A 60,948-nucleotide genomic window follows, 5' to 3' on the forward strand; every position below is an offset into this window, starting at 1 on the left:
GTATCTTTCAAAGCTGTATTTAAAAGGGGTTGAATACACTTCAAATATATTTGCATAGACATTTTATATGATTCTATTTTAATACCAAGTGATTATTGCTTGAATCTTTCTTATACCAAACAACAAAGGAGAACGTAAGCCAGCATTCAAGAGCAGACCTTGAACACCTCAGCATATCTCATCCAGCATTTGTTATTAGTAATACAGTAATTCTGAATTAGTAGTCTGTCATTTAAACATCTGGAGTAGTATGGCTGGCTAGAGCCACAGAATGAGAGCAGAATATAGCTTTTCATGCTGAGATCATGGGCTCATCATGGCCTCATTTAATAGGTATTTACAAATTCCTTGAAATTTATCCCATATAAGTCAGCAGGAGATTTCTCATTAACTTCACCAAAACAGGATTTGCAAGTCTGTACTCTTTAGTACAAAATTTTTAGCCTACTTGAGAGAAACCATTCACTATCATGGACAATACAAGTAAAGGAAGAAGGCAGAGAGTTGTGGTCAATGGCGCAGAATCTAGCTGGAGGTCTGTGACTAGTGGAGTTCCTCAGGGGTCGGTGCTGGGACCGGTGCTGTTTAATATTTTCATCAATGACCTGGATGAGGGAACTGAGTGCACCCTCAGCAAGTTTGCTGATGACACAAAACTGGGAGGAGTGGCTGACACACCAGAGGACTGTGCTGCCATTCAGCGAGACCTGGACAGGCTGGAGAGTTGGGCGGGGAGAAACTTGATGAAATTTAACAAGGGCAAGTGTAGAGTCTTGCATCTGGGGAAGAACAACCCCATGTACCAGTACAGGTTGGGGGTTGACCTGCTGGAAAGTAGTGAAGGGGAAAGGGACCTGGGGGTCCTGGTGGATAGGAGGATGACCATGAGCCAGCAATGTGCTCTTGTGGCCAAGAAGGCAAATGGCATCTTAGGGTGCATTAGAAAGGGAGTGGTTAGTAGGTCAAGAGAGGTTCTCCTCCCCCTCTACTCAGCCTTGGTGAGGCCGCATCTGGAATATTGTGTCCAGTTCTGGGCCCCTCAATTCAAGAAGGACAGGGAATTGCTTGAAGGAGTCCAGCGCAGAGCCACAAAGATGATTAAGGGAGTGGAACATCTCCCTTATGAGGAGAGGCTGAGGGAGCTGGGTCTCTTTAGCTTGGAGAAGAGGAGACTGAGGGGTGACCTCATCAATGTTTACAAATATGTAAAGGGTAGGTGTCAGGATGATGGAGCTAGGCTTTTTTCAGTGATATCCAGTGATAGGACAAGGGGCAATGGGTGTAAACTGGAGCATAGGAAGTTCCACGTTAACATCAGGAAGAACTTCTTTACTGTAAGAGTGACAGAGCACTGGAACAGGTTGCCCAGGGGGGTTGTGGAGTCTCCTACACTGGAGATATTCAAGGCCCGCCTGGACAAGTTCCTGTGTGATGTACTGTAGGTTACCCTGCTCTTGCAGGGGGGTTGGACTAGATGATCTTTTTAGGTCCCTTCCAACCCTTGGGATTCTGTGATTCTGTGATTCTGTGAGTATTTTACACTGCTGGTCACGCAGGAAGCATTTAATAGCACTGAGGTCTCCCTGGTTTTGTATCTATTCATGTATTTATTTGGTTTTCATAGCACCTTAAAAGTATCCTTTAGAAACAAAAGGTAAAATCAACAATAGCCTTGGCACAGCATTTCTTTTTAATCTCTTCCTTAACCCCTGCCTTCACAGTGCTACAGGGAGTCGCCAGACAGAACATGTTATAAGTAAGCTGTTGACCTCTCAACTATTTAATTGCCCACTGTTTGTAGTCTCTCAGTGTCAAGTCCCACGAGCACGGGTTTAGCACTGGGTGATGTGGAGCTGGAGGGTATGCAGCAGGAGGCTGCAGCTGGAGTGAAGCAAGTGCTCCCTGGAACCTGCTGAGCACCACACTTTCCCTTGTACCTCAGGGCTTTGCACATCAGACACAGTTGCCTGGCAGACTGATTAGTAACATCTGCTTCATGGTGTGAGAGAGACAAAGAAAAGCTGTGGCATCATGCTGTAAATGTGAGAGTTACTGATACTAGAGGAGATCATAATAGCGGAGAGAAGAAAAGGTGAGTGAGTCATACGTGTAAACCACAAAATTTGATGGGCCTGCTACAAGCAAAAGCAAAAAAATTTGTATATTTGTAATATACAGTTACTGCCTGTGCCTGAGAGATCTTTAGTCCCTGAGGAATAGAAGAGGTGAGACACCAATGCCAGTCCATTCATAGTGCCCTGGCTGCAGAATGAAGATAAACCCCCTAGGATCCCAGCTAACTTCATCTAATTCTTTTGCATACTCCAGCCTAGCAATGTATAAAACCAAGAGGTTACCAGTGACACAAATCAGCCAGATACCCCAAAAAATCTTCCGTATCTCTTCAGGCTCTGCTATCTCAGTAACTTTTCTCCAACTGTGAGCCAACTCTCACACTTCAAAGGTTAGTCAAGGAGGGATACAATTCAGAAACCTAGAAGCCAAGTTATGTGTCAGAGGAAAAGAAAAAAAGGCTTCTTGACTCCTACAGGCAACTGCAGCTTTAATTAGAAATACTGTCTTAGAACAGAATAGCACTAGGAGCATCCTGAAGGCAATGCAAATGGCTCTGCCTACCCCTGAAATGATGTGATGACATGGTGAAACAGAGCAAAAATCTCAAACACCTGGAATATCTTGCCTAAGGTAACTTCTCCTCACACCCCCAGGATAATCCACAAAATTTATCCTAAAATGTATTTAAAGCACATCTTCTAGAACTACTTATTCTTTCTGATGAGTCAAGGTTTAATCACCTTCTAAGGATTAAAGTGATAAGAAACTGCATCTGACATCCCCAGTGCATTTTTTCTGGCTGTGGTTTCTAGGCACCAGCTATTGCTACCATCTTGTCAGAAAGTTAAAAATATCCTAGCATTGAATAGTTTCACTATGTGCAAGTATCTATCCAAAAAGACAGTTCTTAGGTGTACATCACTTTGAGTACCTCATCTCTGTAATCCTAGAATTATTAATAGCTGATGGTGGTCTACCCTTGAATCATTGAATACAAACCCTATAGTTTATCACTTATTCTGCCTTCAGAAGCACAGGGGCAAATAAGATTCAGATAGGCAGGCCCTGTATTTATTCATCTGAAGACAAAATTCAGACCCTCACGAGCAACAATACCTGTGCATATATTGCATAGTTACAAAACACCATAATAGATCTCTGTGAGTGTTTTTATAATCTGTGTTAGATTAGAAATACCAGCTTAAATTAACTCACCAGAGAACTGTAGCATTGGTTTTAGTGAAAACTGATTTTTAGTGCCTGTTTCTACAGCACTATTTGTTTGTTCTGAGTTCTGTTTTATTAGATAATAAACAAACATATTATAGGGTGTATATAAAACAGATAATCAGCACTGACTTCCTGATCTGAAACTACTCTGAGAGGTTTTCTCAGTCTTCTGGAATACTGAAAGACACACAGACAGGGAAAAAGAAACCAAAAGAGCAAAAACCACAGAGTTTTTCCTCTAAATCCCTCAGCCTGCTATGCCCTACAGAACATTTTCCAATCCTTTTTTAATGGTCCATGTGACAGGGCTTTCCTCATTTCATTGGTTTCTTTTTTGTACAGAGTCTGAGAGGCCTGAAAAATGGTAATGAGAGGACAGCCTGAGCATCACAGAATGCCTTTGCCTATTCTGCTCATATTGTAAAAGTGCAACTGTATTCAGAACAAGGCACTTGTTCTGAATGCATCTCCAACTCCTTTACTATATTCATTTTTACTGTCACATGGCCTAATTTATTTTTTACTTAATTACAAATCATTATTTCCACTTGACTACTCAGAGGCAAGAAAACAGAGAGAAGATACAGAATGAAAACTTTAGAAAGCTCAGAAAAGCCAAAGAGTTACACGCATGTCCCAACTGCTCCCAGTCAGTCAAACTACTACTGTGGAAGTTAGAACAAATAGTGCTAGTAAGTCTGACAATAATGTAGACATATTGTCAGCTCATCTTTAATTTGTTTGGTACCAAAGACAATCAATGTAGCATTTTTCAAGCCATTATTTTGTAAAGAAACATGCATTGTGATACAATTGTCTTATTTTGCAGAATAAAATATTTGACAGTATCCTTTAAAATAGATTTTTTCCTACTTGCTACAATTATTTATTTTCTCAGTGTCATTTAATTATGATTGTTATGATCAACTTACAAGTTTCACAATTGTACATTATTGTTTATTTTCTCCAGAGCCAGGAACTTTTACAGTACACAAGAATCCAAGATTCCATTAAAATAAGAGTGATCCTGCAAGTCTCCAGCATTGCAGAATTAGGAAATGTGAAAAATGGACATTAAAAAAAAAATAAATCTGAAAAGACATGTAAATAAAAAGAACAGCAGACACATTTATGGATTCAATTCTCATTAAAAAAAAAAAAAAAAAAAGAAAGAGAAATTCCCTGGTTTCAGTGGCCATGCCTGTATTTTTGAAAAACATGAAGTTGTCAATTTTGTTTATGTACAATACAGAATTTTTAATATTAAAATTGCATGAGATACTATATGCTTTAATAGATGACCTTATTTAGGCAACAGGATAAATGTAGGAAATACTTCGATGTTGTTTTCAAGTTCTATCCATTCTTAATATGACTGATTGCAAATTATTTTTTTGTTTGGGGCTTTGATAGTTTTTACCCTGTCTTTACAAATATTCAGGAAACCATGTTAAAGAAAAATGAAATAGAAATGTTTTGGTTTCCTCTTTTTTCCAGTTTTATTAGAGGCTGGAATCCCAAATGTGATGATAGACAGAAAAGATTACAGTATGTGTTTATTTAATGTCAGTAACTTACAGGTCTAGCCTGTATAGTATAAAGATGTTTTCAACTTTCAGTATTACAGAAGACCAATGACATGGTATATTTTTTTTCTCTTTTAAATGATTTTTACAATCTTTCTACTGTCCAGATTTAGAAGACAGTAATGTAAATTACAGACATAGGTGTATAGCATACCTATGTAGAAGCTATATACATGTATATAGTATACATGCATAGCAACTACATTGACTTTCCAGAACCGATCTTTTTTTCTCATTTACTATACAAGAACACAAAGGAAGATTTCACAAATATTATTCTTTGGAACTGAAACAATCTAATGATAAACAAAAAGCCTCCAAAAAAGCATGCAAATATGTGGGTCATGTATTGCGTGATCCTGATGGTACAGCATGATTCTGACCCAGTATATATCCTGATAAAGTAGAAGTTCTGATTATATTGCCATTGTCATGGGTTATCAAGAGCTTAGGTCTGATCTTGGAGTTAACGGTTGCTGCCACGTATCAGAGTGAAATTACATTGCAAAGAACTGATTGTTCTCATCAGAAGTTACTAATCTAGTGAAAGGAAATCTACAGGCTCCAGAGGCTGCTCTGAACCTCTTCTCTGCCCAGCCTGTAGCTGTGCCTGGGATTGCTCTGACCCAGGTGTAGGACCTTGCACTTGTCATGGTTAAAATTCATAAGGTTGGCATCAGCCCACCCCACAAGCATGTCAAGGTCCCTCTGGATGGCATCCCTTCCCTCCAGCGTATCAACCGAACCACACAGCTTGATGTCATCGGCAAACTTGCTGAGGGCGCACTCAATCCCACTGTCCACGTCAGCGATGAAGATGTTGAACAAGACCGGTCCCAACACTGATCCCTGGGGGACACCGCTCGTTCCTGGTCTCCAACTGGATATTTAGCTGTTGACCACAACTTTTTGTGTGCGTCCATCCAGCCAGTTCTTTATTCGCCAAGTGGTCCACCTATCATATTGATGTCTCTCCAATTCAGAGACAAGGATTTCAATTACAACTGTTCAGGCCTGAAAGGAAATCTACAGGCAGGGGGGTTGGAACTACATGATCTCAAGGTCCCTTCCAACCCCAACTATTCTATGATTAGCATGCTAAGGCACATGAATAACAACAAGGTGCTTGGTGACAGCCAGCATGGCTTCACTAAGGGGAAATCCTGCCTGACCAATTTGGTGGCCTTCTAGGATGGGGCTACAGAATTGATGGACAAGGGTAAAGCAGTTGATGTCATCTACCTGGACTTGTGCAAAGCGTTTGACACTGTCCCACACGACAACCTTCTCTCTAAATTGCAGAGATATCAATTTGATGGATGGACCACTCGGTGGATAAAGAACTGGCTGGATGGCCGCACACAAAGAATTGTCGTCAATGGCTCGATGTCCGGCTGGAGACCGGTAACGAGTGGTGTCCCTCAAGGATCGGTGTTGGGACCGGTCTTGTTTAACATCTTCATCGCTGACGTGGACAGTGGGATTGAGTGCGCCCTCAGCAAGTTTGCCGATGACACCAAGCTGTGTGGTCCGGTTGATCTGCTGGAGGGAAAGGATGCCATCCAGAGGGACTTTGACACGCTTGTAAGGTGGGCCGATGCCAACTTTATGAAGTTCAACCACGACAAGTGCAAGGTCCTACACCTGGGTCAGAGCAATCCCAGGCACAGCTACAGACTGGGCAGAGAAGAGATTCAGAGCGGCCCTGCAGAGAAGGACTTGGGGGTGTTGGTTGATGAGAAAATGTACATGAGCCGGCTGCAGTGTGCGCTCGCAGCCCAGAAAGCCAGCCGTATCCTAGGCTGCATCAAAAGGAGCATGACCAGCAGGTCGAAAGAGGTGATCCTGCCCCTCTACTCTGCTCTTGTGAGACCTCACCTGGAGCATTGTGTGCAGTTCTGGTGTCCTCAACGTAAAAATGACATGGAACTGTTGGAACAAGTCCAGAGGAGGGCCACGAGAATGATCAGGGGACTGGAGCACCTCCCATATGAAGATAGGTTGAGGAAGTTGGGGCTGTTCAGCCTGGAGAAGAGAAGGCTGCGTGGGGACCTCATAGCAGCCTTCCAGTATCTGAAGGGGGCCTATAGGGATGCTGGGGAGGGACTCTTCGTCAGGGACTGTAGTGACAGGACAAGGGGTAACGGGTTAAAACTTAAACAGGGGAAGTTTAAATTGGATATAAGGAGGAAATTCTTTCCTGTTAGGGTGGTGAGACACTGGAATCGGTTGCCCAGGGGGGTTGTGATTGCTCCATCCCTGGCGGTGTTCAAGGCCAGGTTGGATGAAGCCTTGTGTGGGATGGTTTAGTGTGAGGTGCCCCTGCCCATGGCAGGGGGGTTGGAACTAGATGATCTTGAGGTCCTTTCCAACCCTAACTATTCTATGATTCTATGATTCTATTCTATGAAATTGCATCATACTACCAGCAGCCTGGTATATGGTTACCACATACCAGTAGATGAAGCTAAATATGTGATGTATCATAAACATCTAGCTAAATTAATAAAGTCTTCTTCCTTTTAACCCTTTTCTAACACATACACACTTGAAAGTTATTATTATTCATCTATCTAACTTGTACACTACCAAAATCAATAATAAGAAATCTTTTAACTGTTGATTTCATACTCTTTCTCTAAAGGACTTCATTTTCAGAGTGACAGGACATATATTTCTTTTCAGCATAAAAGTTAGCCTCTGCTCTAGACTAAGCAGGATGCAGCTTTTTCAAGTGGCTGTTAACCTGTCACGGTTTAACCTCAGCCGGCATCCAAGTACAACGCAGCTGCTCACTCACGCCCCCTTCCTGACCTAGTGTGATGAACAGGGGGAAAAAAGGTAGAACTCGTGGGTTGAGATAAGAATAGTTTAATAATTGAAAAAAAGCTAATAATAATAATGATGATAAAAATGAGGGAGAGGAATAAAACCCAAGAAAAACAAGTGATGCACAGTACAAGTGCTCACCACCTGCTGACTGATGCCCAGCCTTTCCTGCTAACACCTCCAAGCCCAGTATATACACTAAGCATGACATTATGTGGTGTGGAATATTCCTTTGGCTAGTTTGGGTCAGGTGTCCTGGCTGTGCTCCCTCCCCACTTCTTGTGTCCCTCCTCACTGGCAGAACATGAGAGACTGGAAAGTCCTTGTTTAGGGTAAGCACTACTTAGTAACTAAAACATCGCTGTGCTATCAGCATTATTCCCGTACTGAATCCAAAACACAGCACTGTACCAGCTAGTACAAAGAAAATTACCTCTATCCCAGCTGAAACCAGGACAGTATTCGCCAGGTTTGGGGAGGAACCAGTATGGAACACAGGACAAGGGACAAAAGGGGGTGGTAACATGCAAACCGGTTGCTCATCAGTACTTTTCCCTGGTGTCTCTGGGCTCCATCATACACTCCAACTATTTTCCTGAGTGAGGGGACAGTCTATTCTGCACCCGTATGTGAATCTGTGTTTACGGGGGATTAAGTGCCACCGGTTGGAATTAGACCACATTAGTCCTACGTGTTCAGCGTGCCAGTGACTAAAGACAGACCGGGAGCCTGCACAGCCCGCTCCCCGTTCTCTGTTGGCTTCGCAGACGGCCGGCCCCAGCAGCGGAGGCGGAACCCGGGGGGCGGCTCCATTCCCGAGCCGGCGCCTATTCGCTGCTGCGCTCGGGCCTGCGCCGCTGCTGTCCACCGCCCCGCTGTTACCCTGGCAACGGCGCCGTCGGCAGAGCGAGGAGTGCGGGTCTGGCGGCAAGATGGTGAGGGGTGGCGGGCTGTGGGGTGCGGCGCCTCCTTCGTCTTGGACGGGGGAGCTTCTGCTTAGGCTCCGCTCTGATCTTTGTCCAGATGCTCTCCCGGGCCAAGCCGGCAGTGGCGGATACCCCGCCGCCGTTAGACAGGCGGAGGAAGAAAGGGAAGAAGGTGCCGCAGCTGGAAGAGCTCCTGGCCCTGAGGGACTTCACCGGCGCGATCGCCTTGCTGGAGGTAACGGTGGCGACGGCCCGAGGGAGCCGCCGCCCCCCGGCTCTCCCGCTCCCTTCGGGAGAGCGGTATCGTTATTGCCAGGCCTGTGCCCGACACCCCTGAGGGCCAGGCGAGCCCTTCCCCGGCCTTGTGTCCGCCTCTCTTCCTACCGCACCCGTTAGGCCCTGTTGCAGCAGCTTTCCCCTCGGTTCGCAGGACTAGGTTTGGCATGTGAGTTGCCGGCTGTTTCCCTCAGAAATGTTAGCGCAGCTCCACCGCTGTAGCATCCATAGCTGTCAAGCCGTCCGTGAGATAAGATGGCCTAGTATTAGTTTGATGATCTGTGGGGCTTTATAAACTGTGTGGCAGTGGACAAAACTCTTACATTATTTCTTCTCTACAAAGTTTAAACGGCAGGTGGGTGAGCAGGAGGAGGATACTGACCTTTGGATGGGATATTGTGCCTTTCATTTGGGTGACTACAAGAGAGCACTGGAGGTAAGGTGGGGAAATACAGCTCCCTGAGGTTGGAAATCAGGATGTGATAAAGTGATGACAAAAGGAGGAAGATGTTCTGTAATAGAGAACAGATCTACCAGCCAGTTAAGATACAGATGTATGGTAACAAGGTAGATGCTGTCCCATAAAAATTAACCTTTTTTAATGTTACCTAGTATCTGATTTAATACTAGCTTAGTAGCCTAATTTAAGTGTCAGAGATCATGTCCTAAATTTTATATTCCCTTTTTGCATCTACTTTCCACAATTTTGTTTTTCAGGTTTAATTATGTTTTTGTCTCATTGTGTATTCTTTCTCTAGAGGTTGATGCCCCTGCCCATTTAATGTACTTTCTTCTTGTTCTTTATGTTTTCTTGTATTGGGTAATTCAATGCAATGAGATGTACTTATTCTCCAGAAGCTTTAAGTCACTAAAAGACATACTGATTATTCAAATACCATACATTTTTAATATTTGCACCATAAAATGTTGTTGTGTCACTTTCAGTGCATGAGTAAGAGAAAGAATACACAATTCTTTCTCTTGTGTCCGTTTATGTCTCCAATGAAACCGAGTTTGTTGCAAATCAGTTTGTTGCCAGTGTTCCTTAGATCCCTCTATTGTGCTAGCATATTTCTCTGTAGAAGTCTTAGCAAATTTGTGTAGCTGCTTGGCTCTGTACCTGCAAGAGCTGGAATCTGTACACAGCAGAAGAGGGAGTGTTGTGGAGTGGTGTGGTGATACCCACAAGGCTGCATGTAAGCTAGTCAAGATTTGAAAAACAACTCCGTCTCTCCCTAAGTATTGTTTGTCTCATTGCTGTATTCCTACAGGTGTGATTGCTGGGTCCTTGCAATGCTGTAATGCACCATTAGGGCTTACTGGTTTCAGTATCAGCTAAGGAGTTCTGCACTGTGATTCACTATGAAACAGAACTGTGAAGTATAACTCGTTTTGCAGATTCTTGCTTTCCCTCTTAAGAAAATATTAAAAACAGATGATAACTTGAAGTATTAACAAGCAGAAATAACCACAGAGAAATACATTCTAGAACAATGGCGATAGTTTCTATCTTGGGTAAAATTAGGTGTTTGACTATAGTAATGCATGGTCACATGTACAAATGCAGTTGTATAGCAGAAATAGAATTTCTAAAGTTTCCAAGTAAATTCACAAGGCACTTTCCCCCCCTAAAAACCTGAAGAGGAGACATCCATTAGAGATGTTACAAATGCTCAGTGAATCAAATTGACAGTACAGAATGCAGCATAGTAGTACAGGACATAGTGGTAACTTGAGTTGCAGAATTTAAACATTATGAATGTAACAATCAATTGCTGTAGTTAATTTATATCTAGACGTTAGGTGTTAATGGGCAGTGAATGTTTAAAAAACAGAAAAATGTTTGTTTACAAATGAAGAATAGCTTGCAATTTCTTTGAAGTCACTTCTGCTATTTGGAATATCCAGTGGGTGCTTTTATAGCCAGAGCAGATTTTTAAATGTTTCCTTCAACGAAAGAGTAAGAGCTTTTTTTTGTTTGTTTGTTTGGTTCATTTGGGTTCACCACTAGGTGATGCTGTTGATTCAGGCTTGTAAAAACTTTTAACAGTCCTCTTTTTCACGGTTTTCTGCCCAAGTAAGGACAATAAAAGGTTTGTATGCATGGTTTTCGGCTGGCTTGTTTGTGTGCATGTTTTAAGTGAGAAATCCCAGGGCCTATCTTTTCAGATTTAAGACTGATCTTTGACACAGTGGTAAGCCCTGATAACTTCGTCATTTTGTGGTGGCATGTGGGAAATGAGCCTGTGTATCTCAACCTAGTTTCTTTTGAGACAGAACACCGTAGTTGTAATTCCCAAGCCTGTAGTAATCGAGGAAAAGAGTGCTGACTGTGGAGGCTGAATTGCCTTTCAGTTCTGCTTCAAGGTTGAAGTGTAATGCTCTATCTTCTCTGCTGTTACAGAGGCATTGCTGCTGTATTCTCAAGGACAAATTCCTTTATTATCTGTATCCTCTAGATCTTGGAGCACTCTTTGGGGAGTTCCAAGAGCACTGTAAATAAAATACAATGGGTAGAATATTCTGCAGAATTCTCCAGAGTAATATTCCATACAGTCTAAATTATTCACATTCTGAGTTGCCTGCAAGTGACAATGCATGGTCTATGTCACTGTATTCCCAGTCTGTGGTTTGTAGTCCATATACCTAGTGAGGATCTTCAGAAATTATGCTGCTCAGTAATACTTTCATTTATAATGCTCCTTTTGTAGCGAGCCAGGTGTGCTGGTTGCATGGCAACTTTTGGAGAAGGTTGGGAATTAGGGTCAGGTGGGCATTATCTACTGCTTGGTGAAGCAGGGACAAAAAGAAAAACACACAGATCTTCAGCTCCAAGAATGTTCAGAGAAAAAGACAGCAAAATATGTGGCACACTCACATGAGAGATTCCACATTCTCTTATCATAGACAAACCAACAATAACATAATCTCTAGGTAGAGCACTAACTGCAGCTTCACTCGGGTCACACTATCCCCTTCTTAGTAAGTAGATGCCTTTCTCAAAGGATATGACACTGACACTGGCCTGGTGGGATCATCCCTACTGCTGTACACCAGTTGACAAATGATACTGCACTGGGCTCAAGTCTTCCAGCAGTCATGGTGGTGGTCCCTCCCAGGGGACTCTCTAACTTCCTTCTCTGACAAATTCAGTTTTACTAAAACTGAGTGACTAGTGTTTTCCTGGCATTGTATGGCAACCAGAACTCCCCTAGTAATGACAGCATCTAATTACTTTTCTGGAATCTTCCACATCTACTATTCCTAATGGGGAAAACCCCACCCATCTTTCTGCCTTGACTTGTTCACAGCACTAATCTTACATCTTTCCTGAAAAATTTCTCAATGTCACCCAAGGACCAGAATCAGTCCGATGATTCTTTTTCTGAGATGCTTGATCTTATGAAGTGTAGCAGCTGGGGCCTAGGAAAGGGAGGGTTATAATATGTTTGAGGTATTAACAATTTAAGAGAGGAATTGGCAAGGGCAGTTCCACTGCTAGGTTGAATTCAAGAACGGGTTTCACATTTGCACTCTGCACCCTCTGCCTGGGTTTAGGAATGCAGGATGGTGGTGTGGTACAGCTGCCAGACATGGTAATGCCATTTTGGCCCATCGGCTGCACATGTGAGAGCAAAGCGTGGTCCCTGGGCCAGAGCCTTCAATGCATTATTTTGGTTAAAATCTCACAAACCACAGTCAGTGATTTCTGCAATCTCTGACAGTGTGTGCTTGCAGCCCAGAAAGCCAAGTATAACGGGGGCTGCAACAAAAGGAGTATGGTCAGCAGGTTGAGGGAGGGGATTCTCCTCCTTTACTCAGCTCTTTTAAGATCCCCACCTGCAGTACTGCATTCAGTTCTGGGGCTCCCAGCACAAGAGGGACATGGAGCTGCTCAAGCAAGTCCAGAGGAGGCCACAGAGATGCTCAGAGGGCTGGAGCACCTCTCCTATGAAGACAGACTGAGAGACTTGGGCTTGTTCAGCCTGGAGAAGAAAAGGCTCCGTGGAGACCTTAGAGCAGCTTCCAGTACCTAAAGGGGTCCTCCAAGAAATGTGGAGAGGGACTTTTTACAAGGGCATGTAGTAACAAGACAAGGGGGAATGTCTTTAAATTGACAGGTGAGATTTAAGTTAGACATTAGGAGAAAAATTCTTCACTATGAGGATGGTGAGATACTGGAACAGGTTGCCCAAAGAAGCTGTGGCTGCCCCATCCCTGGCATCATTCAAGTCCAGGTTGGACGTGGCTTGGTGCAACCTGGTCTAGTGGAAGGTATCCCTGCTCATGGCAGGGGGATTGGAACCAGCTGATCTTTAAGGTCTTTTGCAGCCCAGACCATTCTGTGATTCTGTCTGCTGCCTCCTTCCTAAAGGAGACTTGGGAGTCATTCCACTCTTCACTGGACTGGACTTCTGCCTACCCTCGGGATAATTTCAGTCAAATAGTAAATCAGGAAAGGAACAGGGCTGTACTAGAGTAATGGTTCATCCATGAACAAAATCAGGTCTTGCTTGAGTACTTCCGCAAGAAGTGTGAGAATACAGGTACACTCAAGTTCCTGAGAGATGAAGCTAGGAAATAAAAGATTAATTTTTGGCTTGGTGAAGTTTTCTAGGCTTCGCTGGCATAGCCAGGTTACGATGAGTATCTCCATACCTCCTTTGAGCACTTGTGGGGCAGCTCTATAGGTTGGCCTGTTGTTGGCTCTTTGAGATATGTGTTTATGGGCAGACAAAGAATAAGGGCATGGAGCAGAATCCTGATGGCCACAGCATTATCAGTAGGTGTCCACAGTTGTAGGCAATCAGTCTGGCAGCCTGCTTTTGAGAAAAAGTGCAGGTGTCTTGTGAAAGGCATGAGAGCTGCAGGAGGTTGAAATAGCAAGAAGTTGTTATGGTCCTGGTTGGCAAAAATACGGCATAGGTTGACTGCTGGGAAAGCTTTTGGAGTATTTAGTTTATTTGAGTTTGCTGGGTTTTTAGAGAGGAGAGTGAAGGTACTTGTGAAGTAGTCCTGGAGAGACTGATGTTGAATGTCTTTCAGTGAGGAAAGGGGCAACAGCACATAGTCTGGGCTAATGGCCCAGAACTACAGGGTAAGTAGCAGTAATAGTCCTAATTTTTATTTGCTGTGTTTCCATAGGTTCACTTTGGTACTTCTAGAGCACTCTTTATTTATTGCTTGCTTTGAATGGCCAAGCCAGAACATGACATGTGTTTATGCACTTTGTCTTTTCTAATTAATCTGCCTGAAGCTATAGTCAAAAGAGACCTTTGAGTACATTTCATCTGGACGGGTTTTGAAAGATTCCAGATGGTCCCAATAAACAGCAGTGGCCTGTCTCTTAGAGCTCTGTGACAGACCTATATCAAGATTGAACTGGCCTCAGTAGAAAGATTGGCCTCTATGTAAATATTTTGGTTTGGTTGGTTGTTTTTTGTCATTTATTTTAAATCTTCTTGAAGGACAGTTAGTCCCTGAAGTACTAGCAAAACTCAGCTGGCTTTTAAGAGCATACCTTACTTTCTCTGTTTTGGAGTACAGTTTACTTTTTCTTGGCAACAGAAAAAAAAAAGTCTTTATGCTTGCAAACTATAAAGTTTATTGTTGTCAGCATGTTTATTTTCTTGGGATTCACTGACCTTTGGGCATGGCTTATTTATCTGGTGCTATTGTTACATCTGTGCCTTTCCCCAACAGGTAAGAAGTTTTTGACCCATACAAGTACAACCTGGTAAATTCTTCCTAGGCAAAGGGAAATTCCAATTCATATGTTTGAATAAAAGAGTACAGAGTCAGCAAGGTGGTTGTGTTGCTGGGAGGGATGAGAGGCTGATGGTGATTGTGAGTATGTAGGTGGCATTCTTTCAGGTCTGGTGAGAACTTTGCATGACCCTGCTTGCTTTGCCTTACATTGCTGGTTGAACATGGCGGAATGGAGAGCAGGAGCACCAGCAGCAGGCACTTTCACTGGGATGGTCTTTCCTAGTAATAACAGAAACCTGACAGAGGAGAAAAAAAAAAAATCTTCAGGAATGTCACTGTTCTGTAGCTGCAAGGTTGAGTTTTTTCGATTTAAAAAAAAAAAAAATAGATTGAAAGATTCATCTGTTAAGTGTTTATGTTCTACAAAGAGCAAGAAATGAAGCAGGCTGTGTGGCAGTATTGGCAGTATTAAGGGATGTGTAATGAATGTGGATGTGCAAGATACCAGAATATGGTATCTTCTGATTTTCTGTTGCTATTGGTTGTAAATCTTAAAATGGGAAACGGTGAAGTTATGCACATTTTAGTAATATTTAATTATATCTATTAGGAAATTTTGAATTTGCACAATACTGACTTGTAGGCTTGTATTTTAATGCAGTGGTTTGCAAACAATTTTAGTCATGCATCCCACCAGCAAAAAAGTTTTGAACGCACCCACCCAATATACATACCTGTATGTATAAACATATAGTACTATACTAACATGTAATTATAAAAATACACAAAACAGAAATTTAAAAATATGATGTAAAGATTAAATAAACACTATTTTTAAAGTATTTATTTTAGTTATTAATGGTACCAAAAAATTCTTCCTGCACACAATGATATTGTCTTGCACCACTGCTGGGCTGCATGGTTGCATACACTCCACTTTGGAGACCACTGTTTTAATCTATGCTAAGACACTACCTACAGGTTTATAAAAGCATGTTTTAACACTTGCTGCAGTAAATATTCACAAAGAGATTTCCCTGGCATTTATACCTCCCAGGCTTTGACTGGAGGAGAACTTAGGAAAGCATCAGAAAAGACTGTGGAAAAGTTGGTTATTTTGATGCCTTTATAAATTTAATACATTAATCTTTTATAAATATAAAGAATGTACTTATATACAATTATTTCTGTTGTATTTTTATATATTTATAATTTCAGTATTGACAGAATTCATGCTCATACAATGAAGATTTATAGTGCTGCTTGTTCCTTTTTTTTTTCCTATTGCTGTAAACAAAAAGGAGCTAGGGACATAGGTTAATATGTAATAGTTTCATTGTTAAAACTGCAGTGAACTTGAGAATAAGTCATTCAATCTCAAGAATTTAATGATACATTGTAAACTGGAAAAAGAAATATGGTATAAAGATGATATTTAACACAAGTCTGTGCTATTAAGCATTTTTAAAAAAACAACCCTCTCTTCTGTTATAAGGAATATGAGGCCTTAACCAAACAACCAGCTTGCAATCCAGATGTTTGGGTGAACCTTGCATGCACATATTTCTTTCTGGGAATGTATACACAAGCTGAACAAGCAGCCTTGAAAGGTAAGATATATGTCTCTGATGGAAAGGACTACTTGAACACTTAAAGTGATTTCCAGACAAAGTATTTAATGCTTTTATGTGTATATATATATATAGGAATAAAGGAAGGACACTTTTAAGCAAAGTTGGGTTGATTCTTTTTTGTGTGTTTGTTTGTTTCCATTTAACAGGAGACATTTATTGCAGTTTGGTTCCTAAAAATACCGTGGGCAGGTGGAGCAGCTGGAACTGAAAAGAAGCGTCTCAAAAAAAAATTCTTATTAATTTCTAAATACAAAACCTAGCATGTACTGACCAGCAGCAATAAGTTACTTTTCTTTTGACTGATCTAATGTCTCTGTGCCAGTGCAGATGAAGCTAATTAGGCAGGTGAAATTAGCACAAAATGCAGAGCTGAGAGGGTTCAGCATTATCCCTGATGTGGACAAGAGCTCTGTTTACATAGTTTGAGTGACTTAGTAGGTGGTCTTGTCACCTCATAAGTCAGATATTGGGTATGTGATTCTTCAAGGTGTGGAGTTCACTGCAGTCACATAATGTTACATTTCTACTTTAATCTGAACGGGATAATTTAAAGAAGAGGAATGAAATTAGATTCCAAGGCAGTTTTTACTGCCTAAAAATGTTTCTGCAGTTTAATTGTTACCTATCACTTTTTTTTTTATCTTTGTGATGTATACTGTCTTCCATAGCCATAAGTATCCTGGTGCTTTCTAAATAGAATTAATAGTAATGATACCTCATTCAGCTTCTGACTCTTGCCTTTGCAGGATAAAACTCTTACAGATTTTCTCCTTTCTTTCTTTCTGTCTTTAGTCTTCTAGTCTTGGGCTGAAAATAGGGTAGGGAGGAAAATAACTGTACTTTCTGCTACTGTGGAGGAGTAACTTCAAAAAGGACAGTTCTGTAGTATCCTTTTAAATCCTCTGGAAGACCATGCCATTTGGAAACAAAACACTGGAATGTTTTATTTGTAACTATAAAAATTCACAGAGCTTTGTGATCTGTATTCTTCAAGAGGTGTGTAAAATTCTAATATTCACAAATAATTTCATTTTTAATGTACCACAAATTTGATCTTTAGAGATTACAATATAGGACTTGAACTGGAATCTGAAAATACTTGAGCAATGCAGCTTAAGGTGTCAGCATAACTTAAACCATGGGGGAAGCAAGCAGCTGCACCCTGTACCTGTTGGAGTCATTGTCATCAGCTTCACATCATGTGAATTACAGTTATCTATTTTAGAGGTGACAGATACACAGCTGGGCATGCACCTTTATTAACTGTGAGTTAGCTCATGGTGAGTGGTAGGGTAAGAGGTGCTGTTAGTGGTACTTGGGTGCTGGAGTCAAAGGCAAGAATATTAAGAAAGGAGTGCAAGATGTAGAGAGCATAGCTGAGGGAGGGAACAGAGAGTAACTGATTGCTCATGCTAGTCCTGATTTTATTTAATTGTCTAAAGACAGCATGCCAGGTTTTTTAGTGAGGTGCTAAAACTTTTTTGTGAGTACTATAGCACTGATGATTTGTGGCTACTTAAGCTTGGTGAGGAGCCAGACACAGCTGAAGATTTGTAGCACTTGTCATTTCTCCGTTGAAGGCTTCAAAGTATTGTATATTCCTCTTCCCACTCCCATCATTTCAGTCTTTCTACATTGAGGTTGAATGGTTTTTTCCACTCAAGACAGACAGATCCTCTTCTAGGTTTTCTTTAACATCTCAGGATTGCATCAGTGATGGCTGTTCGTAATACATTATTGACAGCTGAGGCCATAACATCTTGAGACCTCTTACATGATTTTGCAAAGATCCTAAAGAAGCAAAATATTTCATTGGATATAGACACAACAGGTGAAGTCTCTAGAAGAATACCATTTATTCAGTACTGCCTTGAATGATAGATAGTGTTAGTCTTGGGCTGATTATCTTTGTTATTTGGGATTATTTTGCTTAATTTCTTGCATACTGCTTGCTGTTTATTTCTGCAGTTACGTTAAGCTCCTGAAAGTAGCATAATGCTAAAGTAAATGAGGGAGAAATAATTTATTTTTCAGCTATAATTCTAAATTACTACAGTGATGGAATCTCTCTGTGAAGGGAACATAACCGTCAGCTAGCTTTCTGTAATAAATCTTCTACACAAACATGTAAATACCTAGAAATCAAATAGAAGCTCCTTCTTGCCATATACTATAGCTGTTGCTTGAGAAAATTATTATGAACTGTCTGAGGAAAAACATGCAGGATACTTAAAAATTAGGAAATTAGCATTAAAAGCCATAAGGTAGTTATTGCATTTCATATGAGATACATAGTCCACAATCTCTTGTAGAGCAAGGTTTTACGTTTGGTTTGTAATATATGTGTTCTTTTAGCTTGTCGTTACTTAATTAAAATTTCATGGTACATTCTCTCAGGAAAGTATAAATCTGTATATCAGAAGTCATATAAACCAGAATTAATGCAAATATAACCTCAGAAGTAGAGCAAAAAGCCAATAAAGAAATATCTTTCTTTGAAAGTTTTTCATTATGGTTGTACTTTACCTCCTCTAGGCTTTCTTCCAAATTCCTTTCATATATTATAGGCTGCTGTCCTCTTACATTGCAGTTATTAATGTTCCTGTATCTAAGGTGGAGTTACTTCAAGGGAGCTACTGTTGTTTTGTAGTCACCCCATAGTGAAGCTGCCAAGTGATGCTTTGTTTACTCCTTCTGCCTCTCTACTATCATGCACTGGCTGAATGTGTTTTCCATGTGTGTGATAGCCCTTCTAGCCTTGGGAGAATGAGGCTGGAAGTCTTCTTCTTGGTTTAAGAAGTAATGACAAATACATTTATTTTTTTTTTATTATAAAACCAAATAACTTTATGGTGCATTTACAGTTCATGTGTCTTGCAAAGGATAAGGGGTAGAAACTTAGCCTGACACATTTGCATGGTGATTCTGGCAATTGGTCCTAGTGTTTAGAAGCCTGCGTAGTGCTCTCAGAAGCCATTGGCTAGCACTGCATTAAGAAAAACACAAGAACTAACTGTTCTTTTAAGCCACAAAATGTACATAAGTGGAGCTGCAGTTAACTCTGTTATGAAAAGCAGTCTTTTTTGGATAAATGGAATTTTACAATGAAATTAAGGATTCATGTGCAGACAGAGTTACATTGCTCAACCAGTCATTAAAGTTGTTTGTAGTTTGGGGATTTTTATTTTTTTTCCTCCCTTCTAATTTTGATGGGCAAACCTTGTAATTACATTACTTCTTCACAACTCTGCATGTGTCAGATCTGAATGTGGTTTAACTGAACAGAGATACTTCTCATTTCACAGGCTATACTGGAAGGAGCAATGTTGTACAAAAGCAGAACAGAAATGGGTTAGTAAGAGCAATGACATTTTCCAAACCAGTTTTGCTTATGCGTGTACTAATGTTTGCCAGGTGTCAGAGAGCTGTCACCAGTGAAAATGTGCAGTAACAAGCGGGCATGGAAAAGTTGATTGAGAGCAGTAATTCATTTTCATTACATTTAGCTGTGGTTTTGAACCAGCAGATTTAGATATATGGAACTTTCCAAGTGTGTAAGTGAAACTATCAACTTATACATATTTAAACTTTAAAAACTACTAACCTTATTTTCTTGCTTTCCTTTTTAAGTATTGTGAAGCCTACAGAACAGTAATAATTGGTAGTATTTGCTTCAGTGATCTTTAACTTCCTGCGCTTAAGCATGACTGAAATGAAATGTGTATATATTGCAAGTAACTGAACATAGCTGCACTAGCTTTTATGTATTTTGGGAATGGGAAAATTTCAGCGAATGTCCTCTGTAAATTTCATTCAAGAAAATTCTAAACAGTCAAGCTATTCAAGTGTGTGTGTGAACCTCGCTGCCTCACCATGGCTTTTACAAACATTTTTCCCATACCCTTGCATATTCCTTCCACCAGTGAAACTGTGGTTCTGAGGCACAGAGGGCTTCATTCAACTACTGTATTCAGGTGAGCAGGGTGTTGTTTCTCAGGGACAGGAGAATAATATTCCTTCTGGTGCTATTTTGTGTGCTGTCAGGCTGGAGCCTTCTTAACCCTGTTTCATTCCTACCAGCTCCTGCTATGTATAAGATGTGTTCTATGTCCGTTAATGTGTGAAGTGCTGCTACAGCATATACATTACATCTGCTAGATGGGATTTGTTAATACTGGATGCATGACCAGCATTGCCTTGCACTTTTACAAGAGGGCACAAATGCCACATTGTCCATTACTGTGTTTCATCATCTTCTTACTGCCTGTGGCAGCAAAATGGAACCCACGAGGAGTCTGAGCTGCCATTTCTAGTGAGCTTAACTTTTTGTTTAGTAATTATTGAAGATAACTGCCTTCTGTTCGTTATACTTTTACAAATACTTCACTGGGTACCTGTTCAGTGTCAGCACATAAAACTACACAGAAAATTTTGAAGATCAATGTCAACTATGACTTTAGTGCCTGGAACATCACTGATCATGACAAAAATTCTAGTGTAGGGATATTGGTGTGTTTCCTAGCTTGAAAGAGATATATTCTATCTAGCTATCTCAGTCATGTCTTTAGCACAAGGACAATATTAGATTTGGAGCAGGGTCCAGTTTATTGCCATTCAGCATTGTCATCATGTTTGTTATGACCCCTAGATTGCTTAGTACTGATAAAGTAATAATTTACAATCATCTTGAAAAAGTAGGATAGGAAAAGATTGTGCTTCCTTGTGGCATCAATACATCAGCAACGATGAAATTCAGTAGCAGCAAAGAGTAGTAAAAGAACAAGCCTAATGTCCCTTTAATGTCATTATCTCTGATGAGGCAGTTGTATCACTTCCTGCTTCAGTGATTGACAACAGCTTTATCCAATATTCATAACCAAATTCTTTCTGAAAAGTAATCTGATCTTATTCATATGTTTCCTTGTCTTCCTAAAAAATGCATTTGGCACTGGTAGAAAAGAAACTGCTGATATTTAATGTTTCCATGGCTCTGCTTACTGTATCAACAGGACTGTTTTTTTCTTTTGTTTTTTGCCCTCTCCTTCTTTGGCTGACGTTAAGTGTCTTATTTTAAAGACTGTCAAATGGATAGTATCATATCATATGACAGAGAACATTTTTTTCTCCCTCCGTATATCCATGCCCACCATCAGTACTCAGGTTTCATCTTTTGCCTGGTTTTAGGTGTAAAATAACATGGACTAACCCTTCAGTTTTTGCCAAGAAGTAAATAATAATTTTAATGTCAGATCAGATGCCAGGTCTAAGAAGGCAGCACTGCAGTCATTGGTTGACCAGAGAAACAAGAATTCCTTGGTTTAGATTCTTGAGGGAGTATTGCTTGCAAGTCACAATTTTCACAGCAAAATTAATGCTAAAACCAACTCAAAAAAAAAGAAAAAAAGCCTGTCTTTACCCATGGCACTGTGATTATATAATACCTTCTTTTCAGTGTAAATCCCACAATCTGTCCTGCTTATATTTTTGGAGTCTTTGATGACCAAATGTTTTAAATTGTGAGGGGTGGTTGTGGTTTCACACAAAAGCATATGTGGTTTCACACAAAAGCACATGTGGGGTCCATGTGCAGCCCTTCTAAACTTTGATAATAAAACCTATCAATTAATGCTGGGGCACATGTAGAGTTGCCACACTATCATTACCAACAACATTTTGAAGAGCATGCGTTTAAATTAAGGTACCTTAACTTTCTAACTCAGTGAATGAAAGAATTTCTGACACGATAGTACATTCTAGTTATACTGTGGCTACTGTTGCTTATACAATATTGATTGTAGATCAGAAAAAAACCTTCCTGTTCTTTAATAATTAGGCTAATGAAAATTCCCATTTTTTATCCTAGATCGAAGGCCTACACTTCCTAAAAACTTCATGCTCTGTTGTTAAGATGTGGCTTTGTGAGAGCGCTCTCATACCGCCTTGGCTTTTTTGGGACATTTGTGTTGTAGCAGTTGTTAAAAAATACAAATCTCTGTCCTTTTTTTCTGGTAACGTGGTTAAATAGCACAGCTTGGGAAGGAGGAAGTGAGAGAAATAATTGCTGTACCTATCAGAAGTATGTGGGCAGGCTTACACCACCAGCCTGATGAGAATGGCCTGGGTTTTGGCAATGTCCACTGTTACAAAGGGTGTTTTTACTATGTAGAGAAAGAGTAAGAAGCCTGAAAATCTGTCCCTACATGCTTTAAAAAAAAAATACCAAAACCCTAACTTATTACTGGAAAATTCCATCTTGGGAGGGCCGAGGGAAGAGGTTTTGGTGGTTTGAGCCCTCTTTCATGGTTTAGGATGTCAGAAGAATTACAGCCTTGTGTTACAGGCCATTGCTTTGCTAACTCTGCAACTTTTGTGGCTTCATAAACACAGTAAGTCATTCTGCTTTTTGAAAGATTCCATGTTCATCCTTTCTGTTGAAACATAGGTTGCCATCTGGTTGGTCTGAGCAAGAATGAGAGTGCTCATTAGCTGAGTAGGCTAAAGAAAATACAGGAAACAAGGGAAAGCTTTTTGGAAGATTGCTTGCAAAAGAAATTAATAGCTCTGTTGGACGAGGACCTTTGTCACTCTCAGTGAAGCATAAGGCTCTCTCTAGTGACTTGAAGCTCTACAGTTAACAATTTGTGTCATATGGAGTGAGTTAAATGGAATTTCTAATCCTGGTTCAGTAAGAAATTTCCTGAACTTCGGGGGCTTTAGAAAGGCTGTGTCTCCCTTAAATCTCTTTCCATATCTTAGTTTGAATCTTAGCTGAGCATACTATGATGTGCATATATAACAAAATGATAGCAGCAATGGGTTTCACAATACACTGGAAGTTGACAAGATTCCTAAAATTATGAATCACAACTTATTTTAAATGTAACACATTGTAGAAGGAGCCTTGATTATGAGTTTATCTGTTGCTGCTTTTTATTCTCTGAAAGATGCTGTGCTATGTGTCACAAAAAAACCCCACAATTATCCAGACGACCCTGCAGGGAAATGATAGTGCAATTCCTAAATATTTAAAGACTCATGGAAGACAGAGGCCAATGAAAAGTTATTTTCAGAAGAGATTTAAAAATAAATGGTCAGGGAATTAAGATAGGAAGATAGGAAGGCGTTTAAACCACTCTAAAATTGGTAGAATATGCCATGGGTCATGACCTGCAAAGGCTACATCAGTGAAGAACTGTTCTTGGGCTAGTTAATGAAAGAATATGGGTGCATGCATGTCTGTTGAGAAAGAAAGTTAAAAATAAGTGACAGCTTGATTTCTGTGCAGTGATAATTACCGAATTTTCCTTTCAGCACCTAAGAGTCGTCTTCAGAATCGTTTACTCTTTCACCTGGCACATAAGGTATGATGTCTTCACTCCTGCTTTGTTTGTTTTCTTTTCAATTTGATAATGTGTAATTTATGCTAGCAACCTGGCAGAATAATTAAAATGTCTGTGACAGCAAGAGAACAAACATTTTCCATAACCACCCTTCTGTATAAAAATGTGGATGAGAAAGTGAGTGTGAAAACAAAATCTTAGAGTCAATGCCCTCAGCATGTGTCTAAGGAAAATCTTATAAACACACTTCACTTAAGTCATACAACAGGAACCTTATGGTATTTTTGATCATAAGGAACCTGGAACTCAAATAGAATCAGAAATGTATATGCCACTATTTTTCTTCTTCTGTGTACCAAGTTTTTGTAAGTTGCAGCTGCTTTGTATTTAGCAATTTGACCGAAGTGGTCTGTATGCTGTTACTGATCCTCCTAAGTCATTCAGTATCCAATAGGTTGCATTGTTTATGGCATGAAATTTACATTAATTTCAACAAGAATTAAATGCTTATTTAATTTACCAAACATAGCTATGTTCCCTTAAATCTGGGGTTGTGTTATACTGTTGTTATACTTAACAAGTATTGTGCTACTGAAAAGACTGAGTTGAAAGAAAGTATAAATCCTGAATGTTAGCTTCGATATCAGATTCTCTTTACTTAAATCTTTGTTAAGAGAGAAATCTTAAAACATTTTTCTAGTGGTGCTGACAGTGATGTTTGTGATAAAGAGAAGCTGAGTAATTATTAGTTCATCTGGTTAGTCTTTGGAATATAAAGGGTTTTACAAAACTGTGAAGCTCATTGCCTTTAGTTCTCTTCAGGAACTTCTCTTGCCTTTATGCTGGGGTATCATTTTGTGACTGACTCAAAGAGGGAGGAAAAGGATTTGAAAAAAAACTGAAAGATAGACGAAAACCAAATACATAATATTTTGTGGGTGAAAGAATTTGTGATTACTGTTGAATCAGCAAAGGGAAGCGCTGGAATAACTGATTTGAGTGGAGTGATTAGGTGAATAGCCTCACCTTTACTATTGTAATACAAATATAATGGGTACATTTAACTCTATTCCTTGACTTTATCCTTGTGTGCCTGTTATGTACTATTCAGCAATCCTTTAAAAATAAACTGTTTAGTTAAAGAAACTGGAATTTTAAGAAGCTAATGAAAGAGACTTAATGCTGTAAATAAGTCTTGTGAAAATTAGTGCTTGTGCGTTGGGAAGTCTTGAATTTTTGTGCTATCCGTGAGAAATAAGATTTGGATCTGCAAGCAGTAAAATTTCTGCTGGCTCATGTAATAACAGTCAAATCTTGTGTTGTGAAATTCTGTTTGTGAAATATTTTAGCTCTTTCCGTCTTATCCACCAAAGCATGTGACATTTAATTATGTATAAATCACACTTTAAAGGAAAATGTCTACTTAGTTTTCAGCCTTACATTTATCTAGTTTTAACTGGTCTGCCTTCTCTAATGTTTGCTTTCTCCACTGGTCAAATTAGCTTTAAAATAACAGAGGTTTTCCAGATGTTTAGTATTAATCACCTGCTGTTTGCCAGCTAGGACAAAACTAATCCAGCTAATTAAAATGTTTTTCTCACTGAACTCATCTGAGAATATGTCACATTCTTTTTAGTTCAGTGATGAGAAGAAACTGATGAGCTCTCACCAGAATCTGCAGGACATTACAGAAGATCAGCTTAGCTTGGCATCTATCCACTACATGCGGTCCCACTACCAAGAAGCTATTGATATCTACAAACGCATTCTTCTTGATAATCGGTGGGCACCTTTACTCTGAACCTTATTGCAATTTCTTTGATGCTGTTAGTATTTGAATTCTATTTAGCTGCTTGGTTTCTGAAAGTAGGAGATTTTCCCAATCACTATGTCCCTTTCCCACCACAAAATGCACACAAGTTGCAAACCCCTCAATTTTGTTCATTGCAAAGCATCATTGAAAAATTAATGTTTTAAAAAAGTCTGCTCTCTTTTGCTTTCTTTAAGTGATATTTTTTTTAATTAATTCTGAGATTATTTTTTTCATTTTGTTACTTACTTCTGAGATGATATATGGTTATATACCTGCTTCGTCTTTTTCTACCCCCCCACCCCCCACCCCGTGATGGCCAGTGTGGTGACCCTTGTTTGTGGTTACTGACTTCTTCACCTCTTAGCTTTTCTAAGAAGGGTTCAGTTCTTAGTTTTTATGTAGAGAGTTCCTTGTATTTCTTTAAGTCTGAAATTCTTTCTATTTCTGTTTAGCATAGAATCATAGAATAGTTTGGGATGGAAAGGACCTTAAAATCATCTAGTTCCAACCCTCTTGCCATGGGCAGGGACACCTCACACTAGACCATGTGGCCCAAGTCTCTGTCCAACCAGGCCTTGAACACTGCCAGGGATGGAGCATTTACCACTTCTTTGGGCAAGCTGTTCCAATACCTCACCATCCTCACAGTAAAGAACTTCTTCCTTATATCTAACCTGAACTTCCTCTGTTTAAGTTTAAATCCATTACCCCATTTCCTGCTGTGACACTTGCTGATGTTTTTCCTATCATATTCTGCAAGTTTTTAATTTGGAATTTAACAAGTAACAAATTGAATTCTCAAGTGGCTGAAATAATTGTTTAGTAAAATAGAAATTGCTGTCCCAGGATACATAGCTATCTTTTTTCCTTTTGAATGCTTTAGAGAAGTCCATGATAATGTGTGTATATATGTCATGTAATGCTCAGGGAAGAAAATTTTTAATTTCCAAGACCCGTAGAAAGAAACATTCAAAGCTAAACGGGTAACCTTCACAACAGTTACACTTCTATTGTTTCCACAAATGCCTGTCTATCTTTTGTGTCTAGTTCTTCTGGCTTGATAGCTTGTAATGGCAAGGATAGTTTGAGATAATTGTACTTGATATAAGATAATAAGATCCGTTAAAATATTTTCAAACTTCTATGTGCATATTAAATGTATTTCTGTAGAAAATCCTGTTCTGTTCAGGCCAAATAGTGCTTGTCTTCTGTGCATTTTCTTAGTGTAAAGTTGCCACCATTTCCCCAATTTGCAAACCAAAAGTTTTACAGGTAATTCTTTAAAGCTGCAGCAGCTGCCGTTGAAAACACTAATGGAAATCTGGATCTATGCAATCTTAGCTGACAGTTAGAGCTCTAATAACTCTAAGCATTTCTCAGAAACCCCAGTTTAGGCTCTTCAAAAGGGTTAGGCAAGGAAAAAGAGGTGGTGGGGTTGCACTGTATATCAGGGAGTGCATTGATAGCCTTGAACTCAATGTGATGAGTGAGAAGGCTGAACATTTATGAGTGAAGATCAGGGAGAAGGCCAACCAAGCTGATATCCTGGTAGGAGTTTCTTATAGACCACCCAGCCAGGATGAAGCTACAGATGAAATGTTCTTCAGACAGTTAGGAGAAGTTTCACAATCACTTGCACTTGTTCTCATGGGGACTTCAACCTGCCAGATGTCTGCTGGAAGTACAACACAGCAGAGAAGAAACAGTCCAGGAGGTTCTTGGGGAGTGTGGAAGATAACTTCCTAATCCAGCTGGTTACTGAGCCAACTAGGGGAGATGCCTGGCTGGATTTGCTGTTTGCAAACGGAGAAGAACTGGTGGGTAATGTGATGGTTAGAGGCAAAGTGATCAAGAAATGACAGAATTTTCAGTCCTTGGAGAAGTCAGAAAGAAGGTCAGCAGAACCTTCGCCTTCAACTTCCAGAGGGCTGACTGGCCTGTTTAGGACGCTGGTTGGCAGAATTCCTTGGGAAACATTACTGAAGGACAGAGGGGTCCAGGAAGGCTGGATGCTTTTCAAGAATGAAATCCTTAAGGTGCCGGGAGCACATGGTCCCTATGTGCTGAAAATCAAACCAGTGGGGAAGAGACCAGCCTGGCTGAACAGGAAGATATTGCTGAAACTCAGGAAAGAAAAGAAAATTCATCACCTGTAGAAGAAGGGACAGTTGCCCCATGAAAAGTATAAGGATGTTTTTAGGTTATGTAGAGAATATGTTAGGTTATGTAGCACAGGTGGAGCTAAATCTGGCCACTGCCATAAAAGATAATAAAGCATGGCCTGGATAGGTGGGTTCTTTGCTGGGTTGGAAACTGGCTGGATGGTTGAGCCCAAAGAGTGGTGGTAAATGGCGTCACATCTAGTTGGCGGCCGGTCACTAGTGGTGTCCCTCAGGGCTCGATGTTAGAGCCAGTGTTGTTTAATATCTTTGTTGATAATCTGGGTGAGGGGATCAAGGGTACCCTCAGTAAATTGTGGATGACACTAGGTTGGGTGGGAATGTTGATCTGCTGAAGGATAGAAAGGCTCTGCAAGAGGGATCTTGGGGAAGAGTGGCTGGAAAGCTGCTCATGGAAAAGGACCTGGGGTGCTGGTTGATGGCTGCTGAACATGAGCCAGCTTGTGCCCAGGCAGCCAAGAAGGCTGACAGCATCAGAAATAGTATGGCCAGCAGGGCCAGGGCAGTGATCATCCCTCTGTACTCTACACTCGTGAGGCCACACCTGGAATCCTATTCAGTTCCTATCCTCACTACAAAAAAGACATTGAAGTGATGGAGCGGGTCTAGAGACGGGCAGCAAAGCTGATGAAGGGTCTGGAGAATAAGTCTTCAGAGGAATGGCTGAGGGAACTGGAGTTGTTTAGTCTGTAGAAGAGAAGGCTCAGGGGCGACCTTGTCACTCTCTACAACTACCTGAAAGGAAGTTGTAGTGAGGTGGGGGGAGTTGGTCTCTTCACCCAAGTAACAAGCTAATGGACAAGAGGAAATGGCCTTAAGCTGAGGGTAGGCTTAGACTGGATATTAGGAAAAATTTCTTCACAGAGAGGGTGGTCAGGCATTGGAACAGGCTGCCCAGGGAAGTGGTGGAATCACCATCCCTGGAAGTGTTCACAAACCATGTAGATGAGGCCCTCAGTGATATGGTTTAGTGGTGGTCTTGGCAGTCCTGGGATAATGGTTGGATTTGACTTGATCTTAAGGGTCTTTTCCAACCTAGTTGATTTGGTGATTCTGTGATTTGACATGCTTGTAAAAGATGTATAGACATGTGAGAGCTTTATCACTGATTTATGGTTCTGTAGTATATCTTTGTGGTGGAATTTAAATGTTCTCTTTAATCCTGTTTCCCACAGGGAATACCTGGCCTTGAATGTGTATGTGGCCCTATGCTATTACAAACTGGATTACTATGATGTATCACAAGAAGTGCTAGCTGTTTATCTTCAGCAAGTTCCTGACAGTACCATTGCTCTTAACCTTAAGGCTTGTAACCATTTCCGCCTTTACAATGGGAAGGCTGCTGAGGTATCTATTGAACAGCCCCTCAGTTCACTTTTATTTTAGTTTAAGATTCTGTACAGGGTTGTTTTGGGGTTGTTTTTTTTTTTCTTATCTATCTGAATGAGTAATGTTGATATAGGTCTTTATTTTGTCATTGTGTTCTTCTCTTAGGAATGTCACCTTTGTCAGTTTTCCTGGTGTTAAGCCGTCTGTCCGCATGTGTGCCCAGTAGTCTTAAACTTTTTCTACTTATGACCTTGTGTCTGTATATATTACCCAATTGCTAAAACATTACATAAAACTGTTAGGGCAAAAACCTAGTGATCCAGCACTGCTGGAGATGTCTCTCTGTCAGGCTTGTATGAAACTCCATTAATGCTTGTGTTAAAATTTTGGAATATATGTAATTCCAGGCAGAGCTCAAGAACTTGACAGAGAGTGCTTCATCATCATTTGAGTTTGGCAAAGAGCTCATTAGGCACAATCTGGTGAGTAATGTATTTCTTGGACTTAATATGAACTACATTCATTTGTAGAGCTTTTCTTGATGATTCATAAAATGAAATATTTTGGGATTTGCAGACCCAATTGAATCTCTGCTGCCACGTAAATCCCACTCCAGACATCCTACCTATATAATCAATGCACCATCAAGTGTATTTTTTATCTATGGCGTGTTTTCTTGTCAGTTTGAGACTGTGTCAAGAAAATGATAATGCTGTTGGTTTTAACCCTGAAGGCATATTAAAATAATTTATGTCCTGTAATAACACCTTTGAAGATATTTTGTGGAACCCAGTCAATAAGGACACTGTAGAAACAAATCGGAATGCATAACCTTGAACTCTTAGTACAAAAACAATGTGAGTGGAATTAAGATCAGTGGAATTAAGATAACTCAGAGAAAATGGTCTTCATCCTAAAAGTTCTTAAGAAGCAGTTGTCAGGAGAAAGCTGCAGTGTTCAGCAAGCTGCTGTATGTTCTGCAGTTGAAAGGTTGCTAATCACGTTAATTTTCCCAGCAGTGATATTATTTGCTGATCAACCCCTAAAAGTAGATTGCTTTTATTTAACAATGAGGAGTTGCTTGCTTTGTCCTTTTTCAAGAGTAGTCACAACAAGCCAACACTTTTCCCCCCAAGAGTTAAAACTGCTTTCCAACTGAGCTTTTGTAAGTCAACATTATTTATTTTGAATTTCTGTCTTTTTGCCAGTGGTTTACTGAATAAGTATGTTAGATTCCGTTGGAGGAACTGTCATGTGAAACTGGAATGTAATTGACTGCTCCTAACCGATTTAGGATCTTGTGGCATTCTGAGTAAATGCAGAGTTGTTAGCCTAATTTTTCCATATGAACACTTCATAAGCAAATTGTAATTCCGTATGTATTCCCCTCACTCTTGTCTCAGACCATATTATTCTTTAAAATCTTTGATATATAATGTATCACTGCTTTGAGTTGCTAAAAGCTGGAATAAGTTATTCTTTACTGATGGATTAAATAATTTATATTCTTCAGAATAAAGATTGTCACACAGCATAACTCTATAGTTATATTAAAGTAAAGAATATGGTAATGTCAGTATCACTGCCCTTTTCCTATAGGAACTTCAGTATTAATTTCCTTGAATTAAGAGATCATAGACAAGGTTTTGATAACACAGTTATCAATATGCTGCTTTTCTCTGCAGGTGGTGTTCCGAGGAGGAGAAGGGGCTTTGCAGGTCCTGCCTCCTCTGGTTGATGTTATTCCTGAGGCAAGACTGAATCTTGTGATTTACTATCTCCGGCAAGGTAAATAACACTTTCCTCTGGCTCTTCCATAGCTTCAGGCATGACATTAATTCACCTGATCTCAACTGACTATTCAATTAAATGCCTTTTTTTTTTTTTCTTTGTAGTGAAATGCAGTTTATTTCATTTTCTGTTCCTCTGGAAAATAATGATCTAAGAGCTCCTATGGCTTGTAGAGAAGGGCTTTCATTGTGTGCAGTCAAATAAATTCGCTTCAGCAGAGTATTGGGAGTTCTTGGGCTGCAGAAGATGGCTTTGGGGATAATGGTGTTTATATGTTTATAGTGAGAGTTACACTAGTTACACTATTCTGTAAATATGACACAGAGTATGAGCCAAAATCACTGTGAAAAAAGGCTATAGTTTATGAGCAAGACATTTCATTCCAAGTCTACTATACAACTCTCAAAGAATGCAGGTAGATAGCCAGAACCAGTTGGAAAGCATTGTTTCTCTTCTTAGTTGTCTGGCTTCTTTCAATTTTATATGAATTTACTTTCAGAGCCATTCCTATTCCTTCATTGTGTTCCTTTGTTCAACTGCAACTTGACTGGCTGAGTACTGAGTAGGTGTTAACTGCAGTCATCTAATAGAAGGTGATGTGATAACTGCTTTTCCATCCACTACTTTTTTATAATGTATTTTGTCACCTTTTAAAGGTGACAAAAAAAACAAAACATTTTAAAGGTGACAAAATAAGTTCAGATGACCAGAGCATCTGAAAGCAGAAAAAGGTATTTTATTAATTTTTAAATAAATAAAGTCCATGCCTACTTTTTTTTTTTCCCCAAAATGTTGAAAAATTACCAGGAAAAAAGGAGATCTATACTTCTGGCAAAAGTAAGTCACACCACCTTGTTATTCTTTGCATCACAGTAAGCTCATTAGAGAATCCGAGCATACACAAGCATAGTACATTGAAAAAGCTTTCTGAGTGTGATTGACTTGGAGTTTCAGATACTGATTCTGAGTAACATCTGTAGGATTTGTAATTAACAAGACTGGTGAGATTTAATCTTTTTAGTTGGAATAAGTTCTCTTTGGTGCTCAGTATCCAGGACTGCTTCTTTTGTCTTCATATACAATTGAAACACTGCCTCATTGTTTCAGTTCAACAACATTGTTGTTCAGACTGCAACAAATTTTAGAATATCCCACTACTGATAACTATTAGCTGTTACAGAAATTTGTACTGTGGGAAATACAAATTTTCCACAATACAATAAAATCGCATTATACAGCGCCCACTACTATCCCCTTATCCATACAAGCAGTCATACATTGGGTTAGTCAGTACATTTTAGCATTGGTAAATCTATGCCTGCTATTCCCAGCCACCTTTCTGTGCAGTATTTTGTTGCCAGTATCACCATAGGTAATACTGGTATTATTACCAATAATATTGTTAATAATACTATGTTTCAAATTAAGTTCTGCTTACACAGAAGGAAAGTACATCTTCTGCATCACTTAAGAATCAGCCTTGTTTACAAATTTGCTGTCAACCTAGCAGTAATTTTCATTAGTTAGTTTCTGTTCTTCACTGTGGTATACAAATGACTTGCATACTGACAAAGGAGCCAGTACAGCTCTCCCTCCAAAACTTAAAGGTTTCTGATAAAGGTAGGTTTGTGTTACAACATGCTCTGAGCTGGACTGACTGAAGCACAAATATGCATACCGGTTTTTTTCAGCTCTTTAAGGTAGTGACTTTTAGCAGCGTTTGGGGGCTGTTGGAGCCTGAAGAGCGTAATTCCGTGCTGATGGTCTACATTAATGAAAATGAAGGCTGCTGTTATTTTTTTTTTCTCCTGTTGGTTAATGGTGAGCTGAGCTAGGCAAAATAAACAAAAAAAAACCCCACCCTATTTTTAATTAAAAAAAAAAAAAAAAAAGTCTTCTGGCTAGTCTAGTACCTTGTGCTGGCTTACTACATGACCACTCAAGGGAATGGGTACAAAAGCAGAGGGGCTCTGTGGGAGCCCTGCAGCTCTGATGTATATTGCCTTAAGTCACACTAGAGTACTGTCCACACAGTATATGGATGGTATGTACTAACAAAAAATAGTTTTGCTTGATGAGGCTGGTACAATGCTGTATTAACAAAATTTTGCCCATAAAAAGGGCATCTTCACTAGCTTGTTTTACGAAGCTGACCATAGTGCCAACATCTTTTTTGATTTAGGTGTTCAAGATCTTTTCAGTTTGTTTATTTCTTGGGTGGAAGGAAGTTGTTAATTGAATTTAAACTTTAAGTTTAAACTTTTATACCAGTAGTGCTTTTCGCTTGTTAGAATTAGGATGAGGTAAGAGCTGCTAGATAGATTTTGAAATATTGACAAGGAAGAGATGAAGTTTACCTCCAGATTCATGTTACCCTATCCTCCTTAAGGGGTAAATAAATATGAGAAAAGACAAGAAGATGATGGATTTATTATCTTGACCTTGTACTGTTGAGAAGGCAGCCACTGGATAATGAACAAGGGGAGCAAGTTATCTCTACTAGGAAAATTGTAGTAATAAAGAAGCTATTACTCACTCCATGTTTGTTGAGTTCTAGAAAACCATCACCATTGTGATATAAATTCACAGTGATTTATAGCTATCTTTCTCCTCCTGTCTGACTGCTTTATTTCTTAGTCTATGACTATTGGGGAATGTTGTAGAGGACAAGTGACTTGTTCTAATACAGTGTGCTATGGATTGTCATGCATTCTAATGTCTGGTATTTCAGATGATGTGCAGGAGGCTTATAACCTGATGAAGGACCTCGAACCTACAGCTCCACAGGTAATGGGAAACTGATGTTATGGAACATAAAGACAGAGGTCATAAGTGGATATGAAATCTGCCACATACAAAACTGGTATCCTGAGGACAGCTTGTCCCATTCCCACTCTTAAAACTCTTGTGTTTTGCATCTTTATCAACAATAGACTTAATGTGCATGCATAAATTATATATGTGCATATATGAATACTTAGGATGTTTTTTACTGTACCTCTTGGGGTTAACTAAGAATACAGCTCTGTTGTGTACAGACTTGATTCTGGGGAGCTGAACATTAGTGCATAGATGAAGGCCCTCTTCCAACTACAGCAACTTGTCACTTCTGCCCTGGTGATGGTTACCATCCCTCAGATCTGCTAGCTTAGATGCTTGTGTGGATTGTCCTGAAGCCATTTCTGTAAAAATTAGCTAGATTAGATTAAATGGTTTAAGTAACAGGTCTTTTCTAATCCCATCTCACTTTGGCTGCAATGAGTGAGAAGTGCAGTGTCCCTTGGCTGCTACTGTAATTTTCTTTTGTGGCTGTTCCAACATCCTTAGTCTCTGATTTATTCCTCTTTGCAGTTTATTTTCCAAAGGTCACATAGCTGGGCATGAAAGGGACCTTTCATGAGTCTGTGTGAGTATTAGATGGAGGGAGGGGAAAGAAAACCTCAAGAACACAGATTGGGTGATTCTGTGCTAAGGAGTGTCTTCTGCTCTTGCTTTCCACTTCTTGCATTTTTCAGTATAGCAAGACTTGAACAGTTTTCAGCATCTATAGATCCTTTAGCCTCTGTTTCTGATATACGTGCCTAATACACATAACACAGTGTCATTCTTGGTCACATTTTGAAACAAGAATCTTTGAGTTTTTTCCCCCCATTTTCTCACACTTGGAAGGAACTCCCTGCTAAGACTTGCAAAACTACTCGTATATCCTTCTTCAGGTCTTCTCAAATTTCTTGTTTGTCATGATACCTATAGGGTAATCATTTGGCATCTGTAAGAGAGTTGGTAAGAGTGCTAAAATTATTATTTAGAGTACTCTCAGATTATTTCTTTGCACTCCATTGTTGGTCTATGTAGGTGTTTCTCTTTCTCCATGTTTACTTCTGTGACAGTGCTGGCCAGATTTATCAAAAGTACCTATTAAAGCAGGTTTATAGAAATAATTTTTAATTAAAAGATTTTAGTAAGACAAATGAGTCTGTTACATGCTGAAAAAATCTTGTTTAGAGAAGAATTAAACTATAGTTGTATCTCAGAGTAGAGATTACAGGGTACTCTAGTCCTGTTCCTAATTTCAGCAGAGTAATAAAATGACCACAGAGCACAAATCTAGTGACATTTTTGCCCTGATGAAAAATGCAATGCATTTTGGAGCAAGGATGTTAGTGGTTATACTTAACCAATATGCATACCTGATGTGAGATCTGTGCCTTAATGTAACAATATAGCACTTACGATTCTTGGTTATATGATTGTGAAGAAAGCATGACAGTATGTTATGGTGTTCCTTCTGGTGCACTGTCTTTGAGCATAAGACTTACCAGAAACTACATTACACCTTTGCATCCCACATACTTAGCAGAAGTGACTAACTAGTGAGTAAAATGCATTTTTGGGGGGCAACTTTGTCCTGCTGTGCTGATGCACCATCATAGTATCATATTAACCAGCTACCTCTTAAACTGATTTGGGATAGAGTTGAATTTAGGAAGAAAATATGTACACATAGGTGGCTCTTACTCATCTCCTGAAATCTTCACTTTGTCCTCTCTAATGCTTTTAACTTTTTTTTTTTTTCCCCAGGAGTACATCCTCAAAGGAGTGGTAAATGCAGCAGTTGGACAAGAAATGGGCTTGGTAAGTGAAGTCCATGAGATTCTCCAACTTCTCCAACAGCAGAATATGAACAGATCTGTAGGGACTGGAATACAGTTAAAAGAGCCAGTCATTTAATTGCAGGATCTCTGAGTCTCTTAATCTTCTTCTGTATAATACTCAATCTAGAATGAGTTAAATGCAAATCTCTGTTGCTAGTCCTGACAATAAATCAAGATGAATTTGGCTTTTCTGTCCTGCTTCCAAAAGGCCTGTTTGCCTTCTAGGCATATATAGTGGTACATCGCTGTCCGTTCCTCAGCATGTATTTTCACTGTGTATTGGAGCATCAGCTCTGGAACTCATGTTGGGTTGTTTGGTTTTTTTTGTCTCCCAGAGAGATCATCTGAAAATTGCTCAGCAGTTTTTCCAGTTGGTGGGTGAATCAGCCAGTGAATGTGGTATGTTTGAAATGTTCTTTCTCCATTATGTAATCCTTCTTACAGTATCCAAATTTATACCATCGTATCTCTGTCTAACTGCTGACTGTTAGCATGACACTTGCTAGGTATTTTGTTGCTATAGTGTGAGTAACAGTCTAACATATATTTGAAAACAAATTTGCAAGCTTAAAGTAGCAGTCTCAATTGGTTCTAAACCTTACTACATTAATTTGGCTGGAAAAGAGGCTATACTGCAAGCTGCTTGTCTTCACTGATAGATTCTGTGGCAGTTTGCCTTTGACTAATAATCCCCATTACAGAAACAGAAGACAACAGCATAATTAGAGGAAGTGTGTGGCCGAAACCTCACAGGTACAAACCTAGGGCTGCTAGCGAATGCATATCGAGTTCATAGAGTTCTAGCACTGAGTGTGCCCTGGAACTGAGGGTAATAAAAATGTAAAGAAGAATTGGACTACAGAGAGAAATGGAGGCTCTGTGACTAACTCTTTGGTGGAATTAAAAAAACAAGAAAGCAAGAATGAAACTTAACAAGAAAATCAATATATTTTCAATATTTACTTATTCAATAATATACCAAAACAAGACCTTGTTTTCCCTTCTCCTTACCAAAGTAAAACCAAAATCCCAAATAAAAAGACAGTAGTTGGAACACAGAAATTGAGCCAAAATGGCGCTTCGATTGTAGGCATTGTCACTAGAACTGTTTCTTTAGGTGGATAACTTAAGCATGCTTATGGTGCAGAGAGTTTATAGTCCTCAGAGACAGAACGCTGTCTCCTGTGTCCATGGTGACTAAAGAGAAGGAGCTCAAGAGGCAGAGCGGCAGCACTGATGAAACTTTCAGAAATACCGTTGAGCCATTATGTTCCTCTTGCAGCCCTTATTCTGTTGAGATTATGCAGCAGAGCACTTCATGTTGGAAGGCTGGAAGTGATTCCATAGATGAGGTTTTTCTAATGCGTTCCTTTTGCATTGGGGCTTTCCCTTTGGAGTTGGGATCCAAGTTAACAGAAAGAAGCAAAATGAACGGCAGTAGTGGAGAATTCAGTGGGCATATAACTAACAGGGTTTGTGATGCCAGTAAAGTCACAGCGTGAGTGATAAAATGGTGGTAGACCTCTTAATGCCCACAACAGTCATGCAGGTGTCATGAGTGACTGTAGCACACATGGATAAAAATAGTGCAGAGATAGTCTGAGAAGAGATCCTCTGAAAAGATGTATAGTGAAGATGTAGCCCAAACCCAAAATTGAAATTGTTAGGAAGCTAGAAGACTTAATTTTATTGTGAAATATTTGTAAACCCATATGCAGAACAAGATAGAGAGGCTGAGACTTGAGGTATGGTTGAGGGGAAGAGAAGAGGAAAAAAAAAAAGGAATAAAAGAACAGAAATGTAGTTCAATTAAGGTGGGTTATTTGGGAAAAAATGAGCCTATGGGAAGGATTGGTTCCAACTAAAGGTAAGTGGAAACATTGGTTTCCATTGCAAGCATCTTAGAGTCTTGGTACTTCCATGTAAAAACTGCTTTGTCAACTTCTTAGAAACTTGTGGGAGAAAGCTGACATACAGAAGAGCACACAGTTCAAAGTAACTCCTCCGTTAAAGGTGAAATAGTGTGGGGGTTTTTGTAGCTTCAAATAAAGGACAGGTGGAGGTAAACAAACTGTTACAGGAAATAGAAGAGGCAAACAGAATTCACTTTAGACAGGACAAAACAAAAAGCAAACACATGAAAACCAAATATGTAACTGTTTTTAGACAAATATTAGATGTTTTAAAAGAAGATGAATAAAGTAGAGCACCTGGGTTTAGAAGAGGAAGGTATAAACCTAAAATAATTTTTAAATGTGATAGGAGGAAGATAACATGTAGAATATTGTTCCTATTTAATCTACAGTGCAGTATTATTAAATAGATGATGCCAGTGGAGAAGTGGTTCTAAATATTCTAGAAACCTTCTCTCAGAGTAAAATAAATATATTTTCTTTATCAGTGAGTAACATGAAATGGTTTTAAATTACATGCTCAAATAGGAGTTATCATATTAAGGCTAAATATTCACTAGCCAGCCTGGATGGGAACAGTGAGTGGCATATTAAAGAGGTTAGAGATTTCATATAGAAAGATAATTAAATAATTTTTGGAGACTTCTGTTCTGCCCATATTGCCCTACTAAATGCAATGACATAGCATGATATAAAGAATTCTTTTTTAAATGTCAAGTTTTCGTCTTTCTTACAGAACACACAAGTGAGCAAGTGACTCTAGACCAATACAAAGATTACATAGAACCTGATTAGAAATTTTATAATGAAAATCCCATTCTGATATAGTGATCTGAGTATAATCAAATTCAAAATCCATGTGTTAGCAAATACCTCAAAAAAATCCCACAGTACTAATTTCAAGAAAGGAAGCTACATAATAACCTTTATCATTTCTAACAGAAACTTTTTATTGAAGTAGGAGTGAAAAGGATAAAATGCACCTGATTTGAACACTTGAAGAAACCTTTTGTTTCTTTAAAGAAAGGGCTTGTATTCATAATTAATGAGGTATAGGGGACAAACAATGACATGACTGGGTTTGCCAGTGGTACAAAATTACCCAATGAAGGAAAAATGAAAGCTTTCAGAATGATGAAAGCTGTGGAAGTATATCCGAGGCTGGGTAATAATATGCAAATTGAATTTAGCTTTGATAAATGCAAAGTAGTCCATTGTGGGGGCGGGACACCTTCAACTTTTCTGATAATTTTGCAAATACAGTTTAAGAGAATTTGGGGAATTAATGAGGAAAGAGAGAACAAAACAAAATAATTACTGTGTCATTGTATACCGAAACAGTTTCCTTTCTGGAGTACTGGCTGCAGTTCTAGTTCTTACAATTGAAAAAAATGAAAGGGTACAATAAAGACAGCAAGGATGATCAGAGAAAGAGGATACATGGCCTGGAAAGTAATGACTGGGTTTGGTTACATTCACAATACAGAACATCATAAATGACAAGGAGAAGAGGAATAGAAAAGAATTAGTTACTGTACCATACAAAAACCAAGGAGCATTGACATCATGCAAGACAATTAAAACAAAGAGCATGAACTACTTTTTCAAATAACACAACTTTTTTGATACAGAATCTTGTGAGAATGAGAAGGTATTAAAAAAAAAAAAAAGGACAAGAAAAGCCCAGTGGCTGTTTAACACAGTATTTCAGTGATGATTAGGAAGTCTTCAGTGCACGTATTACATGTGAAATCAGAATATATTCTTTTGATACCTATATTCTTATTCAGCAAGCTTCTGAACCAGATAGACTTTGGCTCCAATAGGATAATTTTTATGGTTTTATGTAACTTAGCATGTTAGCCACTATGTTGTATATTTGTGGTCATTTTTGTTCTGCTGCTTTTGTTTTGCTGGATTTAGAATCAAGAACAGAATTCTTGCTGTTTGGGGTTTTGCTAAATAGCCAGCCCTGCTCCTGCTATTCAAGTATGTAAGTCATGCTTCAACACTTCCCACTGGGCCAGTCCTTGCAAGGAGCTTGTACCACTAGATTGTCTGTTTAAGATCTTTATCAAGTCACTTAGCTGCTTTGTTACAAAAGTAGGTTGTGTTTACTAAAGTGAGCAAATCCTTTGCTCACAACTGTGTCTACAGGGCTCCTGATTTTAATGTGGATTATCAAAAATTAATGGACTAAAATGAAGATGTGGAATATTTTTTCATTACAAATGTCTTTCTGACTTTCTCTTAACTGTAGAAATCCCATGACTGCATTAAGAAAAAAGCAACATCAGAGAGTTTAGGAAAAATACAGTGTAATGTGTTTGTACATGTACAAATTTCATCTCATGTTGAAAGTTATGTACTTTAGGAGGATTAGGGACACACAAACAAACAAAAAAAAAAACAACCACCAAAACCAACCTCCAGATCCCTCAAATCAGGAAGCACTTACAATGTAGGAGTCTATACTCTCCCTCTAGCAGCAATAAATAACACCCAGAACAGCAGCTTGGTTTACTGCTTTGGGGTGGGGTTTTTTTTAAGCTTATTAAAAATTCTTAATCCCAGTGACATGACATAGAACTGGCATTACAAAGGAGGATATAACTAGATTTTTATAGTTAATTCTCATGCTCTTCTCCCAGAGTCTCAACTGGGTGGGAAATTAAACAGACCAGATTTCTGAGATAAGGATGAAATAGGGCAAGAGGAACATTAGTGAAAGTAAATTAACATCAGCATTTCCATTAAGTGCAGTGTTTCTTGGTGCTTAACATCAGTCTTACAAACTGTCCTAAAAACACTGGAAGGATAATGGAGGAAAGCACTCCTTTCATTTTCACTGTTCCTCTTTTAGGACCAAGCGAGGCATATGTGGTGTTGGGTGGGAGGAATGAAACACTTCTTCTGGATTTTGTGCAGTCTTTTCTTCAAGGTATTCTTAGGTCACCAGAGGAAATTTTTCAAAACGAGAACTTTTTCTCTCTTCCTGCATGAGTCACATGGGATGAACTAGGACTATAAAATTCTAGGGGTTTTGACAGTACTCTTTGCTGAGATGTGTGAGATTTACAGACGTTCTACTAGGTTTTTAAATGAAATCTTTCACTAACAATACATGGAGGATGGTATACTGTGATAATGATCATTTGACATCATGAAGTAGTAGTGATTTGACATCACTTGCATTTGTGCCTTCCTAGCTGTTGCTTGGGTTCATCCAATAAAGTGAAGTGCAAGGTCCTACACCTGGGTCACGGCAATCCCAGGCACAGCTACAGGTTGGGCAGAGAAGTGATTCAGAGTAGCTCTGCAGAGAAGGACTTGACCGACATTGACATGACAGTCAATGAAAAACTGAACATGAGCTGGCAGTGTGCGCTCGCAGCCCAGAAAGCCAACCGTATCCTGGGCCACATCAAAAGGAGTGTGACCAGCAGGTCGGAAGGAGGTGATCCTGCCCCTCTACTCTGCTCTCGTAAAACCTCACTTGGAGTATTGTGTACAGTTCTGGTGTCCTCAACATAAGAAGGACATGGAGCTGTTGGAGCAAGTCCATAGGAGGGCGATAAGGATGATTGGGGTATTGAGCACCTCCCGCTTGAAGACAGGCTGAGAAAGTTGGGGCTGTTCAGCCTGGAGAAGAGAAGCTGCGTGGAGACCTCATAGCAGCCTTCTAATATCTGAGGGGGGCCTACAAGGATGCTGTAGAGGGACTCTTCATCAGGGACTGTAGCGACAGGACAAGGGGTAATGGGTTTAAACTTAAACAGGGGAAGCTCAGGTTAGATATAAGGAAGAAGTTCTTTACTGTGAGGGTGGTGAGGTGCTGGAACAGGTTGCCCAAAGAAGTGTTAAATGCTCCATCCCTGGTGGTGTTCAAGGCCAGGTTGGACAGAGCCTTGGGTGACATGGTCTGGTGTGAGATGTCCCTGCCCATGGCAGGGGGGTTAGAACTAGATGATCTTAAGGTCCTTTCCAACCCTAACCATTCTATGATTCTATGATCCATGTCTGACCAGTCTCTGCTGGTTGAGTCTAATTAAAATTAGTCCTAGTAAGCTTACTTCACAATCTCTAAAAAAGTTTTAAAATAGTTTTCGAGTAACACAGCATGCAATTTTGGGGTAGATTACAGCATAGGATGATGGCAAAAAGCTTACAATAACATAGTGGCAGCAGAGTTTACTGACACTTATTTGTACTGATATGCCTAATTTATTTATGGCTTCACCACTTGTGAGCAATGTGGTAATCCCAAATGCATGGAAGTTAATTTTCATATTGTCTTTTTTCATTCAGTGTTTTTCCTGTGGGTTATTTTTTTGTTGTTGTTGTTTTTTTTTTAATACCACTATTTTCAGCATATCAGGTTTACTTTCTTAGTGGAACTAAAATTAAAATATATCAAACTTCTTTGTCCAGGATAACTGAAAAGCTTTATCTTAAAGGTTGGACTTGATGATCTTAATGGGCTTTTCCAACCTAGTTGATTCTATGACTCTATAAAAAAAAAAAAAAAAAAAAAAAAAAAAAGGCTAGCTAGGTTAGAATAACAAACTCAGGCTTTGTATGAAGAGTCCTAAGAGTGAGAATAACTCACAGTAAAATTATGCTACGGAAATGGTGTCATGGAGAAGGCCTGTTACTTAAACAGTTTGTCCCTGTAGAATTTGCTGTTGAATACAGTCTTGCAATAGTTATTGCATGCTGTAGAGAAAGTTGACAAGATGAACTAATAGTTTTTCTAACCTCTAGTATGGTCCTTTGCCTGAAAAGGCAAGCTATGCTATTTTTAGAAGTTAGCTGCTTTCACAGTTGCCAGCAATCTTGGCAGTGATTTCCATTACCATGTGACTTTTAAGCTCTACAAATGTGCATTTCTCTTTTGAATTTTAGATACCATTCCAGGAAGACAGTGCATGTCCTCCTACTTCTTTCTTCTTAGACAGTTCGGTAATGTCCTGATTTACCTCAACTCAGTCAAGGTTAGTATTATTATTTAGTACTCTAATGCGTGGAATGAATACTAATGGAATTAGACTGTACTGTATGAGACACTGTGTAAACATAAAAGGATACAAAAACACAACAGTAACAACAAAACACAGGAACAAGTGAGATGTAAATGGTCAGGTACAGCAAAAGGCTCAAAATGTGAAGAAGCCGTTTTTAAGATAGCATTGTGCAGCATGATGGGCATGATAGTTTCCTCATACTTGCAATTTAATCATTATTAGGCTTTCTGGTGGCATCATAGAACATGAGGAACATAATTATAGGAAGATAATGAAAAAATGTGGGCATTTATGGAGTGGGCAACATGGAGAAAAGCCAACGAACCAAACAAATGTTTTCTCAAGATTTACCAGATAAGTGATGGAGATTATTGTCAATTGCTATATTGCGAACATCGTTTTAATGAACAAGAGTGTGTAAGGAATATAGGACATGAAAGACTCTGAAAGTAGTAATGCTTATATTTTACAGGGAGAGCAGCCACTGAACAGCTAAGATAGGGCATTATTACCAAAGCAGTAAGCTAAGAATATTATTTTGCAGAAATAATCTGAGTGGTACCCTTCAGGCAATGTTGCATTTTTCAAAGTAAGAGAAGGTGTTTGCAGTTGTCATAATACAGCATTACCAGATTACCAAAATTCAATGGGTAAAATGGGTATAACTTACAGATACCCCAGTTATAAGTCAGCTGTGAGGAAAGAAAGAGAAGCTGGAGTGTGATTACAGAGTTAGACAACTGGAGTTTTGCTCCAATTATTTGAAACTAGAGGTGTAAGAACTTTGTATTTGGTAGGAAGAGGAACAAGTATCTAAAAAGAAATTACTAAGGAGATACACGTGATAAGCAAAATCGCAATGTTCTAAGGTGGGTGAGATCTAAAGAAAAACATACCCTGGCGATGCTCAAGGCCAGGTTGGACAGAGCTGGGTGACATGGTTTAGTGTGAGGTTTCCCTGCCCATGGCAGGGGGGTTGGAAATTGATGGTCTTAAGGTCCTTTCCAACCCTAACTATTCTGTGATTCTATGTAATGATGGCAAAAGCATCTGGTGGGTGAAAAATGAAGGTGCAGTGGTTTTAAACTTTATCTGGAAGACATCACTGAAGAAATCCCAAGTGGCACTGGAATGGCTCCACTATAGTGGAATGAAGACACACACTATCACCACCCCAAACTGGAGTGTGAATGCAATTGAAGGAAAGGAGAGCTGGAACCTTAACAATAAGATTTGTTTTGCCTAACTTGAACCATCTAAAAGTCAGATTTCTAAGTTATAACCAATCATCTGGTCTCAGTCTATAGCCAAGGGGGGCAGATGGTAATTTCCAGAGGAAAATTCATCCTATGTATTTCTTATACTTACCTTAGAATGCAGTGAGTCACCCCATAGAAATGCCTAGCTCTTGCCATTTCCTTTAAAAAGTTCTTAAACAACTAGTTCTAACCTGAAAAGTTTAAAGTTAAATGTGATTACTCACCACCTCCAAGGTATTTGGAAAAGCTTAGAAATGAGAGAGAGAGAGTATCATCTGGGGAAACAAATGGATTTGTTATTAATATTGGAAAGTAAGGCTAGTATTTGTAAAGAAAAGAGCCAGAAACAAACAGAACACTGAACCATTAAGAGGGTGAAAGCAGGCAATGGAGTGAGCAGAGGATAGGTCAAAGTCATGAGGCAAGAGAATTGCTACAGGTGAGACGTCTGTGCATCTGTGCATCTGTGAGGGTATAAAGGAAAGTGTCATAGGAAGGGTTGGAAAGAAAATCTGAAGGGAAAAGGAAGAGCACAGGATACTCGGTGTTATTTTGTAAGATGTTAGTAAGAGCCTATGCAGTGGAAGTATAGGTGAGGAGTAGATTTAATGTTTATAAACTGTCAGGAGGGAGGCAGAAATAGTGACACGTACAAGTATGCAAGCCTTCAATCCTACTATATTTGTCAACTAGAAGGAGCATTCTACCTTGTGAGATTTGGGAGAAACAATTTTATTATGTGTGCATAGGAGAGGGGAAGGCTTATCTGACTACTTGTGCTTGGGTGTTTTGTTTTAAAAACTTATATATTCTGAAAGCATGCAGAGCTACTGTGACACATAACATACATACGTGGATCTCAGCTTGCAAGCTGGACTTTCCCACATATACACACCTTGGCATCAGTAACCATATATCTGTTTTGATTTGACCCATATTTAAGCAAAGATAATACTTCCTTGGTTTTCATTATAAGGGTAAAACAAAATATTAAGCCAAGTAAAGAAAATTCAGTGTAAAAAAAAGATTGATGCCTTTCATTGCACAGTGGTGTACTCTTATTTGAAATATTGACCACGACCCTCTCAAATTCTGAAAGTAAGGTGATTTGGAGAATAACTAGAAATTGAAATATTATCTAAAGAGATCTAGAAGATAGACATTATTTGCTACAGAGGGAAGTTAAGAAAAGAAAATTGTACAAAATGAGGATTAGAATAAACAAGGTGTATTTGAAACCTCCATTTGTATTAGGAGAGGGTGAAAACAAGATACAGCTTGTTGGAATTACGGCAAACTCAGTGTCTTTTCCAAGAAAATCTATTTTGTCCCTCTCAGAACACAGTTGGTTTATGGAACTCATTGTCATAGTTCAAAGTAGGGTTGAGGTTGCCATTTTGGATAGTTTTATAGATTGCATCTAGCAAGTTACAATACGATTAAGCATAAGTAAAATACGTATTTGTTAAATTCTTGAAGGGAATCATAAATACTGGCAATTTGAGACATAATGCGGTTGATAAATAGCAAGGACTAAGGAGAAAAGTCTTCTGCCTACTACCACTTTCATTGCATGATCCTTTTGAAGTAGTTCATCATTCTCATAATTTTTTAGCTGAGACTAGCTACTACTCAGATTTACTTAGGTCATTTTCTTTCTCTTCAGGGCACAGGGATGCATACAGTTCCTCCTGTGCCATGTTTTAGGCAAGGTTCAGGTGGCTTTACAGTTACTGTTGTGCTTCATTCACAGGAATAAAGTTTAGTAGAATCTCTGCAGCTCTTTAAGTGGAGCTGTGCACTCATGAAGATTGTTTGCATTATATTCTCTCAGGAAACACCACCTTCGTTCATGATTGATTAAAACTGCTGTAGGCATGAGAATGTCTCAAAGGATACCTTATTATAAATGTATTGCCAGCTGCCCTGGGGGTGACACAATAACACTGACTATCGACTGAGAAGACAAGCTAATTCAGGCTCAGCTGAGTTCTAGCCACAACGAATGCTTCATTGTTCAACTGGGTATCTGAGCATGTCATTGAAATGGACATCACTCAGAGCACAGTTAGTTTTATGAAATGACTGAAGACCACTAAAAAGACCTCACAAGAGTGAAGTGCAGTACATGTCATGTAGTTTGAAAAAACAAAATGAAACATCTAGTTGCTGTGAGTGTGTTGCACTATCAGCAGCACTAGTCCATCTCTATTGGTTTTGGGTTTTGCAGCAGGTGTGGTCTCTAGCAATTATGCAGTTAGGATAAAATGACATCATTTTTGAGTTTTGTTGTTGACAGAATTACTTTTCCATTTTCCTTAAAAAATACATAGGGGCTGTTTGAACAGAAGAATCATAGAATCATATAATGGGTTGAGTGGGAGGGGACCTTAAAGATCATCTAGTTCCAACGCTGCTGCCATGGGCAGGGATATCTTCCACTAGACCAGGTTGCTCAAGGTCTCATCCAAGCTGGCCTTGGAACACTTCCAGGGATGAAGTAACAACAGCTTCTCTGGGCAACCTGTGCCAGTGTCTTACCACTCCCATAGTGAAGAATTTTTCGTAATATCTAGTCTAAATCTCTTCTCTTTGAGTTTAAAGCCATTCCCCCATGAAACTACTCATGCAGTAAAACAAGAAACTATTCATGCAGTAAAACTAGCATTATGCTCACCAGCTTTGCTTAACCTGGGACTTGGGCTGATGCACATGAAACTATCATTGAGGAAGAATACAGTAACATGTTGTAATTCTCATATGGTGAAACCCATTAGTTCACCCTAAGGGTACTGAAATGTTTTCACAAACTGAGCTTAAGATTCACCTGATTGGTTCATCCTCATGCTTTCACATAGCTTGCTATATTTGCTATAGCTTGCTATATTTGAACCCTAATTTAGACATCTGAGAGAAGGTGCTCCCTCTCCCCTCCCATCTCCTATCAAGGCACTAGCTTGATGTATGTGAGTGGACGGGATCAGTACCCTTTGTTATCTGCCTGTGACAGGAAACAGAAGTTCCTCAAGTGTCCCTACATCATGAAAGAAGATAGAGAGCTCTGGGAAGGGGGTTTACCCCTTGCTTCCCATATCTTTTGTACAGTCCCAACTATGCCTTTTGCCTCCTCCTCACTCTTAATGAGGGAACAAAACAAAAATTGTGTCTTCCTACACAAGTTCTGTTTCTTTTGTAGATGCTATATAAGGAAAAACATTTCTTTGGCTGGAGTGGGTCCAGAGAAGGCCAATGAAGCTGGTGAAGGACCTGGAGCACAAGTCTTATGAGGAATGGCTGAGGGAACTGGGGTTGTTTAGTCTGTAGAAAAGAAGGCTCAGGAGGATCTTATTGCTCTCTACAGCTACCTGCAAGGAGGATGGAGCAAAGAGGTAGCTGGCCTTTTCTCCCAAGTAGCAAGTGATAGGACAAGAGGAAACAACCTCAAACTGTGCCTAATATCCAATCAAGTTTAAATTGGGTGTTAGGAAAAATTTCTTCACCAAAAGGATTAGAACAGGCTGCTCAGGGAAGTGATGGAATCACTGTCCCTGGAAATACTCAAAACCCACGTAGACAAGGCCCTTAGTGACATGGTTTAGGGCCCATCACAGGACTTGGCAGTTCTGGGGTAACAGTTGGACTGATGATCTTAAAGGTCTTTTCCAACCTAGTTGATTCCACAATTCTTCCACACACCTTGCTGTTATGCACCCACGAAGGCCTTTGCTACAGCAATTATACTGCATAAACCACCCTGCTTTTTTCCCATGCTCTTTCATAAGCACTGCACCTCTGCTTGGCAGGGATCCTCAATTCCATCTACGCTTGTTGTTGTGGTATTGTGTTCCACCTTAGCTCTACCAGGTCTACTGGGTGTAGCAGTGTAAGTGCTGAACAGAGAACACAGCTTTCGGTCATCTGAGTTATACCTCAATCTGGACATATGACCGTTATCAAATCTAAGCTATTTGGGTCAAACCCAAATATCAGGCTAACTTATACCTAGAGTTACATTTCCTGTTTTAGTACATACAGCTTTTCAAAAAAGATGCAGATCAACCTGACTTGTCTTTAACCGGGTTTGTCCAGTCCAGTATTATGGGAGAGAAAAATGTGGTGTTGCACATCAAACAGAGTGCATGTAAGCAAAGCCTGAGCTCAAAGAAGTCCCATCACACCTATTACACACCAGGCCGGTGTGCTGCCTGCCTACAGCTGCTACTGCAGCTCCACCTCCATCATGGGATCCAGTGTGTCAGACTAGCATGTATCACACAACCAGATACACAGGATCTCTTGTTGCACCTTGAGAAGTGGAAAAACAAACTGTTCAACTCCTTAAGCCATTAGGGAGTCAACTTATTTACCACCCTAGTGGCGAAATAACTGCTTGGGAAGTGAAAGAGATCATGGCAGCACAGCATGTCTTCACATGCCTAAAGTGAAAATTATACCCACAAAGCTGCTACTGCAATTTTGATCTTGGAGCATTCCCCAGACATCTCATGGTTAATACTGTGGAATGTTCCAGCTGTGTTTGTAGTCACAAATATAGGATGGAAAGTCAGTCCATAATTTTCTACCCACTGTTTATAAATGCCGTATGCTCATAATGTGGGTTTTTCTTTTTCCTTCCCATTGTCCTGTTATAGTCTAACTCTGATTGGAGAGCAGGGGTATTTTTAATGTTGTTATACCATGGGAGGAGGGTTTTTGTCTTACTTATTTGAATTTTGTTTGTGTGGCTTATTTTCCAGAGTTACTTCTACAATGATGATACTTTTAACTTCAACTATGCCCAAGCCAAAGCTGCCACAGGCTGTTTTAATGAGGCTGAAGAGGTATGCATTTACTTTCTTTAAAAAACGGTGGAAACATTTCCCACATACTTCCCTCTTTCCTTAATTTTTTTCACTCCAGATCTTCATGTTGGTTGAAAATAAGCAGGTTGTGTAGAATATCATATTCCCCTTCTCAGAGGAAGTGAAATTCTCAGTGAACACCATTCAGAAAAGATTATCTTTCTAATCTTGTAATGTGAGCTATACGGGAAGCCATGCTGCTTGTGGTGCATCACAAGAGTGCTTGCAGCTATCTCTAATTGATCAAAGAATGCCCTCTTAATCAGATTTCCTACGCTTTGTCTGGGATCCAGGCAGTCTTATTGTTCAGGCTGACAAGGGCATGCTGAGTAAAAGACATCAAATAGTTAGGAGCTTCTAGGTGTCCCTAGAAAATTGTATCTAAATAAATAAATAAATGTCTGTCTTCCTCTGGGAGATGTGCAAGGAAATGAAGAAATGCTCACTATCTTATTCAGCAGCATCCAGATGCAGCTGGAAGAGATCAGCTTCTACACACAACATTTTTTTGTGTCTGTGTGCACTAGAAACTTAATTACAACTAAAATATGCAAAAGCAAATAACTATTATGAAGATGGAAGCAACATTTTTTGCAAGACCAGAAAGAAGACAAGCCAGAAAAAATCCCAACAAAACAATCATGTAGTCAAAAGTGAATCATACAGAGGGTTTTGGTTTGGATTGGGTTTTTTTGTTTGTTTTTTTTTGTTTGTTTGTTTTTCCTGTCTTTTTGACTTTTTAACTCTTCAGGTTTCTCAACAATGGAGCCCCCTGATTTTTTCTTTTTCTCTTCCCCCCTCTCCATCCCCACACCCTTAATTTCTGTAACCTGAAATTGCATCTGTCTTTAAGAAAAATATCCAAGAATGTCATGCAAAATGGATATATATTTCAATTCACCTACCTTAAATTTAGTTAGCTTAATGAAATTGTAGGTGACTCTTTCAAAACTGTGCTACCAGGCTACAGGGATTCCTGAGACTTCATAAAAATGATAATGCTGCAAGCAAGCTTTAGCTACAGCCAGGCAACAAAGAAACACAGAGCTGTAAACTGCTGTTAATCCACATTTTCCCTCTTATGTTCTTACAAATGATTCTATATAAACTTGGGCTTATAGCTGATGCATTTAAATAACAGAATTATGTAATTGCATTGATTAGTCTGGCCTAAGGTGTGATGCTTGATGTGATGATACTCTCATAGAAAGATCACCCTCCTCCAGTGTCTCATAAACGTGTAAAATACCTCCACATATAGCACTTAAGTTACTTAAAAGCTTACCTCCCTGGAAGTAATGAAATAAATCTATGATAAAGTGCTACTTACAGTGACAATGCTGCTTTCTTTTTATTTCTTCCCTCCTACCCCTTCCCCTCCTTTCACCACCACCTCCGCTCTTCTCCCCTCCCCCACCCCTCAGCCCAAATTAGGGGATCAGCAATGTTTAGCCAATAAAAATGTCAGTAATTTGTTGAACTTCCTGTTCTAGCACAGGTATCTGTTCCTGTAAAGGTATTTGGAGTTTTGCCAGTAGCATCCTAGTATAGCTACAGATATAACTGCAGAGGGGCATAAATAGCCGTTTTCTGTGAGAAAAGCCAGAATACACTATTAAATGTATAACTTTTCCACACACATCCCTTTAGATGTAGAATGTAATAAACCGGTATTTGTACAGTAAGTTACAAAAGACAAATGTTTTGGCTCAGAACCTTACTGAATCCAAAATGGTTGGAAATGGTTTATTGCTGACCTGGAATTCTCTCTGACATGTACGGGGAGGAAAGGCTCATATACATGTGAGACTTCTGGCATTTCAAGAAGATGCTAATGTAATTGCTTGCACTGCTTTCTAAACAAACACATTCCAAATAGCTTTTCCCACAGGCCCAGTGTTCCTTTGTGCTGTTTGTGTTGCATGGCCGCCCACTGGCACTTGTTCAGAGGAGGCCGCACCCTCCTCATAGCTTGCTGTCGAAGCTGCAGAAGTCCCTTGATAAGCATGGCCCTGTTTGAATCCTCCACCTACTCGACACAGAGAGATGAGATACCCCCACACTGCACTTGCAAACCCTATCTCTTCTCTTGAAGCAGTCACTGTGGCTTCAGCCTTGGCTGCATGTTGAAACGAGGCAGGTCTGCCTTCTGTTTGTTTAAAAGTACGTGCATGTATAATCTTTTATTTTCCTTCTTCCTTCAGGTGTTCCTTTTGATCCAGAGTGAGAAGATAAAGCGTGATTTTGTTTACCTTAGCTGGCTAGCTCGCTGCTGTGAGTCACTTTACTCTCAACATTGCAGAATACAGATCCTCCTCTATTGCATCAGTCTTGGCAATCCACTTTCCTAATTGAATTTAATGTTGTAGGTGGATTCAGAACTATGAAAGTGAAACGCTGATCGCACTAGTTACAGTGTGGGTGGTTATTGCACCTTTCATACATCTAGCTTTAGTAAGCAATTACTGCTTCACTGCAGTGCTGTTACAGCTCCGTAAATGCAGCTTTGTCCTAACCAATGACCCTTTTTCTTCTCAGTTGTCTACTCAATTGCTTGAGTGAAGATTTTCTGTCTCAAAAGACTGAGTTGCAACTTTTAAAATGTTCAGACTAAAACACAGAAGCATTCATAGTGGGTCAGTCCCAACGGTCTATCTGCCTACAGAAGGAGCCAATGTCACTTGTCTAGGGAAGAGAAGAATCAGGCAAACTTATACAGTATTTTTCTTCCTACTGCATTACTGCTCATATTCTCCAAACTTCTGTGCCCGAGGGATGTCCTTTATAATCTCAGCATGTTTTTTCTTCCAAAAACTTTTCCATTCTTCCCTTGAACCCAGAAAACTTTTGCTATGTTTAATATCCAATAGCAAATTATATTTAGGTTTTTGAACCAGTTTTTAAAACACTGCAGAGTACACCTCCATGCAGATACAGCTATCGTGCCATGTGTAAAATAGTACAGAAGTGGGCTTGTCTAATGATTCAAGACTGAGACGCCGTAGGTTAATTTGTTTTCCTTACAGTGCCTCAATACAAAAATGTTCTCTTATCTAACCATTTTCAGTAGTTGTACTTGGAATGTAAATATGCATGTTTTGGGACATTATGCCATATGGCAGATGTGATAAACATCTCCAACATGATCTCTCAGGCAGGCACATCACACCCATGGGTGCCTATTTATGACTCCATTTTAGGACATGCCAGTTTATTTCCTTTTTCATTAAGCTGTAGTACCTGATTGTGTTTGAATGCTTTATGTGTGAGTGTTTTATGTGAGTATTTTTGATGGGAGAACTCTCACTGAAAAGTAAGTTGTTCAGTAAGACAGTGTTCATTCCTGTGATTCTATGCTATAGTAGTTCTTTGACATACATCTGGGGTTGCAGAACTCTTTGAAGGTGCTACTTACTATATAAGTGGATTTAACACCATGTTATCAATTAAAAATTTTCTAGCTCTTTCATAGGAGTTACTCTTTATTTTTGAGTGTGCCTTTTGCCATTCTGAATTCCTGCTGAACTTTCCGTAGAGCTGCTGTATTCTTCTGAGTCAGTCTTAAAATTTGTTTTTTCATTCTGTGCTAGTGTTCTAGCTGCTAGAATTCTTTGCAGAAACAACTGCTCAGTGATGAATATGGTTATCTTTTGGGGGCAAGTATATAAATCACTATTAGATCCTTCTGGATAAAGGCTGCTGTAGAAATTACAAAGGATCATAATACATTCATGTCAGAATATGATTAAGTATTGAGTTGTAAACAATTCGATGCTGAAATATTTGTAAAGGGCAAAAAGTACCAGAGATGTATCTTTTTTGGATGCAAGACATAACTGTACTATTTATATCAAATTCATCTTGAGAAGGTAAAAAACCTCTGAATTAGCACAGTACTCAATTTCTCTAGACAGATGGGTTGGTATTTGGAGATTAAGACCTGGCTGTTTGCCACTGTGTATGGTATCTGGAGCTGATGAGAGAAAAATCTGATTTGATGTCTTGCTGTCTTCTAAATTAAAAGTGTCTGTAAATCCTGTGATTTGGTAATACATGTTTATTGTTGATGCCTGCAACATACGCATTAGAACAGTGGTCACAGATGTAATAAGCTAAACTGTCCCTCTTTTGAATGAGCATGAGTGGTACATGTGTGACCAGGCAGCTCCTCTTTGAGTCACTGATAAGACTTGAAAAAGAAAGGGATACTTAATTTTGTTTTCTTTTCTCCCAGTACTTGAATGAGTCTGGAATTATCAATATCAGCCTCAGTATCAACAGAATGGGTTCTTATCTCCAGAAAATCAAATATTAGCACTTTTTGTGTTCAAAGATCCTAGTAGAATTTCCACTAGCTGAGATGGAAGATTCATATTCTTCTATTTCTATTTGTGTATAGCAGTGGTGTTTAAACTTAAAGGCCAACGAAAAAATTCTAGTCCTAGAGACAAATTTAAAATCAGCACAAAATCTCAGGAATTTGGGAACATTTTTTCTAGTAAATGTATATTGACAGGTTTAGTTACATTTGGAGGGGCTTCGTACTCGCAAACACACACCCCTTTTTGGTTTGTTATGAATCATGGGGACTGAACGTTCAGATCGAGGTAGGCATCAAGTATTAAAGACCTTGGTTTGGTGCCAATTAAAATTTTTCCATGTGTAAGAATACATAATCCTAAATCTCACCATCTAAATGGATTTCTACAGTTCATTGTCCTGCATAAAATAACTTCTCTAATGCTTCCTGCATAAAATAATTTCTCTAATGCTTTCCATTCTGTTCCTTAATCACATCTTAAATCACGAGAGTTGTGCTTATTGCTCTATCAGTGAAATACAAACTGAGATGTAAATGCTATAATTATTCCTCTTTACGTTGCTATTCTCTGATGAATCGGCTGCTATTTCTAGTAAGGCAGAAGATAAGGACAAGTTTCCTATCCCAAAGTCATGCTCACAGGGCAAGGCATACATTTATATTAAGTAAAGAAATTTTGGAACATTTATTCCACTTGCCACTGGGTATTATGTGGGGCATATTCTTTTCACAATCCCAGCTGTTTGTTGTTATTGCAGATATTGTGAATAAGAAACCACAGTTGGCCTGGAAGCTCTATCTGGAGATGGAAACGTCAGGAGATTCATTTAGCCTGTTGCAGCTCATTGCCAATGATTGTTACAAAGTGAGTCTTCTCTTTAGAACTTGGTGCATGGTGTGTTAATTCAGTGATTGTACCAAAAGCCTTTTTTTTTTTTTTTTTGATACTTTTCATCATTGTCATCACTAGCAAGCTTTCTTTTATAACAGCGGGATATTTAATGATGTGGATGAGTTGGCAAGGTTTAGTCAGTATTTTAACCTACAGGCCTTCTTGATAAACAGCCCCCTGAATAAAACATTGATAATTTACTCCATGCTTGAGCTGTCAATAACAGTTTCTTATACTGCCATTATTGGTAGAAATTACAAGAAACTTCTTAGAAAAAAAAAAATCTAGCATAGATTCAGCAAGGAGCCTTATGCTGCATTTTTTTCCCTGGACAGTTATTTTTTCCTTAAAGCTCATAGTGGCTTCACTCAATAGAATGCTGAATGAATGTGAGGGAGCAAGGTCAACAGCATCCTAAGACTAGTTGTAGCTTGATGCCCCATTGCTATGCTGATAGCTGGGACACAGGACTTCTGGCTAATTTCTTGCTGCTTTTCATGCAAGATCTCATCTTGTTCATATAGGGAACAGCACATGACTTGGGCTTAAGCATTTCCTGCTTTTGTGTCAGATAGAAGAAGGACATTGAACCAGTATCTGCTTAATGGAACTAGGTCAGATACCAGTTTGGAGAGATCGTATTAATTTTTTATCTTTTTAGATGACACATTTGATCCTGCTTATACTCACTATCTTTATTCCCACCTATTTAAGTGCTTGCCAGTCACCTATGGTTAAAATCACCATTTATCTGAAGAAAATTGAATTTTCTGTTCATCCTGTAGTACCTGTGTTTCTCTGACTAAAGTAACTCCCACAGCCCATCCAGGATTTTTCTCAGCAGGTGCAGACTTCCAACCACCAAAGGATGGGAGGTTGTTCTCAGCCTACCTTCTGTGCTCTGTTATGGGAAGATGCTAGACATAAAGAACATTGTTCTTCAGTCTTGCCCAAGTTAAGAATACTCGCAGTCATAAATAAGGTCCACGAGTTATGCTGAAATAAAAAGTCAGTGTGGTCACTCCCTTCACACTGACTATTACCAACCAACTTGCTTCTTGTTCACATTTACAAATAGAGAATTGAAGGAAGAAATTATAAGGTACAAAGATTTTCCTAAGCTTAGGAAAATTTTGGATTACAGAGTCACTGAATCTTACTTTGTACTGTACTGTAACAGTGAAGAAAAATATTCTGTTCCAAGTTAAACCCAAAAGACATCAAATATGTCCCTGTGACCATCACGAGGTCTCTGTGACCATCCTCTGTGACCTACATGAGGCAAAGTGGTTCTGTTTTAAAATGTTTGGACTAGTTGGAAGTTGATGTTTTATCAAGGACTTCAGTATAGTCAGCAGAACACCGGATAGGGCACCTCATAAAAAAAGAATTTCTGTAAGCTAGTGTTATCTGTATATAATCAAAACAACAGTGCAGATCATTGCCAACTAATGAAGCTCACAGTGCAGTTTGTCTATAATGTTCAAAGACATTGACCAGTAATGTTACAATATCACCTCTTTCTCTACTGAAATGTGCCTGTTCTGTATCACTTGCTGCCTGCAGAAAAAAACAGCAAAATGCACATTTCTTCCCTTAGTGCTGATTTCAGAAAACTGAGCTCACAATTTTTAATCCCCTTCTAAAAGATGGTCATATTGTCAGGAATACTGTTTCGCTTTTCTGTGCAGTTGCGTCAGTTTTACTATTCAGCCAAAGCATTTGATGTTCTGGAGAGACTGGACAGCAATACCGAATACTGGGAAGGCAAGAGAGGTGCTTGTGTGGGTGTCTTTCAAATGATCTTAGCTGGACAAGAAGCGAAGTGAGTATTCTGTGTTGTATCTGAATTTATTTTGCTCTTTTACTTCCAGTCAGCTGTAAGCCAGAATCATCATCTCAGCTTTAGGTCTGCGTATCCTCTTCCAATTCTTTATTGACCTTTCATAAAACAGACACTCTGGCTGGTGGTTCCATATGCAGTGTTCAGTTTTAAGTGTATCTTCCACACGAACAGTTCTGGAATATACAGTGGAGAATAACTCATCAGTTAATGCCATGAACTGTATGAAACCAAACTATATTACTTGTAATACTAGGATGAGTTAAGTTATAAATGTACTATATTCATGAACTGAGGCAAAAGCACCTCATTTCATGTTAATGGCATAAGAATGGAAAACGATCCCATGATATTTTAAGGTTCACAGAACAGAACTAAGAAAACATTTACTCAGTGCTGTTGGAAGGACACAATTTGTCTAAACGATGTGAGTAGATGCGACTATGTTTTCACTAAAATTTGCTTTCTGAAGACACTGTACATGTCAGATAAATATACTCACTTGAAAGCTTAAGGGAAATTACCTGTGTTACTGATAATTTGCTTTCAGCCCATTTCACTGGATGGGAGAATAAGACAGGGTAGTGGGGCTATATTTAAGAACTGATCCCTCATGAATATTCTGCTGTAATGCCAGATGGCCATTCTCCCCTGGCCAAAGTTGCTGTTTCATACATGACTGGTAGGTGTGTATCTTGGCTTTTACACCCTTCTTGTATTCCCTTCTCTGCTGGAGTAATCTCATTAACTACTGCACCCTTCAAGTGTCCTTTTAGCAATTACTGCAGTAGATACAGTGAAATACACACAGGTTGCCTGTTTCTCAGTATTCATACAAGTTCTTGCAGTAAGCTAGCTGGTAAACTGGAGCTTCATACTGGTTTATCATATTGGTAATGTTCATTTCCATGTTATTTGTATTAATGTGTAAGTTGCTTTAGCACAGAATCACAGAATCCCAAGGGTTGGAAGGGACCTCAAAAGATCATCTAGTCCAACCCCCCTGCAAGAGCAGGGTAACCTACAGTACATCACACAGGAACTTGTCCAGGCGGGCCTTGAATATCTCCAGTGTAGGAGACTCCACAACCCCCCTGGGCAACCTGTTCCAGTGCTCTGTCACTCTTACAGTAAAGAAGTTCTTCCTGATGTTAACGTGGAACTTCCTATGTTCCAGTTTACACCCATTGCCCCTTGTCCTATCACTGGATATCACTGAAAAAAGCCTAGCTCCATCATCCTGACACCTACCCTTCACATATTTGTAAACATTGATGAGGTCACCCCTCAGTCTCCTCTTTTGCAAGCTAAAGAGACCCAGCTCCCTCAGCCTCTCCTCATAAGGGAGATGTTCCACTCCCTTAATCATCTTTGTGGCTCTGCGCTGGACTCCTTCAAGCAATTCCCTGTCCTTCTTGAACAGAGGGGCCCAGAACTGGACGCAATATTCCAGATGCGGCCTCACCAAGGCTGAGTAGAGGGGGAGGAGAACCTCTCTTGACCTACTAACCACTCCCTTTCTAATGCACCCTAAGATGCCATTTGCCTTCTTGGCCACAAGAGCACATTGCTGGCTCATGGTCATCCTCCTATCCACCAGGACCCCCAGGTCCCTTTCCCCTTCACTACTTTCCAGCAGGTCAACCCCCAACCTGTACTGGTACATGGGGTTGTTCAGTATTAAGCTAGATGTTTCCATACTGAAGACTAGCAAACAGCATTAAAATCAAAACTAAAAAAAGCTTGCTTTATTCTGGGGAGCTATTTTGAAAAAGTAAAGATTTATAAATTAATATACACACATGCAAGCACTGAACTCCAAACTAATTACATTTTGCTGACTTTCTTGCTTTTAATTTCTCATTGCAATGAAATACAAGGTGGGGTTTTTGTGTGCCTGGGATCACACCTACTGTGCATTTTCACCTCTAACTGCTCTGCAGATGAATGGACCCCTCTGTCTAGGAACCATGCTTTGCAAACTAGTTTGGATATGGGTAGTTGTTTATTGTATAAGCTGGGTCTTGCCCTCATTTAAATCTTTGCTTTTCACCTTTATAGAGAGACTCTACGGGAAGTACTGCATCTTCTGAAGAGCACTGGCAATTCTCAAGTAGAATACATTGTCCGCGTCATGAAAAAGTGGGCCAAGGAGAACAGAGTCCCTGTTTAAGTCAGTGCCACAGGATGAACTGGGTCAGTTACTACTCTGTGTGTGTGGCTTCAAGATGTGGGTCCTGGTTTCTTCTGTGCATTCTGGGTATTTCCTTCCTTGCAAAACTTTAAATGATCAAGCAGATTGACCCAGCTGAGCAACAGTGTAGTGGAGTGAGACTGTAAATCATGCAGCAAGTTCGGTCTGGGGTTTTTTTTTGGTTGGTTGGCTGGTGGTATGTTTTTAAACCTTTACTGGTACTTTTTCTGTTGCATCAATCTCTATTCCTCATTCTAATTTTCAGGTTTTTAGTAGTAATTCCAACTGTCCACAAGTCAAAGTGCTCCTCTGATTTCTCCACACAAGTTACTGGACTGCTTTGTGGACTATTTTTCCAGCAAGCCTTCTGGCCTCTGGAGAAGACTCATTTGTTGAATGACTGAGAATTGCTGAATGACTCTATTCAGCAAGTGATGGAATGTGCACGTAGAGAAGATGACAGTGACTACCAAAAGCGAGTACTAGGGTATCAGATAATATGTAAACACTTATGTATATTACCTGTCTGGAGTAAAATACAAACCATATTCTGAGCACTGTCCTTTTCTGGATAAATCTCAATAACTAATACCATTTATTTAGCTGACTGTATTGTTCGATCTTGCTTTGAGGTTTGACACTCAAAGCACTTACTCATGTTAATATAATTCATGTGAGTGATCCATTTAGTTTAGCAATCTGATGGATAAAAGAGCAGGATGTTTTGAATAATTTTCTTCAGCATTTACCACCCTCATTAGCAATGTATTTATTATACTTGGGATTTATTATATGCTCCTGTTCTTTAAAGAGAACAGTTCAGGGAATACATAATCCTAAGAAGGCATCAGTTGTAACATAGAAATGTGTTATACTTTTTGTAGTGTAAAACGTGTACATTGTATCTAAAAGGAAAATTTACATTTTGTAGATCTGTAAAATACTGACAAAGTATTTTTTTATCTTTTTAGGGGAAACTCAGAATATTGTATTCTTTACTGTCTATGCTTTGATTAAAGCTCTGAATGGAATGCCTTGTTGGTCTGTGTTGCTTCATACTGCAAAAGTTGAAATAGTATATTCATTTTGCTGTGGAAGAGGGTAGATTTGTGACTGGTCATTAAATGCATGTTCATTAATCTGTCTAAGGTAAGCCAGTGGCCTTGATCCTGAATTTATGGTAGTTTGCTGAAAATAAGGAGGCTGGGTGTATGTGGAACATACACACATTTCTGCCATATAACATTGGCTCTTTTTTTGCTTTAAGCAAAAACTGCGGGTATCATCATTCAGGTACCTAGAAGTACATTGATAGTTGTGCCTACTTGCATTTATATCTAGAAGTCTGATCCATCATGCTAACAATAATAGAGCCTTTCAGCATGAGCAGGGGACACGTTGCACTCATTCAAACGAGGTGTGAAAGCAGCAGTATTTTCACTGAAAGCAGTTATAAAACAAAAGCAGTTATAAAACATGTTTCACTTGTAAAACGCATTTTTCTTTTCCCTCCCCGTTTAATTAACTTGGAAACTGATCAGGAATACAGTTACAAGTCTTGGTACAAAGCTTCAAAACATCATGTTGGTGGCTTTGTAGCAGATGTTAAATGCATGTAATTACTCCCTTTATTGAAGCTTAACCTGCAGAAGAGCTGAAGAGCATCCAAGTCTATTGCAGACCATTTTACGTGTTGGTTGAATCTTCTGAAATTAGTGTGGTGGCATTGCAGCATAAGGGCCTGGGGACTAATTTTAAATTCTCTGCCCCTGACCAATGAAAATGTTTTTAAAAACCTCACCTTTATTCACTAGAGTCACAAAATCCTCTTTGATATGCTAAATAATGTGGGGTTTAGCACAGTACGTTTTATTGATTGGTAATAAAGTTTTTGTCATTTAAGACATAAGGAACAGGGGATTGCAGGGCTTTGCCTTCAGCAGTGATGAAATGAAAGATATTACATATTTAGGATCGTGGTAATGGAACAGATATGTAGGTACTATTAAAATGCACAAGGAAAATGTTGAAATATTGATGTTTATTTTACCTTAGAAATGCATTCTAAGAACATCTTCCATTGTTTAATCTGAGATCACATTCAAAGAACAGGCATGTGAATCAGAGTTGCCTTAGCTGATACAGAAAGGGAAGTTAATCAAGAATTTCTAAAGCTGTTTCTGAGGCAGAGTTAACAAAATGTTATCACTGTCCTTTTGCATATTTCCCTGAACTGTGGAAATTTAAGGAGTCAAGGTACTCTAAATAGAGCAGCTAGGAGCGAGGGTAGATGTGGAGGAAAAACAACTGCAAAAGTGAGCTATACAGAACAAGTAGGCAGTGAGGAATGCATGTGCAGAGTCAGGGAAACAAATGAGTTTATTGGGTCAGGAATAAGTGAATTAAAAATTGAAACAGCATTTCACATAATGTAGGAGAAGAGAGATTAGGGCAGAAAGAAATTGCTGCATCATTAGATTTTCAAGGAAGAGTATGGGAAATACAGTTATTTCTTACACTCCAAGTAAGCATCTGAGGTACTGTGCTAGCAGTCGAATTATTGATAGTGACTGGCAGAGAAAGCTGAAGCCCAAACAGTGTGTAACTGCTTTTAGTTGGTGCTGACCCATTCCTGACAGATAAGGAAGATGACCTTTAATTAAACTCAATAATATCTGAAGAACATTTATGCCAATAACATCTAAGTGAATTACTCTGCAGGAGAGGACATTTATCCTGTCTGTTGCTGCAAGTCAGTTCCAGGATGACATCTGCTTTGGCCAGCATCTGAACTGATCCAATATAGCATCTTGGATTAATTCTGGAATCCAGCATATAAATTCTAAGTCCAGTAACAGTAACAGATGGAGCCAAGTAATGTACTCAAGCTGGAGGTGGCAAGTTCATTGTGAAGCAAAAGTCATGTCACTTTCCAGCTCTCTGGACTGCAGCAGGCATTTACATTCATGTGGTTCTCTCAGCTGGAAGATTGTTCATTGATCTTCATATGAAAGTTTTCTAAGGTTGAATAAGGAATTTGGCCATTAGCTAGCAAGACACAGATTAGACAATTACATACATAGCTGTTGCTACATGTAGCTTTACCACATGGGAGCTATACAGACACTGAGGAACACATCAGGGGTTTGCCCATTGGTTTACTCTTTCACTAAATTTTCCCTGTGTTATCTCCAGAAGTAATTTCCAGTCATTCTTGAGTTTCATTTCCAGACTTCCCTCTCCCCATTTAATCTATTTATATGATC

The 60,948-nt window shown here is 39.4% G+C and overlaps 1 protein-coding gene across 3 annotated transcripts; it reads left to right on the forward strand.

Moving 5' to 3' along the window:
- Nucleotides 1–8,568: 8,568 nt before the first annotated feature.
- IFT56 (intraflagellar transport 56) lies at nucleotides 8,569–58,713 on the forward strand. Of its 3 annotated transcripts, XM_065676525.1 has the most exons (19): nucleotides 8,569–8,656; nucleotides 8,745–8,882; nucleotides 9,267–9,359; nucleotides 16,128–16,242; nucleotides 23,578–23,627; nucleotides 25,243–25,388; nucleotides 28,775–28,946; nucleotides 29,336–29,410; nucleotides 30,614–30,716; nucleotides 33,451–33,506; nucleotides 35,301–35,354; nucleotides 35,710–35,773; nucleotides 42,193–42,281; nucleotides 48,328–48,411; nucleotides 50,637–50,706; nucleotides 53,512–53,618; nucleotides 55,337–55,470; nucleotides 57,550–57,684; nucleotides 57,948–58,713. In XM_065676525.1, exons 1-18 carry the CDS (start codon nucleotides 8,654–8,656, stop codon nucleotides 57,659–57,661), a joined length of 1,665 nt encoding a protein of 554 aa, XP_065532597.1. In that variant the 5' UTR covers nucleotides 8,569–8,653; the 3' UTR covers nucleotides 57,662–57,684; nucleotides 57,948–58,713. The 3 variants fall into 3 exon arrangements, 2 of the variants coding, with proteins under 2 accessions (XP_065532597.1, XP_065532608.1); XM_065676536.1 differs by lacking the exons at nucleotides 8,569–8,656; nucleotides 8,745–8,882; nucleotides 9,267–9,359; nucleotides 16,128–16,242 and adding an exon at nucleotides 20,174–20,240; XR_010612156.1 differs by lacking the exons at nucleotides 42,193–42,281; nucleotides 53,512–53,618; nucleotides 55,337–55,470; nucleotides 57,550–57,684; nucleotides 57,948–58,713.
- Nucleotides 58,714–60,948: the final 2,235 nt, after the last annotated feature.

Source organism: Lathamus discolor, chromosome 1, assembly GCF_037157495.1.
Source record: "Lathamus discolor isolate bLatDis1 chromosome 1, bLatDis1.hap1, whole genome shotgun sequence".
NCBI classification, from domain to species: domain Eukaryota; kingdom Metazoa; phylum Chordata; class Aves; order Psittaciformes; family Psittacidae; genus Lathamus; species Lathamus discolor.

Excerpts from the sequence above, each read along its gene's own strand:
- IFT56 (XM_065676525.1), top strand. Across the intron at positions 53,619-55,336 it reads TTGCCAATGATTGTTACAAA|TTGCGTCAGTTTTACTATTC; the intron begins GTGAGTCTTCTC and ends TTTTCTGTGCAG. Across the intron at positions 55,471-57,549 it reads TTAGCTGGACAAGAAGCGAA|AGAGACTCTACGGGAAGTAC; the intron begins GTGAGTATTCTG and ends TCACCTTTATAG.